This window comes from Spea bombifrons, chromosome 2 (genome assembly GCF_027358695.1).
Source record: "Spea bombifrons isolate aSpeBom1 chromosome 2, aSpeBom1.2.pri, whole genome shotgun sequence".
In the NCBI taxonomy this organism is placed as follows: Eukaryota; Metazoa; Chordata; class Amphibia; order Anura; family Pelobatidae; genus Spea; species Spea bombifrons.
In genome coordinates this window covers 119,532,812-119,594,805 of record NC_071088.1, presented here as the reverse complement: position 1 = coordinate 119,594,805, position 61,994 = coordinate 119,532,812, and the positions used below count along the sequence as shown (strand labels likewise).

Genomic DNA, 61,994 nt, shown 5'->3' with positions numbered 1-61,994 from the left:
GGGCTAGCTGGGGCAATACGCAAGGGTGTGGGGGCATTAGGGTGACCACATGGGCCATGTTTTCCAGGACACATATAATTTTGACATATTGCTGACCAGCCCAGATAAAATGCTACCCTGCATTATGGGGGATGTATATACTAATGGAAGGGAACCAATTAGTCTGAAATACACCCTTCATACTGCAAGACAGTATTTCATCTGGGCTAGTAGCATCAATACACAAGGGGGGGGGCACCTGGGGCCATTACATAAATCAATACTAAAGGCTGGCAGGCTGGGGGCATAAATACATGTAGTGCTGGCTGGGGGCAACACTCAAGGGACAAAAAAAAACAAAAGGGTCTGTCAATGACAAAGCAGTGTGGAAAATACTTTTTTTTATTGTTGTCATCCCGGATGTGGGTCTCAGTGCGGCAGAGCCTGTCCTGGTGTGTGTTTGGGTGTTGGTGTGGCAGGGCCTGTCCTGGTGTGTGTGTGTTTGGGTGTCGGTGTGGCAGAGCCTGTCCTGGTTTGTGTGTCTGGGTTTTGGTGTGGCAGAGCCTGTCCTGGTGTGTGTGTGTTTGGGTGTCAGTATGGCAGAACCCATCCTGTATTTGGTCATCTGTTTCTTGGCACTTTACTTACTGTAGGAATAAATCTAACTAGTTATTTTTTACTTATCCTGGGATAAAACTCCCTCCTGAATTTGTAGCCATTTCAGAGGACAAAACTTTTTATGCTGAGAAATCAGTGTGTTACTTAGTCTATTTCAATCCGCATATTTTAATACAAAGGATAAGTCGCACTAAAATGTGACTTCAGACGTCCCGTGTGTGTACTGATTTACTCCCAATCCCATCGCAGAAGATTCTATCCTATGTCATCTTTATCTACTATACACGGAGACTGAGGAGTTAAGTTTCTGTCTATTTTATTTATTGCCATAAAAAGGCCCAAAATCTTTAGCACCAGGCCCATAATGCTCTTAATGCCCTGTCGATGGTAACAAGTTATCAGTTATCAGTTATTTAGTTTGTAGTCCCAACTAAATCAATGATACAAGATTTTACTAGATTAATAGTGTACATTGTTCTTTTGGACATGTACAGTGGGGCAAAAAAGTATTTAGTCAGCCACCAATTGTTCAAGTTCTCCCACTTACAAAGATGAGAGAGACCTGTAATTTTCACCATAGGTACACTTCAACTATGAGAGACAGAATGAGACAACAAAGTCCATAAATCACATTGTCCGGTTTTTAACAAATTTATTTGCAAATTATGGTGGAAAATAAGTATTTGGTCAATAACAAAAGTTCATATCAATACTTTGTTATATACCCTTTGTTGGCAATGACAGAGGTCAAACGTTTTCTGTAAGTCTACACAAGGTTTTCACACACTGTTGCTGGTATTTTGGACCATTCCTCCATGCAGATCTCCTCTAGAGCAGTGATGTTTTGGGGCTGTCGCTGGGCAACACGGACATTCAACTCCCTCCAAAGGTTTTCAATGGGGTTGAGATCTGGAGACTGGCTAGGCCACTCCAGGACCTTGAAATGCTTCTTACGAAGCCACTCCTTCGTTGCCCGGGCGGTGTGTTTGGGATCATTGTCATGCTGAAAGACCCAGCCACGTTTGATCTTCAATGCCCTTGCTGATGGAAGGAGGTTTTCACTCAAAATCTCACGATACATGGCCCCATTCATTCTTTCCTTTACACGGATCAGTCGTCCTGGTCCCTTTGCAGAAGAACAGTCCCAAACATGATGTTCACACCTCCATGCTTCACCATAGGTATGGTGATCTTTGGATGCAACTCAGCATTCTTTCTCCTCGAAACACGACGAGTTGAGTTTCTACCAAAAAGTTCTTCCTTGGTTTCATCTGACCATATGACATTCGCCCAATCCTCTTCTGGATCATCCAAACGCTCTCTAGCAAACTTCAGACGGGCCCGGACATGTACTGGCTTAAGCAGGGGGACGTCTGGCACTGCATGATTTGAGTCCCTGGCAGCGTAGTGTGTTACTGATGGTAGCCTTTTTTACTTTGGTCCCAGCTCTCTGCAGGTCATTCACTAGGTCCCACCGTGTGGTTCTGGGATTTTTGCTCACCGTTCTTGTGATCATTTTGACACCACGGGGTGAGATCTTGCGTGGAGCCCCAGATCGAGGGAGATTATCAGTGGTCCTGTATGTCTTCCATTTTCGAATAATTGCTCCCACAGTTGATTTCTTCACACCAAGCTGCTTTTTTGTAGGTGACCAAATACTTATTTTACAGAGGAATTTACCAATGAATTCATTAGAAATCCTACAATGTGATTTCCTGTATTCTTTCCCCCCATTCTGTCTCTCATAGTTGAAGTGTACCTATGGTGAAAATTACCTCTTCTCTTTTTAAGTGGGAGAACTTGCACAATTGGTGGCTGACTAAATACTTTTTTTCCCCACTGTAATTGTGGTAGGAATATACTTTTGGTCTAGCATTTAGTTAAGAAAGTGTTACATTTAACAGAATATATTAAACAGCACCTTTAGTGCCAGTATTTTGCTGTTAATGTTAAATTTGTGTCATTTAGGGCAGCATGGAAATTAAATAGGATAGTTACATGGACTGTAACAAATTGTACTATGTGTGTCCATGCTGCATTCATTAATGTTAAGGAACGTCTGTTTCGGTTCTCTTATTAGCACCCAATGGAATCAAGCATCAATACATGGGGTGTATTGATATTCGGTATTAGACGATTGATGTTAAAAGCAAGGTTCTTGTGTATTAATTCTGCAATTTACTGGTTCATCACCTTTTTGATCATAGAAACAAGCTGTGTAGCAATGTTGAGTATTTATATAAATGGACTTTGTTTTCAACAGATTTCAATTTAGTTTGTCTATGGCACCAGTGATTCTGGGTACAATCTTTATTGTATCAGTGATTTGTCATGGAAGAACTCAATGGGACTAAATGTGTTAAACTTGGAAAAGCTTTTGGTATTATCAACCTTCTTTTCCATTAAAAAATTGGAAACATTTTTGCTGAGATGCATTTGCATGAACAGTGATTTATTAAGAAGTTACAATGACATGAATTTTAGAATAGAAGTGATTTTAGATTTTTGGGGGATTTAAGTAATGAAACAAATATGCAGAATTGTAATTAAACTATGGTATGCTAGCAGTGTGTTCTCTGCAGTGTATTTAAGGACTTCAGCAGTGGTGTCCATGGCCAGAGCTGTGCTTGCTTTTGGAAACGTGGCTGAAATTTGAGCTGAATCCCCCCTTATGATGGTGGCCAGCACTTGATCCATGAGACATTCCTCCTGAGTGGTGTTTTCCTCCAGTGCTAGAATGCACCACAGCTAGAAAATAAAAAGATCAGTTAATTTTATTAATACAAATGACTGAAAATGGGCAAAGTAGATTGAGGAAATGTACCCCCTCATTTCCAACACAATTTATGACTTAGGAATAGTAACAGTTGACGTTTTCAGTCCCATAGTTTAAAATGAAATGTTTTCCCGAGAACTTTAATCTCATTTACAAAGTGGTTTATATGTAAAATAAAAATATTATGCAAAATGTCACTTACAGATATTAACAGATCCATCTGAAGCCAATCTGAAAGAAAACACAAAATAATTACAACATTAAACTGTACATTCTATTTTTGGTAGGTGGGAGTAAGTAAGGAATGTATAGTAAGTCATTGTATGTGTAAGTATATAAATTTTTACTGTCAGTAGAATGTTTACACTCACCTGCACTCTTCTCCTTCCAGCATCTTTCTGTAGGTGGCGATCTCAATATCCAGAGCCAGTTTCACGTTCATCAGCTCCTGGTATTCTCTCAGTTGGCGAGCCATGTCTTGCTTGGCCTTCTGCAGAGCAGCTTCCAGCTCAGACAGTTTGTTCTTGGCATCTCTGACAGCAGCTTCTCCGCGTTCTTCAGCCTCGTTTATAGCAGATTCCAGGGCAGAGCGCTGAGGAAATATTGTAGAAGACACACTTCTGTTTCAGCTTTTGAAAGGGTTGTCAAGAGAACATATTGCTTGTGTACAAAAAAGGCATTTCAGACATATAGATTTATATAACTTCATCTATTTTTTTTACCTGAGCTTTTACGTTATCAATCTCTGCTTTTAGTCTTTGAATTGTTCGGTTTAATTCACAGATCTCATCTCTGCTGCTCTGCAGATCATTCCCATTTCTTCCTGCAGCCATGCGGAGCTCCTCAAACTGTAAATGGACACATAGAAATATGTAATTCCACCCAACAAACTAATGTAAAGGCTTATTTACCTGATAATTGCTATGATACCATTAAAATAGCCTCACCCTTGATTGGTACATGGCTTCTGCTTCAGCTCTACTCCTGTTAGCGATCTCCTCGTATTGAGCTCTGACTTCAGAAATGATTCCATCCAGGTCCAGATCACGGCTGTTATCCATGGAGACAACCACTGAGGTGTCTGAGATCTGAGCCTGAAGCTGGGCAATTTCCTATACAAATATGAAAAAAAAAAGGGAGGGTTAGAAATGCTTAGCTACATAAAACGTTGACATTTTTTGCAAAGAGATTAACAACGAATCGTATTGCAGAATTGCCATAAATTGCTTATTGAATGTATAAATTCTGCTTTCAGTAATGATGGTAGAAAAAGCTTATGAGCATTAAAAAATTTTTTTTATGAATTCTTAATGAAAATTACAAGAGATTAAAATCTATTTACTGCATCAAAGAGAGTTCTTAGGAAGTTGATTTCATCAGTCAGGGAATCAGCCTTTGCTTGGAGCTCAGCTTTGTTCATAAAAGCAGCATCTACGTCCTTAAATAGATCGAGAACATAAAATAAGAAAACATGCCATACATGTCACTTTTAGGGGTCCTAAGCACAGGGTCCCTCTAGGGCAATCAGAGTCGGGAACACCGGCTTTGAACAAAACAGCACTTTATTTTAACCGCTTAAACCCCAAAAACCAAATCATAAAAAGAAAACCTAGCTCCCAATTGGAGCCTCTCTAACTGAACTATGCTGGTCCAAACTGACCAGCCTAAACACCCACTAACTCAACCTCCCAGCCAAACCCAGCTACGCCAGGCTCCGGAAAACCTCCTCCAGACAGCACACAAAATGTCCAGGCAGGTATTGCCTCACTTGGCTCAGGGATGGTCTTCTTGTTCAGGGCCTCTCCTTGCCCTGGGAGCGCTGGGGACTTCTTCTTCCCCCAACAGTCTTCCTGAATATCAGGTTCCAGGGGTTTTTAATGTCCAGCACCTGTGCCTAATGCCGGCTCCATAGGAATCCCGGACCGGATCCTGCAGACTTCTAACATCCTGGAAAAGCCGGCATGGATTTTCCACAGAATGGGGGAATGGAGCATTGGCCCACCCTGCTCTCCAATTGCTCCACCCCAGGGACCCATATTTATGATCTGGATAGCACCTGTACCGAAATGCCACACTGAGCATCACCCTGGGGTGTACACTGTCACAATATATATATATATATATATATATATATATATATATATATATATATTTCAGTCATTATTTTCCTCTTACCCTCTTAAGTCCAACAAACTCATTCTCAGCAGCTGTGCGTCTGTTGACCTCTTCTTCATATCTGTGACATTAAAAATAAAAAAGGAGTAAGAAGCATTTAATTGGTTTATTAATTGAATTTCTTATGAAGATATGTATATTAAAATATTTAATATATCTTAATATCTTCAATTTCTATACTGTGTTGTGCACAACAACCCAATTCTGAATTCAAGTTTTTATCATAATACTACATCAGAGAATTGATTAATGTAGGAAGTCCTACCTTCTCCTTGTTTCCTCTACATTTTGTTCCATACTGTTCCTCTCTGCTTCCAGACGAGCTTTCTCACATTGGAGACCCTCCAGCTGCCTCCTGAGGTTACTGATAAAAGCCTCAAACAGAGGCTCAATCTGACACCTGGCAGTTTTCTGGTCTTGGAGAAGAGCCCATTTAGTCTCCAGCATCTTGTTCTGCTGCTCCAAAAATCTTACCTAAGTTAAAACAGAATATATATTGATGGGACCACATTTTAATATCAAACAGTTAAAGATGCTATTCCATTTAAACAAAATATTAAACTGTTACACAACAAAATTACTTCAGGGGAGCAAAATAGGTAGAACAATACTAGAACAGTGTATATACTTCATGCCATGGAATTCACTTTTGTTTTCAGTGATATAAATAGTGATTTAGATTAAGCATTTTCTAGAAAAAGTAGTAATATCAAAAGTTGTATCTTTCTGGTTAGAAAAAGACATCAATGCCACTTGTAATGCACAGTGCAGCATTATGAAATGTTTTGTTTTAAGGTAGTGCAGGAAATTACCATTGATCTACTTAAGATGTATCAGTAAAGAAATATGGTAAGAACAAGCAAACAAAACAGTAGCTTTGATATCTCTCCTTTTTTTGTATTTGTTTAATGTGATCATTGCCATTATTTTCTACAGACTTAGCTATAAAGCATAGTGCAATCTTTGAAATGTTTCATCTTATGGCAATGTACCACACAGAAAAAACATTTAGTCAGGCAATAGTAAAAGTAATTCAATGAACAAGCTTACCTTGTCAATAAAAGAAGCAAATTTGTCATTAAGTCCTCTAATTTGGTTCCTTTCTTCAGTTCTCACTCTTTGGATGCTTGGATCAATCTCCAGGTTGAGAGGTGCTAGGAGACCTTGGTTCACAGTTACTGATGTGATACCTCCAGAGCATCCCCCAAATCCAGAGCCAATACCACCAACACCATGTCCAGATCCATGTCCATTTTTCCCTGAATGGAAACTTCCCAATGAGATCTTATGCCCCTTGGATCCGATACTGTGGGCGCTTCTGCTGCTGAAGCAGTGCTGTGTCTTGTGTCCATGAGCTGCAGGTTTGGAGTGGTGGGAGAAGGTGCTGTGTGCACTGACATGTTTAGGTAAAGCTACTGAACAGGAGCTGAAGTGCTTGTGTCCAGAGGTGCTGAAGCTGGAGTGGTGAGACATGATGCTTCTTCTTCTTAGAGAAAGCTAATGAGATCAGTAACAGTCTGCTCAAGAGATTCACATCTTCTAGACACAAACCTGCTACTTTTATACTTCATGGGAACATTAACTCCCCCAACAGTAATGTCGCTGGTTCTTATGATCATTCTTTGGTCAGATTATGACTTTCTAAAATAAAACATTTACATACATATATCATCAAAGTCAAAGCATTTACTGTTGGCTTCCTTGGGTATAAAATATTTTAATATGCTTTCTTTGCCATTTATCTTGAGTTATCACAGCTTCAGTATTGGTTTAATGATGCTTTTTTGTCATCTTTAGTAATTTTATTACTAATATGTCACATTAGTAAATTGTAGGAAAGATTTCTAGTTGTAGGAAAAGATTTTGACAGTAGTAAAAGTAAGACTCAAAAAGCCTAGATATTTACTTACTACAAATTAAAGCTAAAAAATAAAGTGAAATCAATAGTTTTGTGTTTTTTTTTCATTGGACCATCTAACATTTTTTTTGTGTAATGTTACTTTACTTGGTGAATTAATAAATGTTGTCTTAAACTGTTAAGCTCCACTTTTAATTAAAAATAAGGTTTTTTTTATCTTTTTTATATGATATGAGAGCACACACCACTATTTACTTCATGATGTTCTATGTCATCAATATAGGTTTTTGGTCATATTTTGTTTTAAGACGGCATAGAACTTCATAAAGATTTTAACTAGTTTGTGGGGAATATCAGATTATGTTTTCTTTACATTATATAACATTTTTTTAGCTCCAGCATGGTTTCAACAGAAAATTGATATGCTGCTCCTCAGCCCTCCTAGTAAATATTAGGTCCAGAGGATCCTGTTTTTTTAAATTTTATTATTTATTTGATGTTTTTAATATTTGTGCAGGGATAAGGGTGCACGCAAGTCACCTTATAACCCCCTGGAGCACAAAGCAAGGTTTATAAATCTGTCAGTTGTTTGCTTCTTTCACCTCACATTAATGTGACCCTACTGTAGTCAAGTATATATGCGCATTTTTCTACTCAAATGCTCTTACCCTTACGAAAAAGTACTGCAGTTTTTTCTGAAGTAATACTGCAGTTTTTTGGACATGACAAAAACTGCAATACTGCACTTTTACTGCACTATTACTACACATTTACTGAACTTTTACTGCAGTATTACTGCACATTTACTGCACTTTTTTTTTATATTGCAAACCTACAGTTGTACTTCAATGTACTGCAGCTTTATTGCATTTGTACTTCCGTACAAAAATAACTGCAGTACAGTGAAGTACAAATGCAGTAAAACTGCAGTAAATGTGCAGTAATACTGCACATTCATGTCCAAAAAACTGCAGTATTACTTCAGAAAAACTGCAGTATTTTTTTGTAAGGGTACAGTTTATTAAATCAGGTCTGCATTGGCCCCCTGACACAGCAGGCAAATGCATACCAATACTGCCACACCATTGGCTGACTAGATTGTGCAGTGTACGGCCACTGGATGGATAAGCACAAACATAATGTTGAGCCTCATTTTTGCCACTGGTTTAGTCAACCTCAGTCTAGCCCTGAATAGATCTGCAATTGTATTCTTTTTTTAAAAGGTTTAATTACGTACGAACAACACACAAACTTTTCAGTAGCTTTTGTTCTGTTTCTGTGGTAAGGGCCAGATTGATGTAGGGGCTAATGGAGCTGCAGCTCCATGTCCCTAGCTAAAAATAGGTGCAGTCAGGGACGGGCTGGCCCAACGGGAAATTTCCCCGTGGGCCGGCTACGCACTGAAGTGGGCTATGCAGCCGCACGACCACCAAGGCCATCTTTAGTGCGGGGCAAGGAGTGCTTGCTTGGGGCATCATGTAAATCAGTACTAAAGAGGTGGCTGGGTGGTGAGATAAATATACAATGTGGGGCTAACTGGGGCAATACACAAGGGTGTGGAGGCATTAGGGTGACCACATCGGTCATGTTTCCCAGGACACATATCATTTTTACATATTGCTGACCAGCCCAGATTAAATGCTACCCTACAGTGTGGGGGATGTATAAACTAATGGAAGGGAACCAATTAGTCAGATATATATCCCCCATACTGCAAGACAGCATTTAATCTGGGCTGGCAGCATCAATACAGAAGGGGGGCAGCTGGGGCCGTTACATACATCAATACTAAAGGCTGGCAGGTTGGGGACATACATACACATAGTGCTGGCTGGGGGCAATACCCAAGGGGCAAAAAAACAAAAGGGTCTGTCAATGACAAAGCAGTGTGGAAAATACTTTGTTTTATTGTTGACACCCCGGATGTGGGTGTCAGTGTGGCAGAGCCTGTCATGGTGTGTGTTTTGGTGTGGCAGAGCCTGTCCTGGTGTGTGTGTTTGGGTATCGGTGTGGCAGAGTCTGTCCTGGTTTATGTGTCTGGGTGTTGGTATGGCAGAGCCTGTCCTGGTGTGTGTTAGGGTGTTGGTGTGGCAGAGCCTTTCCTGGTGTGTGTGTGTTTGGGTGTCAGTATGGCAGAACCCATCCTGGTGTGTGTGTTTGGTAATCTCTTTCCTGGCACTTAACTTATTGTAGGAATAAATCTAACTATGTAATGTTTACTTATCCAGAGATAAAACTCCCTCCTGAATTTGTAGACACTTCAGAGGACAAAACTTTTTAGGCCGATAAATTAGAGTATTACTTAGTCTATTTCAATCTGCATATTTTATTAAAAAGGATTAGTCGCACTAAATTGTGACTTCAGGTGTCCCGTGTGTGTATTGATTTACTCCCAATCGCATCACAGAAGATTTTACCCTATATTATCTGCCTAGCACTGATGTCATCTTTTTCTAGTACACACGTATGCCGAGGAGTTAAGATTCTGTCTATTTTATTTATTTCCATAAAGAGGCCCAAAATCCTCAGCATCAGGCCCATAATGCTCTTAATGCCCTGTCGATGGTAACAAGTTATCAGTGTCTGCATTTGTATTCCCAACTAAATAAATGAAACTAGATTTTACTAGATTATTGTGTACATTATTCTTGGGACGTGTTTGGACATTTAATTGTGTTAGGAATACACTTCTGGCCTAGCATTTAATTAAGAAAGTGTTACATTTAACAGAATATATTGAACAGCACCTTTAGTGCCAGTATTTTTCGCTGTTAATGTTAAATTTGTGTAATTTAGGGCAGCATGGAAATTAAATAGGATACTTACATAGACTGTAACAAATTGTACTAATAGATACATTTTGCAATACATATGGCACATATATACCCTATGTTTTGGCTTCAATTTGGTTAATATAAAATTTTGTTTTTTGTATTCATTAGGTAACTCTTAGCTTTTGTTTTTGAAACTAACAATATTTTCATTTTGTCTGTCACTAATATAATAAAGACTTCCCTACTGTCACACATTCTTTTGTCTTTTGTCGCTCAAACAGGTCTTTATGTGTAAATGATAGACCACCATAAAGCTAGACATATCTAGCCGAGTTGTGGTACTTACTATGAGCCATCATATCTGTCTTAAGTTTTATTTTGTAAGGAATTTACCAGTATGAGGAATATAATTATAAACTTACATACAATAAATATACATACAATAAATATTTATCAGCTGGAATAACCACTAGGCACCTAAGGACACTGCCTAGGTCCCTTGTAATGTTGGGGTGCTGCAATGTTCCCGTGCAGAAAAAAAAGAGCAATTCTCACAAGTGTCCATGCTGCATTCATTCATTTAAGGAGCGTCTGTTTCAGATCTCTTATTAGCACCCAATGAAATCAAGATATGGAGTGTATTGATATTCGGTATTAGATGATTAATGTTCTTGTGTATTAATTGGGCAAATTACTGGTCCATCACCTTCTTGAGCATAGAAACATCTTGGGTATTTATATTAAATGGACTCTGTTTTCAGCAGGTTTAAATATATTTTAAATAGAAAAGGGTCCAACAGAATAAACCTTTGTCTACTATGACACCAGTGATTCTGGGTAAAATCTATATTGGACCAGTGATTTGTCATGGAAGAATTCAATGGGACTAGCAGTTTTAAACATGGATAAGCTTTAGGTATTATCAACCTGTTTTCCATAAAAACAAATAGAAACCATATTTTGCTGAGATACATTTGCATAAACAGTGATTTATTGAGAAGTTACAGAAAATTATGTATATATTTGTGAGCAACAAGCATTTTTACAATACTTGCAAGAGAATGATATAGGTGAGTTTCAGTACAGAAGTGATTTAAGATTTTTTTTCAGGATTTAAGTAGTGAAACAAATCTGCAGAATTGTAATGTAACTATCGTATGCTAGAAGTGTGTTCTCTGCAGTGTATTTAAGGACTTCAGCAGTGGTGTCCATGGCCAGAGCTGTGCTTGCTTTTGGAAACGTGGCTGAAATTTGAGCTGAATCCCCCCTTATGATGGTGGCCAGCACTTGATCCATGGGACGCGCCTCCTGAGTGGTGTTTTCCTCCAGTGCTAGAATGCACCACAGCTAGAAAATGAAAAGATCAATTTATTTTATTAATACAAATGAAAATAGGCATAGTAAATTGTGGAAATGCACCCCCTCTAATATAAACTATGATTTAGGAAAAGGAACAGTAGGCATTTTCAGTCCCAAAGCATTTAATTTCTTTTACAAAGTGGCTTATATTTAAAATAAAAATATTGTGCAAACTGTCACTTACAGATATTTACAGATCCATCTGAAGCCAATCTGAAAGAAAACACAAAATAATTACAGTATTGAACTTTACATGCTATTTTTGGTAGGTGGGAGTAAGTATAATGTATAGTAAGTAATAGTATTTGTAAGTATATAAAGCTTTTTTTTACTGTCAGTAGAATGTTACACTTACCTGCACTCTTCTCCTTCCAGCATCTTCCTGTAGGTCGCAATCTCAATATCCAGAGCCAGTTTCACATTCATCAGCTCCTGGTATTCTCTCAGTTGGCGAGCCATGTCCTGCTTGGCCTTCTGCAGAGCAGCCTCCAGCTCAGACAGTTTGTTCTTGGCATCTCTGACAGCGGCTTCTCCACGTTCTTCAGCCTCGTTTATAGCAGATTCCAGGGCAGAGCGCTGAGGAAATATTGTAGAAGACACACTTCTGTTTCAGCTTTTGAAATGTTTGCATGTCAAGAGAAAATATTGCTTGTGTACAAAAAAGGCATTTCAGACATATAGATTTATATAAATTCATCTGTTTTTTTACCTGAGCTTTTACGTTATCAATCTCTGCTTTTAGTCTTTGAATTCTTCGATTTAATTCACAGATCTCATCTCTGCTGCTCTGCAGATCATTGCCATTTCTTCCTGCAGCCATGCGAAGCTCCTCAAACTGTAAATGTACACATAGAAATATGTAATTTCACCTCACAAGGTAAAGGCTTATTGTTTACCTTCTCATTGCTACGATATCATTAAAACAGACTCACCCTTGATTGGTACATGGCTTCTGCCTCAGCTCTGCTCCTGTTAGCGATCTCTTCGTATTGAGCTCTGACTTCAGAAATGATTCCATCCAGATCCAGATCACGGCTGTTGTCCATGGAGACAACCACTGAGGTGTCTGAGATCTGAGCCTGGAGTTGGGCAATTTCCTGTAGAAATACGAAAAAAAACACAAAAAGAGAGGATTAGGGAATGCTTAGCTACATAAAACGTTGACTTTTTTTGCTATATAATGATAAATGAATCGTATTGTAGAGTTGTCATAAATTAGTTATTGAATGTATAAATTCTGTTTTCAGTAATGACTGTAGAAAAATCTTATGAGCATTTAAAATATCTTCTTACTGCATCAAAGAGAGTTCTTAGGAAGTTGATTTCATCAGTCAGGGAATCAGCCTTTGCTTGGAGCTCAGCTTTGTTCATAAAAGCAGCATCTACGTCCTGAATGAGATTAAGAACACAAGTAAGATAACATTTATATATATATATATATATATATATATATTTATATATCTATGTGATTATTTTCCTCACCCTCTTAAGTCCAACAAACTCATTCTCGGCAGCTGTGCGTCTGTTGACCTCTTCTTCATATCTGTGACATTAAAAAATAAAGTAGGAGGAAGATGCATTTAATTGGTTTATGGATTTTAATTTCTTATGAAGATGTGTATATTAAAATCTTTAATATAAGGTACATTTCTATACTGTGCGTTGCACAGCAACAAAATTCTGAATTCAGGTTTTTATCATAATACTACATCAGAGAATTGATTAATGAAGGAACTCCTACCTTCTCCTCATTTCCTCTACATTTTGTTCCATACTGTTCCTTTCTGCTTCCAGACGAGTTTTCTCACATTGGAGACCCTCCAGCTGCCTTCTGAGGTTACTGATAAAAGCCTCAAACAGAGGCTCAATCTGACACCTGGCAGTTTTCTGGTCTTGCAGAAGAGCCCACTTAGTCTCCAACATCTTGTTCTGCTGCTCCAAAAATCTTACCTAAGTAAAAAAAAAAACAGTGCTACCTTGTATATACTTTATGCAATGGAATTCACTTTTGGTTCTAGTGATATAGATAGTGATTTAGATTAAGTATATTCTAGAGATAGCTTGCTTTAATATCAAAAGTTGTATCTTTTTGTTTATAAAAAATACATCAATGACACTAAAATCAACCAATAGCTTTACATTAGATTATGTTTGGTCATTTGTAATGCACAGTGCAGTGTTATGAAATGTTTCATTTTAAGGTAGTGCAGGGCTATTGATCTACTTAAGATGTATCAGTAAACAAATAGAGTAAGAGCATGCAAATAAAACAGTATCTTTGATATATCTCCTTTATATTTCATGTGTATCTGTTTAATGTGTTCATTGCTATTATTTTCTACAAATTTAGCTATAAAGCATAGTGCAATCTTTGAAATGTTTCATCTTATGGCAATGTACCATACAGTGAAAAAAATCATTTAGTCAAGCTATTTCTGTTAATCTATTTAAACTGGATCTGTAAACAAATATAGTAAAAGTAATTCAATGAATATGTTTTAAATTATGGAATACGATAAATGTACCTTGTCAATAAAAGAAGCAAATTTGTCATTAAGTCCTCTAATTTGGTTCCTTTCTTCAGTTCTCACTCTTTGGATGCTTGGATCAATCTCCAGGTTGAGAGGTGCTAGGAGACCTTGGTTCACAGTTACTGATGTGATACCTCCAGAGCATCCCCCAAATCCAGAGCCTATACCACCAACACCATGTCCAGATCCATGTCCATTTTTCCCTGAGTGGAAGCTTCCCAATGAGATCTTATGCCCCTTGGATCCGATACTGTGAGCACTTCTGCTGCTGAAACAATGCAGTGTCTTGTGTCCATGAGCTTCAGGTTTGGAGTGGTGGGAGAAGGTGCTGTGTGCACTGACATGTTTAGGTAAAGCTACTGAACAGGAGCTGAAGTGCTTGTGTCCAGAGGTACTGAAGCTGGAGTGGTGAGACATGATGCTTCTTCTTCTTAGGGAAAGCTAATGAGATCAGTCTGCTCAAGAGATTCACATCTTCTAGACACAAGCCTGCCACTTTTATACTTCATAGGGGCGTTAACTCACCCAAAAGTAATGTCGCTGGTTCTTATGATCATTCTTTGGTCAGATTATGACTCTCTAAAATAAAACATTTACATACATATATCATCTAAGTCAAAGCATTTACTGTTGGCTTCCTTGGTTATAAAGCCTTTTAATAGGCTTTCTTTGTCATTTATCATGAATTATCTCAGCTTCTGTATTGGTTTAATGATGCTTTTTTAAATTGTCATCTTTAATAATTTTATTATTTGCCCACATTAGTAAATTGTAGGAAAGATTTTTTAGTGACAGTAGTGCAAGTAGGACTCAAAAACCCTAGATATTTAATTACTACGTATTAAAGTTTTGAAATCAATAGTTTTATTTTTTTCCATTGGACCATCGAACATTATTTTGTTTTGGTGTAATGTTAGTTTACTTGGTGAATTTATCAATGTTGTCTTAAACTGTTAAGCTCCACTGTTCTTTTAATTAAAAAACCAAAACATTATTTTTACTGCAATGCATACAGGTTTTTTTTAACCTTTTTATATGATATACTATTTACTTCATGATGTTCTATGCCTTCAATATAGGTTTTTGGTCATATATTTTTTTTTGGACGTCATAAATTTTAACGGGTTTGTCAGCAATGTTGCATTCTGTTTTCTTTACATTACATTTATTTAGCTCCAGCATGGTTTCAATAGAAAATTGATATGCTGCTCCTCAGCCCTCTTAGTAAATAGTAGGTCCAGGGGAACCTGTTTTATTTTAATTTTATTATTTATTTTTTTTTTTTTTATATTTGTGCAGTGAAAGGGGTGGACGCAAATCACCGTATAACCCCCTGGAGAACAAAGCAAGGTTTATAAATCTGTCAGTTGTTTGCTTCTTTCACATCACATTAACATTGTGTTTAGGCGTTGGTGTGGCAGAGCCTGTCATGGTGTGTGTTTGGGTGTCGGTGTGGCAGAGCCTGTTCTAGCGTGTGTGTTTAGGTGTCGGTGTGGCAGAGCCTGTCCTGATATGTGTGCGTTTTGCTGTCTAGGTATGTGTATGTTTGGGCATCAGTGTGGCAGAGCCTGTGTTGGTGTGTCTGTGGGTGTAGGTGTGGCAGAGCCTATCCTGGTTTGTGTGTCTGGGTGTTGGTGTGGCAGAGCCTATCCTGGTTTGTGTGTCTGGGTGTTGGTGTGGCAGAGCCTGTCCTGGTGTGTGTGTTTGGATATCGGTGTGGCAGAGCCTGTCCCGTTGTGTGTTAGGGTGTCGGTGTGGCAAAACCTGTCCTGTTTTGTCTGTTTCGGTGTCAGTGTGGCAGAGCCTGTCCTGTTGTGTCTTAGGGTGTGGGTGTGGCAGAACCCATCCTGGTGTGTGTTTGGGTGTCGGTGTGGCAGAGCCTGTTCTAGTGTGTGTGTTTAGGAGTCGTGTGGCAGAGCCTGTCCTGGTATGTGTGCGTTTTGCTGTCTAGGTGTGTGTATGTTTGGGCATCAGTGTGGCAGAGCATGTGTGTGGGTGTAGGTTTGGCAGAGCCTATCCTAGTTTGTATGTCTGGGTGTTGGTGTGGCAGAGCCTGTCCTGGTGTGTGTGTTTGGGTGTCAGTGTGGCAGAGCCTGTCCTGTTGTGTGTTAGGGTGTCGGCGTGGCAGAACCCATCCTGGTGTGTGTTTGGGTGTCGGTGTGGCAGAGCCTGTCCTGGTGTGTGTGTGTGTCTGGTGATCTGTTTCCTGACACTTAACTTACTGTAGGAAAAAAATGAACTATTTAATTTTTATTTAACCAGAAATAAAACGCCCTGCTGAATTTGTAGTCACTTCAGAGGACAAAACTTTCTAGGCCCATAGATCAGTGAGAGGAAAAATAAAGGTTTTCTGTTACTTAGTCTATTTCAATCTGCATATTTTATTAAAAAGGATTAGTCACACTAAACTGTAATTTGAGGTGTCTTGTGTGTATACTGATTTACTCCCAATCCCATCACAGAAGACTCTATCCTATATTATCTGCCCAGCACTGGTGTCCAGAGCCACAACTCCACTACTGCACTGTGACTCCTGCACACAATCTTTGGACGTGCTGGGTCCTCTCAGTCATCCGTATGGACCCAGTCCGTGGCATATGGCCGCAGGCAAACGGTCAGGAGTTCGCGGAGTGGAGTCTGCAGCATTGCACCCCACCAAAGGGGTTTCCTGTCGTGTGCACCCCACCAAAGGGGTTTCCTGTCATGTGTGCCCCACCAAAGGGGTTTCCTGTCGTGTGCGTCCCACCAAAGGGGTTTCCTGTCGTGTGCGCCCCACCAAAGGGGTTTCCTGTCGTGTGCGCCCCACCAAAGAGGTTTCCTGTCGTGTGCGTCCCACCAAAGGGGTTTCCTGTCATGTGCACCCCACCAAATGGGTTTCCTGTCATGTGCACCCCGCCAAAGGGGTTTCCTGTTGTGTGTACCCCACCAAAGGGGTTTCCTGTCGTGTGCACCCCACCAAAGGGGTTTCCTGTCGTCTGCCCAGCAAGCGGGTTTCCTGTCGTGTGCACCCCACCAAAGGGGTTTCCTGTCATGTGCACCCCACCAAAGGGGTTTCCTGTCATGTGCACCCCACCAAAGGGGTTTCCTGTCGTGTGCACCCCACCAAAGGTATTCTGAAACCCCAGGGTCAGATGCTTGGATATGAATAAGGTCAGATAGCTTAATTCGTCCCCTATAAAAGCACACAAAGTCTTCTGTATTTTCTTAGCTTTATTGGGAAAGTCACAGAAATAAAGGCACTTGTTGGTTGTATAGTGTTGGAAAAGTGCTTCTCTAGAAGAAGGTGCTTTGTTATGAGTGGAAGTGCTTCTGCAAGGGGAAGGTAAAAACGGATTGCCTTGCAAGGGAGAAGATAATCAGAACCTGTACTCACAGAGGCTGCTGAGATAGAATGTCCAGGGGAGAGATACAGGGGAACAGGAAAAACACCTAGAACAAACCAACTACAGAAAAGTTGCAGGGGAGGAGGAATAGCCCAATCTCAGCTATGAGAATTGGAAAGTTGCCAGGGCAACCAGCCACTTAAAGGGAAAAAGGGAAATAACAAAATAAACAAACTTGTTCCATGACACTCCCCGTCTGGTATCTGGAGATACCACTATATATAAACTTATGTGGAACATATGTAAATACACAACAACAATACACAAGTCCACATTCTCACTGTGATGTAATGCCACTGGCTCCAGGGTTCCTTCGGCAAGGGATATCCGGTGGGTGCACAGTTCAGACTACCTGTGCGCTTCGCAATCCGTCGGACAGGTGGTCAGTTTATCATCAGGCATATGGTGGAAAGAGATGGCTATGTGTCTAAGGTGTGCCATTGCTCGGAGAAGGGCTGTCCAGCTTAAAAGCGATGGAATCGTTGTGATCCGAACATGTTTCTGGGCAGTATGCTCGTCAGTAGAACAGATGCTTGGGGTTTTATTTCTAGGTCCCTTTCAGGATCCACAAGTTTGAAGTGATCAGCTACGGTTGACAGTGTTTTATCGGGTTGTGTCAGAAACGTTGGTCCGGTAAACCATGACGTATTCTGTAGATATGCTGCAGGCACTGATCTAGTGGCGATATCAGCAGGATTCTGATCTGTGGGCACGTAGTGCCATTGGCTTGGTTGGGTGGATTTCCTGATACTTTCTACTCGGTTAGCCACGTATACATAGAACCTTCTTTTCTTATTGCATATATAACCTAACACCACCTTACTGTCCGTATAGAACCTGATAGCATCTGGTTTACAGTCTATTTCATTTTCAATGAGTTCTGCCAGCTCTACTGGTAATACTGCGCCACATAGTTCTAATCTAGGTATAGTATGGTCTGGTTGGGGTGCCAGCTTAGCCTTGCCAAGGATGAACCTGGTGTGATGTCTAACATCTGCGTCTGCGGTTCTTAAGTAAGCCACCGCTGCTATTGCCTTTGTTGAGGCATCTGAGAATACACAAAGCTCTTTGCTGAATGCAGTGGTGAGGGATGTCGGCGAGTAAGGGCGTGGGATCTGAAGTTGCTCGAGGGTCTTCAAGGAATCTTTCCATGTCTCCCACTCTTTACGCCTTTCTGGAGGTAGTGGGGTGTCCCAGTCCTGTTTTTCAAAGGATAATTCTCTGAGGAGAGACTTTCCCTGTATTGTGACTGGGGCAACGAATTCCAGCGGGTCATAGAGACTGTTTACAGTAGACAGGACTCCACGTCGGGTGTAGGGTTTTTCCTCGATGGACACCTGGAATGTAAATGTGTCTGCCTTGAGGTTCCAGCTTAACCCCAGACTTCGCTGTATGGGAGGTGTGTCGGTCCCCAGATCCAAATTCTTCAGGGCACTTGCGTGATCATCTATATGGAATGCCTTCATTACCGTGGCACTGTTGGAAGCTATTTTATGCAGTCTTAGATTGGCAGTTGCTAGCATCCTTTGAGTCCGTTTGAGCAGTTCTATGGCTTCTTCTTCTGTGGGAACCGATTTCAACCCATCATCCACATAAAAGTCTCTCTCAACAAAATCTCTAGCGTCTTTCCCATACTCTTCCTCTCCTTCTTGGGCTGTCCTTCTGAGACCGTAGGCAGCCACTGGCGGCGATGGGCTGTTGCCAAAGACATGCACTTTCATTCTACACTCTATGACTTTGTCATCTATGTCGTCGTTCTGGTACCACAGGAACCTTAGGTAATTTCTGGAGTCTTCTCTTACAACAAAGCAGTGGAACATCTGTTGGATGTCTGCTGTAATGGCAATTGGCTCCTTGCGGAAGCGGATCAGCACTCCTAGAAGACTGTTTGGCCCAGTGAGGAGGACATCGTTTAGAGAGACTCCCTGGTACTGAGCACTGGAATCAAACACTACTCGGATTTGACCAGGTTTCTGGGAATGGTAGACGCCGAATGAGGGAAGGTACCAGCCTTCCTCGCCTTCATTCAGAGGAGGTGCTGGTTCTGCGTGACCACTAAGGAATATCTTCTGCATGAAGGCCACAAAATGATCCCTGGTCTCCAATTTCCTTTGTAGATTATGGCGGAGCGAATTAAGTCTAGAGATGGCATGCTCTCTGTTGTTTGGGAGGCGTCTTCTGGGCGAACGGAACGATAACGGCGCCACCCAACTGTTTGATTCGTCTTTGAAGAACTCCTTATCCATTATCTTCAGGAATTCTCTGTCTTCTATTGATAGTGCTTGCTTGTCATCATTCCCTGTCGTCTGGAACACTGTACATCCTAGGTCATCAGTGTATTTTTCTGACTGAAGAATGTCTCCTTGTGTTTTGATCGTATACCCTTGTTTATCTTTGTTTCCAAGCTTCTCTTTGACATGGAAGTGATATGGAAAAGGTTTAAAGAGAGAGATATACGACCGTTCTCCAGTAGGTTTGTTCGTAGAGCTTTTACATTATCTGGTTTGCGTATCTTGTCAATACACACTTCGCCCACTATCACCCATCCTAGATCGAGCCTTTGTGCGCACGGAGCATTATGCTCCCCATTTCGTTGTTCACGGATTTTATGTGCTCTCATGATGTCTCTGCCAAGTAACAGCAAGATCTGGGCACTTCCATCTAGTGGTGGAAGGCGATCAGCTATCGCCTGCAGATGGGGATGGTGGCGTGCCACATCTGGTGTAGGGATTTCGCTTCTATCCTCCGCCATATGATTGCACTCGATGAGTGTGGGGAGAGGCATCGTTACTTTGCCGTCCACTGAACATATGGTGTAGCCATTTACTCTCCTCCCTGTTGTTTCTATCTGCCCTGCGCACGTCCGGAGCGTATAAGGGGAGGTGTTATCTTGTGTGTTGAAAAGGTCAAAGAATTCTGACCTGACCAACGATCGATTGCTTTGATCATCGATGATGGCATACATCTTTATGGCTCTTTCAGGTTGTCTGTCTGGGTGCACGGCTACAAGACATATCTTAGAACAAGATCTGCCATCACTGGCTTCCCCACAGACCTCGGTGCATTTAGATGCTACAGATAGGGGGGTGTGCTTGGATCTTCTTCCTCCCCGCCCTGCTTTGTAACAAGGTTAGGGGCCTTGATTGTTTTAGTCTTAAATGTCTCTGGATGTAAAGCTGCTACGTGTCTGTCACTGCCACACTCTGTGCACTTTATAGCTTCTTTACACTCTTTGAATAGGTGACTTGTAAATGCACAGCATTTAAAACAAATCCCCAATTCTCGGAGTAGGGCCTTACGCTCCTCTATGGGCTTCATTCTGAACCCAATACACTTGCTAAGCGGATGTGGCTTTCTATGTATGGGGCATTCTTTGTTAGGGTTTTTTTGTTTCTTGTTTCCATCGACCGACTGGTCTAAACTCATTTGAGTCATAGAGGACACGTCCGTTCTGTGGACGGAGATGGGTGTTCTAGTGTTATTGTACCTGGCTGCTGGCCTTTCGTTCTTCGTGTTCCTTGCACTGGGTGCAGTATGTGTATCTAACATGAAGCTGGGGTCATTTTTTGACCGGGCTGCTTCGCGAATGAAACTCAAGAAGAATGAGAAAGGGGGGTAGGCAACTTGCTTCTCACGCTTATATTTTGAGCCTTGTAAAGTCCATCTCTCTTGGAGGCTGTAGGGTAGCTTTTCCAAGATGGGTTTCACTCCACGAGCAGAATCAAGGACATTGAGCCCTTTTAGGGATTGGTCTGTCCTTGAAGATTCCAGCTCCTGCAGCAAGTCCACAAGTTCTCGCAACTTTGAGTAGTCTTTGGTTGTAATTCTGGGAAAATTGTCTACTCTCTTGAAGAGTGCGTCTTCGATCGCTTCAGGACTACCATAGCATTCTTCTAGTCTTTCCCATACTGAATCAAGACCCACTTCGGGGTGGTTAACATTTGCTGATCTAAGCCTCTTTGCATGTTCTGCAGATTCTTTCCCCAGCCATTTGGTTAGTAGACTGAGTTCTTCTCTTGCCGAGAAGCCCAGACTCTTGATAGCGTCTTTGAATGTGGATTTCCATATCCTGTAATTCTCCGGACGGTTGTCGAAGTTGGTAAGACCTGTCTGCACCATGTCACGCCGGATCATGTACTTGCCCATGTCTGTTAGGCCTGATACATCGATATGTCGGTCTTGTTCTGGTGTGGTTTCACGGAAGGGCCTTGTGTTCTCCCTTTCCTTGGCCTGGATGTTTGATGATCGCTGATCAGTGTGAGGAGCTGTTTCTCTATGCGTGGGCCTACCTGAGCTGTGAAACTGTTGCAGTATATCCATATGCCTACTGACGTGTGGATCACCGCTGAGAACCTGGCTATCCCGGGTTGTGCGCACCCTTGAAAGAACAGCGTCTATTCTTTGTGGACCTAGAGAGTCTTCAGCGTCTGAGATGTCACTCAGGCAATTCCGAGATGGTGTACTGGTATTGATGCTGAGGAGGCTCCTTACATAGTTTGCGGTGCGTTGATTTATATCTTCTGGAGCTGTCTGATCATAGGTCTGCTCCCCGCCGTCCTGTAGTGCGGCTGCTTCAAAGACTTCGGCTTGCGCTATGGCGGTGGCCGCATCCTCTTCCTTGCTTAGGGCTTCCAAGTTTGCATCTAACTCTGCCTTCCTACATGCTATGGCAGCGTTGGTGGCTGCTGCGGCGGCCACTGCTGCCTGCTCCTCCTCTTCTATGCGGGCTCTCTCTGCCCTTATGGCCGCCTCTTTCCGACCATATTCGGCCCTAGCACGCGCGGCCTCTGCGGCGGCTCATGCCTTGGTGGCATTCGCGCTTCCACTAGACACATTAGATTTCACTGATTTGCTTGACCTGGAAGAATGCCTGGATGTGCTGGAGCGCTGCGATGCAGTTTCCAGGAGGAGCTCCTTTCTTTCACTTTGCGCCTCCATAATGGCGGTCTGCACAATGCCGTCGCGTTCCATTTCGATTGTTTTTTGCAGATCGCGTTCCCTCAGGCTATTTATTGTGTTGGTTCTTGTCAGATAGGTGAAATATGTTTGTGACAATGCTACATAATGTCTATGACATGACTTGATTTGAGGTATGGCTTGCTTAATGTCCTTTTCTTGTTCGCCAAGATTTGTGGCATTACTCATTTCAATTTCGATTTCTTCCCATGCCTTTTCCAATTTAGCACGGTGCATCTCAATGTCAGCTTCATATTTTTCACAGGCTTTTTGTGTCAGTGTAACTGTTCGCTTAGGCCTTGCGCCTTCCTGCATCTGTTGCAGTTGTGTCACTGTTTCAGTGTCTGACCTGTCTGACTCCTGCATGGAGTTCTTCCATGCTGCAGGTGTGTGTAGGCCTTTAGCCAGTTCGTGTGGCGTGCGGTCTGTAACCTGTGTCAGCGGTTGGAGCCGTTTGGTGTCCTGCAGCAGTCGGCGTAGAGGTAGCTCTACTCACAGGTATCCGTAGCTCTGATCCCTATCTTGGCTGATGTCCAGTGGCGTGGCCCTTGGTAGCCTTAACTGTGTGGACATGCACAGGGGTAAGTATAACTGTTGTTCCTAACTTAGTAGCTGGGCAGAAGGTTAACCCAGGCAAGACACAAGAGTGATAATTCCGTGAGTAATACACTGAGCTGGGTTGCAGCGCTGGTGCCTTTATATTGAAGCTGTGGAAAGCTGGAGCTTTCTGTGCTGCTCCCAAAGCACATGGTATCCGTTTTTACTATTCTGAAACCCCAGGGTCAGATGCCTGGATATGAATAGGACCCCAGGGTCAGATAGCTTAACTCGTCCCCTATAAAAGCACACAAAGTCTTCTGTATTTTCTTAGCTTTATTGGGAAAGTCACAGAAATAAAGGCACTTGTTGGTTGTATAGTGTTGGAAAAGTGCTTCTCTAGAAGAAGGTGCTTTGTTATGAGTGGAAGTGCTTCTGGTGTTTGGCTGCACAACCCTAGATACTCAACACCCAGGTGAGTGCGGTCACCCTGCAACCAGGCCCTGTCCAACTCCACTACTGCACTGTGACTCCTGCACACAATCTTTGGACGTGCTGGGTCCTCTCAGTCATCTGTATGGACCCAGTCCGTGACACTAACAATATTTCCTCTTTGTCTGTCACTAATATAATACAGACATCCCTACTGTCACACATTCTTTTGTCTTGTGTCGCTGAAACAGGTCTTTATGTGTGAATGATAGCCCACCGTAAAGCGAGACATCTAGCTGAGTTGTGGTACTTACAATGGGCCATCATATCTGTCTTAAGTTTTATTTTGTAAGGAATTTACCAGCATGAAGAATATAATTATAAACTTACATACAATAAATATACATACAATAAATATTTATCAGCTGGAACAACCACTAGGCACCTAAGGACACTGCCTAGGTGTTGCGATGTTAGGGTGCTGCAATGTTCCAGTGAAGGAAAAAAAGAGCAATTCTCACTGAAGTGTCCATGTTGCATTCAATTAATTGTAAGGAACATCTGTTTTAGTGCACTTATTAGAACCCAATGGAATCAAGTATCTAAACATGGAGTGTATTGATATTTGATATTAGAAGATTGATGTTAAAAGCCTCTTTTAGGTTCTTGTGTATTACCGTAATTGGGCAATTTACTGGTCCATCACCTTCTTAATCATAGAAATATCTTGGGTATTAATATAAATGGACTCTGTTTTCAGCAGATTAAAATATATTTTAAATAGGAAAGGGTCCAACAGAATAAATATTTGTCTATGGCACCAGTAATTCTGGGTAAACTCTATATTGAATCAGTGATTTGTCATAAGCTTTAGGTATTATCAACCTGTTTTCCATAAAAAAATAAAAAAAGAAACCATATTTTGCTGAGATACATTTGCAGAAACAGTGATTTATTGAGAAGTTACAGAAAATTATGTATATATTTATGAGCGACAAGCATTTTTACGATACTTGCAAGAGAATGATATAGGTGAGTTTTAGAACAAGATTTAAGTAATGAAACAAATATGCAGAATTGTAATGTAATTGTAATGTAACTATCATATGCTATCAGTGTGTTCTTTACACACTGACAGACTTCAGCAGTGGTGTCCATGGCCAGAGCTGTGCTTGCTTTTGGAAACGTGGCTGAAATTTGAGCTGAATCCTCCCTTATGATGGTGGCCAGCACTTGATCCATGGGACATTCCTCCTGCGTGGTGTTTTCCTCCAGTGCTAGAATGCACCACAGCTAGAAAATGAAAAGATCAATTTATTTTATTAATACAAATGACTGAAAATAGGCATAGTAAATTGAGGCAATGCACCCCCTCATTTTCACTCTAACTAACATAAAATATGATTTAGGAATAAGAACAGTAGACATTTTCAGTCCCATAGCCTTTAATCTCATTTACAAAGTGGCTTATATTTAAAATAAAAATATTGTGCAAAATGTCACTTACATATATTAACAGATCCATCTGAAGCCAATCTGAAAGAAAACACAAAATAATTACAACATTAAACGGTACATTCTATTTTTGGTAGGTGGGAGTAAGTAAAGAATGTATAGTAAGTCATAGTATTTTTAAGTATATAAAGCTTTTTCACTGTCAGTAGAATGTTACACTTACCTGCACTCTTCTCCTTCCAGCATCTTCCTGTAGGTCGCAATCTCAATATCCAGAGCCAGTTTCACATTCATCAGCTCCTGGTATTCTCGCAGTTGGCGAGCCATGTCTTGCTTGGCCTTCTGCAGAGCAGCCTCCAGCTCAGACAGTTTGTTCTTGGCATCTCTGACAGCGGCTTCTCCACGTTCTTCAGCCTCGTTTATAGCAGATTCCAGGGCAGAGCGCTGAGGAAATATTGTAGAAGACACACTTCCGTTTCAACTTTTGAAATGTTTGCATGTCAAGAGAAAATATTCCTTGCATACAAAAAGGGCAGTTCAAAGATATAGATTTATATAAGTTCATCTGTTTTTTTACCTGAGCTTTTACGTTATCAATCTCTGCTTTTAGTCTTTGAATTGTTCGATTTAATTCACAGATCTCATCTCTGCTGCTTTGCAGATCATTCCCATTTCTTCCTGCAGCCATACGGAGCTCCTCAAACTGTAAATGGACACATAGAAATATGTAATTCCACCCAAAAACTAAGGTAAAGGCTTATTTACCTGATCATTGCTATGATTTTATTAAAATAGCCTCACCCGTGACTGGTACATGGCTTCTGCTTCAGCTCTACTCCTGTTAGCAATCTCCTCGTATTGAGCTCTGACTTCAGAAATGATTCCATCCAGGTCCAGATCACGGCTGTTATCCATGGAGACAACCACAGAGGTGTCTGAGATCTGAGCCTGAAGCTGGGCAATTTCCTGTACAAATACGATAAAACAAAAAGGGAGGATTAGAAATGCTTAGCTACATAAATCATTTGTTTGCAAAGTAATTAACAATGAATCGTATTGTAGAATTGTCTTCTGTTTTAAGTAATGATTGTACAAAAATCTTATGAACATTAAATATATTTTTTATGAATTCTTAATGAAAAATGAAAGAGATGAACATCTACTTACTGCATCAAAGAGAGTTCTTAGGAAGTTGATTTCATCAGTCAGGGAATCAGCCTTTGCTTGGAGCTCAGCTTTGTTCATAAAAGCAGCATCTACGTCCTTAAAGAGATCGAGAACATAAAATAAGATAACATTTATATAATATATATATATATATATATATATATATATATAATTATTTTCCTCTTACCCTCTTAAGTCCTACAAACTCATTCTCGGCAGCTGTGCGTCTGTTGACCTCTTCTTCATATCTGTGACATTAAAAAATAAAATAGGAGGAAGAAGCATTTAATTGGTTTATGGATTTTAATTTGTTATGAAGACATGTATATTAAAATCTTTAACATAAGGTACATTTCTAGCAACAGCAACCGAATTCTGAATTCAAATTTTTATCATAATACTATATCAGAGAATTGATTAATGTAGGAACGCCTACCTTCTCCTTGTTTCCTCTACATTTTGTTCCATACTGTTCCTTTCTGCTTCCAGACGAGTTTTCTCACATTGGAGACCCTCCAGCTGCCTTCTGAGGTTACTGATAAAAGCCTCAAACAGAGGCTCAATCTGACACCTGGCAGTTTTCTGGTCTTGGAGAAGAGCCCACTTAGTCTCCAGCATCTTGTTCTGCTGCTCCAAAAATCTTACCTAAATTAGAAAAAAATTTTTATAGGACCACATTTTAATATTGAACAGATGCTATTCCATTTAGACAAAACATTAAAATGTTACATGAAAAGTTATTAGTTCAGGGGAGGGTTTGGTCGTACTAGTACTAGTAGTACTAGTAATATTTTCTAGTGCTACATTTACTTACCAAAGTATTTAATTCAGCAAAATAGTTGGAACAGTACTAATGTGTATATACTTTATGCCATGTGATTCACTTTTGGTTTTAGTGATATATATAGTGATTTAGATTAAGCCTATCCTCGAGAAAGTTTTCTTTAATATCAAAAATTGTATCTTTTTGGTTATAAAAAGACATAAATGCCACTATAATCTACCAATAGCTTTACAAAAGATTATATTTGGCCATTTGTAATGCACAGTTCAGTGTTATGAAATGTTTCATTTTAAGGCAGTGCAGGAAATTACTTTTGATCTACTTAAGATGTATCAGTAAACAAATAGAGTAAGAGCAAGCAAATAAAACAGTATCTTTGATATTTCTCCTTTATATTTTATGAGTATCTGTTTAATGTGTTCATTGCTATTATTATCTACACACTTAGCTATAAAGCATAGTGCTATCTTTGCATTTTATGGCAATGCACCATACAGTGAAAAAAAACCATTTAGTTAGGTGATTTCTGTTAGTCTATTTAAACTGGATCTGTAAACAAATATAGTAAAAGTAATGTAATAAATATGTTGTAAATTATGGAATACGGTAAACTTACCTTGTCAATAAAAGAAGCAAATTTGTCATTAAGTCCTCTAATTTGGTTCCTTTCTTCAGTTCTCACTCTTTGGATGCTTGGATCAATCTCTAGGTTGAGAGGTGCTAGGAGACCTTGGTTCACAGTTACTGATGTGATACCTCCAGAGCATCCTCCAAATCCAGAGCCAATACCACCAACACCATGTCCAGATCCATGTCCATTTTTCCCTGAATGGAAGCTTCCCAATGAGATCTTATGCCCCTTGGATCCGATACTGTGGGCACTTTTGCTGCTGAAGCAATGCTGTGTCTTTTGTCCATGAGCTGCAGGTTTGGAGTGGTGGGAGAAGGTGCTGTGTGTACTGACATGTTTAGGTAAAGCTACTGAACAGGAGCTGAAGTGCTTGTGTCCAGAGGTGCTGAAGCTGGAGTGGTGAGACATGATGCTTCTTCTTCTTAGAGAAAGATGATGAGATCAGTAACAGTGTGCTCAAGAGATTCACATCTTCTAGACACAAACCTGCCACTTTTATACTTCATGGGAACAATAACTCCCCCAAAAGTAATGTCGCTGGTTCTTATGATCAGTCTTTGGTCAGATTATGACTTTCTAAAATAAAACATTTACATACATATATCATCAAAGTCAAAGCATTTACTGTTGGCTTCTTTGGGTATAAAACATTTTAATAGGCTTTCTTTGCTATTTATCATGAGTTTTCTCAGCTTCTGTATTGGTTTAATGATGCTTTTTTATTTGTCATCTTTAGTAATTTTTTTCCTAATATGTCACATTAGTAAATTATAGGAAAGATTTCTAGTGACAGTAGTACAAGTAAGACTCAAAAAGCCTAGATATTTACTTACTACATATTAAAGCTCTAAAAACAGAGTGAAATCAATATTTTCATTTTTTCCATTGGACCACCGAACATTAATTTTTTTGGTGTAATATAACTTTACTTGGTGAATTAATAAATGTTGTCTTAAACTGTTAAGCTCCACTTATAATCCATAATAACATTATTGTTACTGCAATGCATACAGGTTTTTTTAACCTTGTTATATGATATGTTAGAACAAGAAGTGATAATATGAAACTGAAGGGTCAGAGATTTTAGATGTACACCTATTTTTTTTATTAACAACCTGAACTGTGTCACTGATGAGGTATCTAAAATGTGGGTAACTATAAAATAACTCACTGAAAACACAATGGTAGTAAGACCACTGGTAATTCATATTAAAACTGTATTAAAAAAAAAAAAGATAAATTTGCATTCAAAAAAACAAAATTATATTTTGGAAAAGTGTAGTCATAGGCATGTAGGTGACCTGGTAATCGATACCTTATGGAATATATATTTTAAATTAAATGGAGATACAGTGCACCTGACATATTCTGCATTATATCAAACTGTAGCTAATGGTCACATAACTCATAAGGTGTGTAAGAGATGAAAGCTATTTGCCATCCCTGCTCAAGCTTGATCTGTGAATTATGTGTTTGGTTGAACATTGACTTTTTCTCATTTTATTTTTCTCATAAGTCCTATGCACTATAATAAAAACATAATAACATATATTAGACCTGTGCAAATGTGCCAAAAACAACTCGGATACACTTCGGTGGGAAGTAATTTTAAATTCACAAGTGAAACTCGTTGTCCAGTGCTCACATTTACTCCCACTCTCTCAGAGCGCACTCATTCTCTCACACTCTCATTTTCGTTCACTCTCTCATGCTCTCTGAATGTCTCCCTATCTTCTCTGACGACCACTTCTGCTTCCGTGTCTCGCAGCTCCACTTCATCCCCTTGTTCTTCTCCTTTCTCCTGTTTCTACCGTATCTCTTTTTTCTTCTCTCTTTCTCTGCATCACTGCGAACTTAACCTTATGGTGGAGTTTGCGGTGACGTTCTCTCTGCCATTTGTCGGAAGTTCACATTGGTTTATCGTAGTGCAAATCTACAATTGGGAGAGGATGTCACCAGAAGCTCTGCCATTTTGGCAGAAGTTTACACAACGTTATTTTAGGGTAAAATGAGGGAACTTCCAGTGATCTCATCTACCCAATCCTCCAATCAGGGGAAGAGGACGTCCTTGTTGGAAGTTTACCCAGGGGGTTATGTTTGCAGAGATGTGGACATAGAAAGAAGAGAGAACAACAAAAAGATGAAGAACAAGAAGCATCTACTGGTTTGGATGTTGACCTGGAAGTGACCAGGCGTCTGGTGATTTGGCATTGTGGTAACAGGTCTGGTTATCCAGGTATCCCTGGAGAGGACGGAGAAGCAGCATCTTCTTCATATAGTCAAATTATCTACACTGTTCCTCTTATAATAAGAAGTAAGCTTGTTCCATTCCAGCTGTGTACATTGTTTTTGGGTATGCATACATGTTTTAGCAAACCCATTGAATCTGTCTTTCACATTGTTCCATATATAAATATCGTAGTACACACCTAACTTTAAAGTCCCCTGAGAGTTCCAAAACAGCCAGAGAGCCAGGAATGTATTGATCAGTTATGAGTGGGGTTAACTGACCATTATTTTCTTTATTTCAAGGATGTTGATGCGTGTAATGCTATGTTGGAATGATTTCATGTTATGTGGTATTATGTTATGTATGTGCTTTTAGGTGTTGGAACGTTTCTCGCTGTACATAAGATGTGTGAGTACAATCTCCAGTTACAGGTACCTATGTAATCCTTTTTCACATTGATTGTCTTGTTATCATTGTCTTTTATCTTACTGCTTATAGGTGTTTGATTTGTGCACGGCAAGCAAATTTGATTTCAATGACATTTTCTTCTGAGCTACAGCAGCAGAGGCAGGACATTATGGGATTGTATAGGACTAAATTCACTCTAATATAAAAAAGAAGCAGATTAACCCGCAGAGACATGGCACAGGGTGGGCACTGACAGACGCATCCAGCTGCATGACTGAACCTCCCTCCCATTTAAGAAAAAAAAAATGTTAATCCTCTAGATTAAGGAAGGAGACTCGGCAGCAGAGGCAGGACAGGGCATGACACTGGCAGGCAGAATGAACCCTCCCTCATATTAGAAAAAATAACAAGAATTAATCCCTCAGGTCAAGGAAGGAGATTAGGTGTAGGAGCAGGGCAGGCATTGGCAGACAGACTGAATGTGCCATATTAGAAAAAAGAACAAAAGAAGCACGGCAGGGTATAGGGCAGGCACCAACAGACAGACACATGCAGCTACGTGACCTCAGACTGGATTTTCAAAATATTTCAAAATATTTAAAAAAAAATTCAACAATTGACCACCCAGAGTAAGGAAGGATGAAAAAAATGAAATAATTGAACACCTCAGAGTAACTCCTGCCAGTTTGCCCCAGAATTGGTGAAATGTTCTAACATATTACCCAGGTTCAGTTTTTATGACACGATTTACATTTTAGTGATGGTGATGGTAGTGGTGGTACAGCCCTTACGAAAAAATTATTGCAGTTTTTCTGAAGTAATACTGCAGTTTTTTGGACATGAAAAAACTGCAATACTGCACTTTTACTGCAGTTTTACTGCATTTGTACTTCACTGTACTGCAGTTTTACTGCACATTTGCTGCACTTTTTTTATATTGCAAACCTACAGTTGTACTTCAATGTACTGCAGCTTTATTGCATTTGTACTTTTGTACAAAAATAACTGCAGTAAAACTGCAGTACAGTGAAGTACAAATGCAGTAAGACTGCAGTAATTTTTTCGTAAGGGAGGTACCAGTAGAGGAACCAGTGGTATAGTTATCATTTAACTGTTGTTTTGGTAGAGTGGAATGAGCAACACATTCAAAAGAAATTACCCCTCATCATCTGGCTCATAATCTGGCTCTAAATCCAGGTCACTGACCGCTGACAGGTGAAGTAAATACCACTGATTCTTCAACATGTAATATCCACTTACATTATGGTCAGTAATTACATAACTCCATATTTTCTGGCTCTAGCTTTCACCGAGGACACATTTTCCAAGGTCCAGACAGAATTTGCAGACTTTCAGTGTGATTAAAAAATAATTGAAGGATGTTTATAAAAGAATATAATACACCCCAAAAAAGTTTTCCCATGCTAATTGACTACCTGTGTTGTTAAAATATCTATCATCAAGTTTAGTACTATGTTTATGCTAGATCCCTTTGAATTATAAAAAACAAGTACTTTTTTAAAACTTTAGTAACTTTTAAAAAGCATTTTTTCTTGGCGTCAGGCAAGATGTACTTGTAGCTGTAGCTGTTATTACTTTGTAAATTATAGATATTGTGAGTGACTTCCACGCTTTAGCTTGCATTACTGTGAATTATTATTGTCAATATTCCTATGGCGCTCTTTAGTAATAATAATAATAATAATAGTCATCATTTTTCTAATGCAAATATCAGTTTATTGAATAATAAGCAATGGGCAAGAGTTGCATTTACAAAGCATGCAAAGAAAGGATGTTTCAGGTTAAATATAGGTATTGCAATTTTAGATTTGCATAATACATACGCTGTGAATGTAGCAATATGTATATGCTGACAGTGCTCTCACTGAACACTGAACCTCCACATTAACAGTGGTGTCCGTGGCCAGAGCTGTGCTTGCTTTTGGAGACATGGCTGTAGCTTGAGCTGAATCCTCCTTTATGGTGATGGCCACTTGATCCGTGGGACATTCCTCCTGAGCAGTGCTTTCCTCCAGTGCTGGAGTGCACCACAGCTACCGAACATAGAAAGAACAAGTACATTTTAAGTCCAGCAAAGTAGTTGGAGAACTGCAACTAGTAATGTCACTGTTTTGTTAGCACACACAACAGGGAAATGTCATTCCTAAACTACTTGCTCCTAACATTGCTGATATAAGGATGTTCTTGGTGCCTACTAACGTCATCAGTAAACTACCACTTGTGCCTGTGTCTTGTGCCATTTAATCTATTTAATCTATATGTTCTAATTATCATTTACTGATTTATATAGCGCCATCACATTCGACAGAACTGTAGAATCAGTATACAGGACATAACAAGTAGTGCATTACAACTTTTTCATAAACGGGTAAGGAGGGCTAAAACAAATATTTATTTTTAAATTATTTCGTTAAAATATTAACTGGGCTTAATTAATATCTGTTTTGCTCTGCCTAAATGATTTGATATTTTTGAATGCACATGATCCCTTTTATGATGATTTCACTTACAGATATTTACTGAGCCATCTGAAGCCAACCTAGAATAGAAAAATAAAATATTTTTAAACATTGCATCTTAAGCATTTTCGATGTAGATGAGAAAACATTGTCCATTTCAGGTCATATTTCCTTCATGTAGAATACTCACCTGCACTCTTCTCCTTCCAGCATCTTCCTGTAGGTCGCAATCTCAATATCCAGAGCCAGTTTCACGTTCATCAGCTCCTGGTATTCTCTCAGTTGGTGAGCCATGTCCTGCTTGGCCTTCTGCAGAGCAGCTTCCAGCTCAGAGAGTTTGTTTTTGGCATCTCTGACAGCCGCTTCTCCGCGTTCCTCAGCCTCGGTTATTGCTGCTTCCAGTGCAGAGCGCTAAGAAAATATTGGGCAAAATCTCATTGCAAATAATTTTTCATTTATACCACAAACTATAAGTCTTTTTCATGTTTAGATACAAAATCATATTATCCGCCTTAATTGTATTTCTGTTTAACCTGGCAAAAATTGGAGTATTTACAAAAATCTATACAAAGGGCAAGATATAGGTTATATCAGTCTTTTTTACCTGAGCTTTCACACTGTCAATCTCTGTCTTCAGTCTTTGAATTGTTCGGTTTAATTCACAGATCTCATCTCTGCTGCTCTGCAGATCATTCCCATTTCTTCCAACAGCCATGCGGAGCTCCTCAAACTGTACATAAAATATGTTGATACCAGAAAAAAAGTTTCTTTTACTTATACTGATGTGATTTTTATTACATACGCACCCGTGACTGGTACATGGCTTCTGCTTCAGCTCTGCTCCTGTTAGCGATCTCCTCATATTGAGCTCTGACTTCAGCAATGATTCCATCCAGGTCCAGATCACGGCTGTTATCCATGGACACAACCACAGAGGTGTCTGAGATCTGAGCCTGAAGCTGGGCAATCTCCTGCGAATTACAAGAAATAATGGTTAGCAGAGTACTTTATAACCTTTGCTAACCTGTAAGCAATTATTAATTTTGAAACAACAATGATATAAGGGAAACTGTTTATTTAAGTTAGTTCCCCTTCCAACGATTCAAAGCCATCATACTAAGAAGTTGATTGGAGCACAGAGGTCACATAGTCTGAGCAAAACGTTAATATTGTCTTATTCTGTCAATGCGTAGTTCTTGTCCACAGTATATTTTACACAATTTAAGAAACAATATTGCTTGGACTTTTGTCATCACGGACAAATACATGCAATGTAATCACTATTGGCCAAAGAAAAAATGAGACCGCCATTTCCACTAAGTAATACAGTATTAAGGACACCAGAATGTAACAGAATAAAGAATCTGCATATTTACTGCGTCAAACAGAGTTCTCAGGAAATTGATCTCATTGGTCAGAGAATCCGCCTTTGCTTGTAATTCAGCTTTGTTCATGAAAGCAGCATCTACGTCCTGCAGAAGAAAAGGATCACACAATACGAGAATGTTAATAGTTCTACATTAATATTTGTTATCAAGTTAGTTATCACAGTAGAGAAGACCACATTTATTCTGGACTATCACTTACTCTCTTTAGAATATAGAACTCATTCTCCGCAGCTGTGCGTCTGTTGAATTCTTCTTCATACCTGCAGCATAAAATTGGAAAGTAAGACCAGTGTGCATTCTATTTTTTAAAGCATTTATAACTGGATATATAGTAGGTTTGAGACATGAGCTTAGCATCAGAATTGTTATCCCTGTGTCCTGCAACTATGTTTTACATATTGTATACAATAATAAAAATGGAGTGCACTAATGGGTCTTAACATGTTAATAATGCATATTATACAGGATATTTAAATGATATAGGATCTCTTTTTCTTAAAACAAAATCTCTGTTTTACTTCCTCTTTATTTTTTAATTTATCACATTTCTAAAATACAATAATAATATTAATATTAAAGAATATTGTACCTTTGCCTTAAGGCCTCTACATTTTGCTCCATACTGTTGCTTTCTGCTTCCAAACGAGATTTTTCACATGTCAAATTTTCCAGTTGTCTCCTGAGGTTACTGATAAAAGCCTCAAACAGAGGTTCAATCTGACACCTGGCAGTGTTTTGCTCCTGAAGAAGAGCCCACTTAGTCTCCAGCATCTTGTTTTGCTGCTCCAAAAATCTTACCTAAAATAAGAATTGGTAAAACCAATAGTAATAATAACTGTCTTACAATTTTAAAATGAGTTAAAATGGTTTGTTATAATTACATTTTGTTATTTTCCACTTTTTACCGATTTGACTGCCCCAAGAAATTTACAGGAACTTTTACAGCACAAAGTAAGTGTGTTTTAAGGTCTTTTGTGCAAAGTTCTGAGCTATCCACCGTTATTCACAATTAATATCATGTTTATCATAACAGCTTAATTTGTGGTTGAAGCAACCATGAAATTATTATTATTATAATACAACGTAATACAATATTGATATACTAATCAGAATTTGGTTTTACATCAGTAGTGCAAACTGTATCACATTGGGCAGTATAGGCCCTGCACACAAGCTTTTGATGGCCATATTTCTTCTGCAGTTATTCACTAATACTACTGTGTGTGTGGTAAAATAACCTCACCTTATCAATAAATGAAGCAAATTTGTCATTGAGTCCCCTAATTTGGTTCTTCTCTTCAGTTCTCACTCTCTGGATACTTGGATCAATTTCCAAGTTGAGGGGTGCCAAGAGACCTTCATTTATAGAAACTGATGTGATACCTCCAGAGCATCCCCCAAATCCAGTGCCGATTCCACCCATACCATGTCCAGATCCATGTCCATTTTTCCCTGAGTGGAAGCTTCCCAATGAGATCTTATGCCCCTTGGATCCGATACTGTGAGCACTTCTGCTGCTGAAACAACGCAGTGTCTTGTGTCCATGAGCTGCAGGTTTGGAGTGGTGGGAGAAGGTGCTGTGTGCACCAACATGTTTAGGTAAAGCTACTGAACAGGAGCTGAAGTGCTTGTGTCCAGAGGTACTGAAGCTGGAGTGATGAGACATGATGCTTCTTTTCAGAAAGTGCTGATGAGATAAGTTATATCTTGGTCAGTAAGTTCATGTTGTAGATAGGAGCTCCTTGCTTTTATACTTCCCATGGTTGTCAACAAAAAAAAAACATGTTAACTGGCTATTATGTGCATTGTTTGGAAATGTTATTATGCTATTATATCGCTTAAATAAAACATTAGCACACCTGAATCATCAAAGATTAATCCATTTACTGTTTGGCTTCCTTTATAATAAAGCAATTTAATGATTATTTTCTGCATGCCAGAAATGTGTGTAGTGCATAGTTTAGCCATGGTTATAGCCCCTTTTTTTGCTACCTAGTTAAACTAAGATTTATACAAATGTTTTATACAAGGTAATGTCATGCATGCAAGTTTGACAAAGCTAAATACCGTATTTGCTCGATTATAAGACAAGGTTTTTTCCAGAACAAATGCTCTGAAAAATACCCCTCGTCTTATAATCGGGGTCGTCGTATAATCAGACCTCAACTAGGTCTGACTATGAGACTAAGATCCAGATCCCCCGCAGCGAAGGGGTATAAGGCAATTCTGGAGGCAGAGTGGCACATGTGGGGTAAAAAGGCATATCATGGGGCACAGTGGCATATAGAGGGTTAAAAGGCATATCAAGGGGCACAGTGGCATTTAGAGGGTTAAAAGGCATATCATGGGGCACAGTGGCATATAAGGCATTTCTGGGGCAGAGTGGCAAGCCAGGGGGCAGATGTGCATAACTGGGGGGGGGCAGGTTGAAAAAAAGGAAATAAAAACAAAATATTTTTCTCAGTCATAGCTTTTATTAAAAAAAAATGTTCACATAGTTTACATGAATTAACATTTAGTGGTAAAACTTTTTTCCTATAGGGTAGTCTTATATTCAGGCTTTTTCTTTTTTTCATAAATTAATATTCAGATTTTGGGGGGTCGTCTTATAATCGAGCACATACGGTAATAGTGGTGATGGTTGAACTGTGTTCTATAGAAAATGGGTTACTACAAAGTGTAACATGGAGTGTTAAGTCGGCTTTGGCTGTCTAGAAAATATACCATTGCGAGTCAGTGGACAGGTTTAAAAAAATTATATGATTAATGTTAACTTCCGCAGGGGTTTTGCAGCTTACCTCAGGGGAAGCCGGAACCCAGCGGAGTCACATGATTTTACATCACGTCACATGACTTAGCTCCGTTCCTGCTTCCCCTGGGCAGGCGGGAGAAGTTGTTCGCACGGAGTGCGAGCAACGCAGAGGGAAGCAGCAGCCCCTGCGGAAATCTGCAGTTCAGGCAAGGGGATGGGGGAGGGTGTATGAACGAGTTTGCATGATTGAGGGAATAAAGAGTATCTGTGAATGAATGAGTGTGTGTGTAATTGCATGGATGTGGGGGGCATGGCACAGGGAGACTGTAAGTGATGTGCATGTATTGGCTGCTTGTGCATGATAGGAGTGTGATTGCTGTATATATATATTTATTTATATATATATATATATATATATATATATATATATATATATATATATATATATATATATTAATATATATATATATATATATATTAATATATATATATATATATATATTAATATTGAATTCTTCGATTCTATTGTGGTGTGTTACTTACCTTTAATAAAAGTGTGGTTATTTTTTTTAAGGTGGGTTGGTCATTTTTGGTTTCAGCCAAGTGAATCCTGAATATTCGCCTATCCTGGTGTGTGCTTGGGTGTCTGTGTGGCAGAGCCTGTTCTGTTGTCTGTGTGTTTGTGTGTCGGTGTGGAAGAGCCTGTCCTGGTGTGTGTGTGTGTCAATGTGGCAGAGCCTGTCCTGGTGTGTGTGTTTGGGTGTCGGTGTGGCAGAGCCTGTCCTGGTGTGTGTGTTTGTGTGTAGGGGGAATGGAGGCTGTCGTGGTGTATGTGTGTTTGGGTGTCGATGTGGCAGAGCCTGTCCTGGTGTGTTTGTTTGGGTGTCGGTGTGGCAGAGTCTGTCCTGGTGTGTGTTTGGGTGTCGATGTGGCGGAGCCTGTCCTGGTGTGTGTGTTTGGGTGTCGTTGTGGCAGAGCCTGTCCTGGTGTGTGTGTCTGGATGTCGGTGTGGCAGAGCCTGTCCTGGCGTGTGTGTTTGGGTGTCGGTGTGGCAGAGCCTGTCCTGGTGTGTGTGTGTTTGGGTGTTGGTGTGGCAGAGCCCTGTCCTGGTGTGTGTGTGTGTGTGTGTGTTTGGGTGTCGGTGTGGCAGAGCCCATCCTGGTGTGTATTTGGATGTCCAAATACTAGCCCATCCTAGTGTTTTTGGTCTTCTGTTTCCTGGCACTTTACTTGCTGTAGGAATAAACTGAACTATTTAATTTTTACTTATCCGCAGATAAAACGCCCTCCTGAATTTGTAGTCACTTCAGAGGACAAAACTTGCTAGGACCAGAAATCAGTAAGTGGAAAAGTGAAGGTTTTGTGTTATTTACTCAATTTCAATCTGCATATTTTATTAAAAAAGGATTAGAGGCACTAAATTGTGGCTTCAGGCGTCCCGTGTATCATGCCTTTTATTGGTTAACTGATGTACTCCCAATCTCATCACATAAGATTCTATCCTATATTATCCGGTGACCCCTGATGTTCTCTTTATCCAGTACACATGGATGCCGAGGAGTTTAGATTCTGTCTATTTTATTTATTTCCATAAAAGGCCCCAAATCCTCAGCACCATGCCCATGATGCTCTTAATCGGGCCCTGCTGAAAAGATTCTAAGAAGTATTTTTTTATCTCATGGACAAAATGTGAGAAATAAGGGATATGCCATACAATCACTTCATAAACACATACCAAATACACTGCATACAGTCTCGGACTGGCCATCGGGCACACCGGGCATTTGTCCGGTGGGCCGGGTGGGCCTGGGCCGGATTGACGTCGGGGGTTAATGGAGCTGCAGCTCCAGGCCCCTACCTTAAAATAGGCCGCATTAACCCTTAATTCACCTGCCCCTTAAGCCCGCAGCAACTGCGACCGGGTCCGCCACTCTAGGGCCGGCCTTAGGGGTGTGCGGACGCACAGGGCTTAAATTAAAACATCGGGGGGGGGGTTGTTTACTTTATTTAACATCCTCCATGTTAAATAAAGTTTGTTTAACTTAAATAAAGTAAAAAAAAACAACAACAAAAAAAATGATGTTTTAATTTAAGCCCTGTGCGGCCGCACACCCTTAAAGCCGGCCCTGGTGGGGGCTGCCCGGCCCCCTAGAGTGGCGGGCCCGGTCGCAGTTGCTGCTTCCTCCGGCAACAAGGTAAGTAGGGTGAGGGAGGGGGGGCAGTGAGAGGGGGAGAGGGGTTAGATAGAAAGGGGGAGAGGGGATAGATAGTGAGAGGGGGTATTGTCATGATTTGTCCGTTCGTCACCACATGTAGCCACCAGTATTACAAGCTGTTTTGGTGCTCATTGATGAGGTAAAATTTGAGGGACTGTGTGTAGGAGGGTACAAATCAATGACTGATAGGGCCCAACAACCTGTTGGAGTGTTTCCTTATGTTTTTTCACTCCCCTTTACAATATAAAAATATATCACAAAGGTTTGTCTACATTAAAAGGTATTTATTATAAGGTAACAACACAGAAAAACACATTTATCCTTGAATGAAGTAGCGTCCAGTTTCGCCCCCCCCTTCTAAATAAAACAAGAGACAATTCTTTATTTCAACACTTTATTAATTGTCAACTATGGATTTTAATTTGTCCGCGGTGCGGACCGCATATAACACAGCACCGCGACACTCAGCCTTTATTAAATGTTTACATCATTGATAATTTTATAACCATTTATTAGCCAAACATATTTTGGCCCAGTATATAAACATTTTACCGTCAAAATAACAACAACAATGATAACCAATCATAACCATGAAGTAACCTGCTGGTATGGGCGTATCCACCTGTATCCCTGCTGGAACTGCCGGCGTCCCCCAGCGCGGCAGTCACACGACCATACGATTCACAGGGGCAGATGCCCCTGGAGTGTCCTGCACTTACACCTCTGTGCACCACAAGTAACCACACCTAGATGGTTAACTCCTGCACCGTACCAGCTTAAAAGCCTGAGCCCCCGGCTAATGCAAAAATTTAGGGAGGGATGGGCGGGAATTTTTTTTTTTAAAATGATGACCCTATAGAATAAACCCCCCCTTTATATATCCCCTCAGGGAGGGCAATTACCCCCTCCCTTCTGGTCTTGCACGTGCCTCAAAGGCTTAACACCTTAGGTGCTAAAATTTTGCCAAGTCATGCCTTAACCCTTAACACTAGGCATTCAACGGGGTACCTCGTCCGGCACTTCATTCATGGGGCCCCTTCGTCCTATTATTTCCCTACGGGGCTGTTCTAAATAAACACACAGCCAAACCCCACTGAACAACAATCTCTCTCTCTCCTCTCTCTCAGCTTGATAAATTGCAGTTCTGCTTAATCTTCTGAATTTAACACCGTTATAACTAATCGCAGTCTGTGTTACCTCTTTCCTAGTCCTGTTGAACGTCCATGCCCATTTAGTCAAGTACATGTTTGCCTCATTCTTAAATTTGATGACACTTAAAACTGACACTCATAGGTTGTTGCCATAGACCCTGACAATAATAATAATAATAATATTTTACTTTCATGTGTTCACCCATTATCAATCTCACTCTTCCGTAATGCTGCCAATTTCTAATGCCTCCCTTTACCAGCCTTTATCCAGAGCAAAACTGCCATGTGCTACTAAATAGGACACACATATTACATATTAGGCAATTTTCTCAATTATTTTTATACACCGTAAAATATTATTGGAAAGGATGGAAGACGCCTCTGGCCCAAAAGGCACTTAATTAATAAAATGTAAATTTCTACCAATTTGGCCACACACTTTACACAAAGTAGTACTTGCCAAGCTGCAGTATGCTACAGTCATTCCACCCATTGAATTTTGCTGGAAATCTTCACATTACTTATCACGACTTCTAAGTTGGCAGTCAACCCTGCACATTGCCTCCTGCTTCAGAACATAGAGCAGACCATAAATTGCCCCTTGCCTCCAAGGTTCCATGAGAAAAATAAACGCAAATGGTGCAAATGAAAGTTTATTAAAGATTTATGCCTTGATTATATGTACAAATTGTACTACATAATAATGTTTCAGCTCAAGGAATTTTTTTTTAATTTTTAGATAATATGCTTGTAGTTCTTTAGTTAAAATGTATACAGTACATCCACTTTAGCAGTAATGCCCATGGCCAGAGGTGTGCTGCTTGCTTTTGGACACATGGCTGTAGCCCCTCATATGATGATGGCCACTTCCATGAGTCATTCCTCCTGTGCTGTGTTTTCCTCCAGTGCTGGAATGCACCACAGCTATAGAACAAGAAAGAAACAGGTTAATTTATTAACAGGAATGGCTGTAATAAGCAAGTAATGTGGCACCATTCTTTAGTCATTTTTACCATGATTCCCATGTTCCATATTTGATGAACCCACACAAGTTAAACATTGTTTTGTTCATGAGAAGCAGGGCCTCCTTTTAAAATCATAGCAATACGCAAAACATAATAATTATTAGTGATAATAGATTTTTTTTTTAAATGAAATAGCAAAAATATGTTTTTTGCAATGTTGTTTAAAATTACTGTGGGTGCCACAGCTGAGAAATGACCCAATTTATGTTCATCTCACATACTCGAGATATGTTTTTTATATGTTCAAGAGTGCCAGATACATCCTTTCCATATTACCCTTTTTATTTTTAATACTAATACATATTATTTAATACTATTTAAAATATTTATTTAATTTATATTTAATTTTTTCCCCTGATCTGTCTGTGCTGTGCAGATATCCGTACAGGGTCTATAAGGACCCTGTTGAGTCTATCCTGTCCTCCAGTGAACTTCCTGTGGGAAGGGAATGCCGGATTGTGTGTACCCGGGACTTGTGCTGAGTGCCGTTACACATGGTCAGTAGAAAGCCAGAAACAAAATGTTTTATAGAATATCTAGGGAACTGGAGGGATTCCTTTCTCATGCTTAATAAATGTATTATAGATAAAATCAAGAATGAAACTTATCACTTACAGATATTAATAGAGTCACCAGAAGACAACCTGAAATAAAATAAAAAATAATCACACATTCAGAAAGTTATAAGTAGGATTTTTTTAAATGAGACAAAAACATTGTGTGCATTCTCTATCAACAGAACATCTAATATAAGTGCAAGTTACTCTAACCTGTGCTCCTCGCCTTCCAGCATCTTCTTGTAGGTGGCAATTTCAATATCCAGAGCAAGTTTCACATTCATCAGCTCCTGGTATTCTCGCAGTTGGCGGGCCATGTCCTGCTTGGCCTTCTGCAGAGCAGCTTCCAGCTCAGAAAGTTTGCTCTTGGCATCCCTGATAGCAGCCTCTCCGCGTTCCTCTGCCTCGTTAATAGCAGATTCCAGAGCAGAACGCTGAGAAAATATTAGAGAATGCACATTTGTGTAAAAAAATATTTCCGAAGATCCTTAAATTTTTCTTTTTTAGCTTGTAAAAAAGGTTTTCAGGTGAATTGATCCTACCACATGTTCATCTCGAGTGATTTCAAGTATTTGTATTCATGTATTTTTACCTGAGCTTTTACATTATCAATCTCTGCCTTCAGCCTTTGAATTGTTTGGTTTAATTCACAGATTTCCTCTCTGCTGCTCTGCAGATCATTCCCATTTCTTCCCACCGCCATGCGGAGCTCTTCAAACTGCGCACAAATCAATATTTTTTTTTTGTTTTAATCACATACTTACATAAAAATATTTGCTGTATTTGGTAGGATTTTATTATGGAAGCCTCACCCGTGACTGGTACATGGCCTCTGCTTCAGCTCTGCTTCTGTTAGCTATATCCTCATATTGAGCTCTGACCTCGGAAATTATTCCATCCAAGTCCAGATCTCGGCTGTTATCCATGGACACAACCACAGAGGTATCTGAGATCTGAGCCTGAAGCTGAGCAATTTCCTGCAAATTATGGACTTTTTAAAAAAAATATTACCCCAAGGAAGATATACATATAACTGAATGATAATGATTTATCTTGAAACAACATATAATATCCAAAGATAAACAGCAAAATTGCAAAGAAAAAGTATTTAGAAAAAGTATTTAAATAGTAGCCATATTTTTAGCCTGACATTAGAAAAGCCTTATTAACATTACTGATGATTCATAATTTAAAAAAATAAGAAAAAACAATCTATTTACTGCATCAAAGAGAGTTCTCATGAAGTTAATCTCATCATTCAGGGAATCGGCCTTTGCTTGTAACTCAGCTTTGTTCATGAAGGCAACATCTACATCCTATAGGAGACAAAAAACACAGTGATCAATGATGGCTTTATATAAAGCATACAACATAAGTTATGGTGTGGGTAAGGGTGATGTACAACCCCTCCGCTTAAAATGAAAAAGTAGAAGAGGCATAAGAAAACACTAATCTACATACACCAGCCAGAAATCCTAAACTTATAGTGCTACCACCACTGTTTGGGTTATGCAAATATGGTTAACATTGATCATGTTCATGATCATGAGGCTAGGGCTGAGGAGCAGAAGCCAGATAACCACTCATGGGCAGCTGTTTCATCCTTAATGGGAACTCATCAGAATGATGTTGGTTACTGGCTTACTGATTGAGGATTGGAGCAGTAAGAGAAACACACACACCATACATACTATTTTTAGAACTAGCCTACTTCCTATAAAATAAATATATCTATGAACCTTCTTACCCTCTTTAGTCCAACAAACTCATTTTCAGCAGCTGTCCGTCGGTTGACTTCTTCTTCATACCTGTTACATTAATACATTGGACTTAGCATGTCTGAAACAAAGAATTTCTTGATAGATAAGAACTATTCTAGTCTGTGCATTTCTTGCTATATATAAACCGAATGTACCGATAGCCCTATGGATAAAAAAGAAATTAAAAGTCATTCCTCCATAAAAGCATACAGTGCCCACTGTAGGGGAGACTACAAACCACAGCAGAACATGTAGAGAATGAAACCACGGCAGCACAGTCTCAGAAGTAAGTGTAGCTTTATTAAGGTAACGTATTTTCACAAACTGCGAAGGTTTCACACTTTAGCGCAGGTTCAGGTCGGACAGGACCTTTGTAAGAGGTAAGCAGGGGCTAGAGTGAGGTGGGGTGTATGTATATGTATATGTGTTTGTATGTATGTGAGCATGAATGTGTAATTGTGTGTGTGAGTATGTGAGAGCATGGATGTGTGTGTGTGAGCTGTTGAAGTTAGAGGGCCTCAGGGCAATTTTGGCACCAGGGCCCTTTGGGTTCTAGGTACCCCCCTTGACACTGCTGTTGTGATTTCATTCTTTAGATGTTCTGCTTTGTATAAACCTCAAACCATATCTGGTCCTTGGTCTTATGTTATATTCAGGATAGATGTATGCCTTTCCCATCACATTTTTACCTGTCCTGTTTGAGGTCAATGATTCTATATGTGCCTTGCGAACTGTAATGACAAACTATTTGACTTTTTTGGGCACATGAAAGGTAAGTTATTTTGTATGACAATTACGAACATAATTACCTCCATAGTTACATGAGTTAAAAAACGACTTATGGTCAACCTTTGTAAGTACTCAAATCTATTGATCCAGAGGAAGGAAAAAAAAACTAAATGAGAGTTGTACTCAATAGTGTTCAAATTTTTTTTTTTTTTAAAGAAAAGCGGCAAAGACATCTTGGCTGCAAAGACAATTGATCCAGGCCCTGTGATGACCATACATTTAGAAGCAATTCTAAAGATACATTAATACTAACAATAGAATTACTTGTGAAACACTATACCTTCTCCTGATTTCCTCCACATTTTGTTCCATGCTGTTCCTTTCTGCTTCCAGACGTGCTCTCTCACATTGGAGATTCTCCAGCTGTCTCTGGAGGTTACTTATGAAAGCCTCAAACAGAGGTTCTATCTGACTCCTGGCAGTTTTCTGGTCTTGGAGAAGAGCCCACTTAGTCTCCAGCATCTTGTTCTGCTGCTCCAAAAATCTTACCTAATTTATAGAAGAGACAGAAATGTGAATCAATATTGTTGAGTTAAAATACGTATTGTATACTTGCTGCTAAGATACTTAAAGGTTTTCAAGGTTTCCAGAGATTATGTTCTATAAATGTAAACAAAGATATGATGGCTTCCTATAGGAGTATAGGAGGGTCAATACTTGCTTCATATATGGCTGAAATTATACACATTGTAATATATATAAAATTAATATAAAATGGTTGAAAGAAAACATGATCAGAAGCTTGAAATATAATGGTTTTATAGGAAAGCCTTCTTGATATCTGTACAATGCTGTTCTTCACAAATTCAAAATTATATACAATAAATCTCACCTTGTCAATAAAGGAAGCAAACTTGTCATTAAGTCCCCGAATTTGGTTCTTTTCTTCTGTTCTGACTCTCTGGATGCTTGGATCAATCTCCAAGTTAAGAGGTGCCAGAAGACCTTGGTTCACAGTTACAGGTGTGATACCTGCAGAGCATCCCCCAAATCCAGAATCTATTCCACCAGCACCATGTCCAGATCCATGTCCACTTTTCCCTGAGTGGAAGCTTCCCAATGACATCTTATGTGCCTTGGATCTAATAGTGTGGGCACTTTTACTGCTAAAGGTTGTTTTGTGTCCATGAGCTGCAGGTTTGGAGTGGTGGGAGAAGGTGCTGTGTGCACTCACATGTTTAGGTAAAGCTACTGAACAGGAGCTGAAGTGCTTGTGCCCAGAGCTGCTGAGGATGGAGTGATGAGACATGATGCTTCTTCTCAGAGACAGCTGATGAGGTCAATTATAGCCTGCTCAGGAGATTCACGTCTTCTAGACACAAGCCAGCTGCTTTTATACTTCACATGGGTTTGAACAGTTACCCCAAATTATGTTCATAACTCTTATGGACATTGTTTGGTATCATTATTACTCTCTGATTTATCCAAATAAAACATCAGCACACCTACAACATCAAAGCTTACTGCATTTACCAATGGCTTCCTTGCCTATAAAGTAGGCGAATTGCTTAAGTGCAAGCAAATTCTTTTCTATGCACATAAGTATCATGGTAAAAGTTCTAGCCTGCTTTCATACAAATCAAATAGTTAATTGAAGCTTGGGGAATTATTCACTGACCTTTTGCCTTGTGTGCATATTTTTTTTTATAGATTACTTGTTACTGTCATACACTAGCAATACATAAAAGCATGTACCCCCCCCTCCACCATTTTATTCTGTAATCACTGTATATATTGCACATGAATTCTGTTTATTTGCTTTGCCTCAGCATTTAATAGCTACATTACGTAAGTCAAATTGTAATTCATACCCCATGAGAACCGCACGATATATAAAATTAAAATAAGGGCCACACAGTATATAATTTTTAAAAAGTGTACTTAGCTACAGTTCAAGGTGGACAGACAATTTTCATCTCAGAGCACCAAAAGCAGACCACATTCCACTAATCTATAACGATGGTCTTTGACTTGGCTAAGTTTAGGTTTCTCTAGACTTTAAGCTACAGAACAGGACACTACTAAAACTGTAACTGTGACTCCTGGGAAGCTCCACAACTGGGGTATACATTACTGTATACTGTTGTATGAGTTAATGTATTATAGGATATAGTTAAGTTTCATCAAACATCTTGTATCCCCTAGATATATGAAACATGCCACCAAGGACAGATCGTACCATAAAGTTCTTTTTGAAACCCAACTACTTGCCTCAAACTATACAAGCAGAATAGCTTCAAAGGGTACCACACAAGAAACAAGTAAAGCTCCAAGTACAAAGTTTAGAAGATAATTTTCACTGGCAGGCCAGATGATTAACTTATCATCTATGTAGTGAAGACAGGGGCTTTGTTTCACATGTGGATATGTAATCATTCTGTAGTGCTATTGGTGTTCCCATTGCAGGTTCCATCTTCTGTAGGTAGATGTTCTGTATAAATGTGAAACATGTGCAATAATTCCTATAATAATAGTAATTCCTGAAACAACAGCTCACTCTTGGCTGCCGTCTTTGAAGTTTATTCACTAAAGTTGGTGGTTTCACATCACTATTAATTAAGAAGGTCTAACACCTTCTGCAAGTTTCTCCAGTAAGAATATATATAGAAGTGTGATATAGAAGGCCAGCCAAGCTCTCTAACTTTTTGTGTATTTTGGGGAGCACATGGTAAAAGCCCACTTTTGGATTCCAAGATATTAATTTACCCATTATTTAGTGTTGTAGGGGAATGCTTGTGTGATATTTTTGGTTGTTTTGTGTAAGTGCCAGTTAAAAGGGAGATCTCTGATCTTCCCAAATGTCACATTTACACCATGAAGGCTATTAATCATTCTAAAATGAACATATGGGGGGCATGGCTGAAATGACATCATGGCAGGGCACATAGATAGTAAGCTCCGAGCAGCACCAGCCCTTTCTACTTTTAAATTGAGCAACACCTGGATATTTTTTGTAACTAATCGACAGGAGGACTTAAACAACGACGAAAGGCCTTACTTCATGGCTGTATGGCGGCTAGAGACTGGGAGGAGGATTCAGAAGCCTCAGTGAACCAAGAGTCTACATCATAATCACCTTTACCTTCACAAGAGCACTACGTAGACACACCACTAACCATACAAGAAATGAGGTCCCTGCTACAGGAAATGAGGGAAGACTTAAAATGCGATATTCATACTATTGTGACAGAACTAAGTCAAACAAATGTTCAATTGAAATTGGAGCATCTTCAAAATAAAATCATGGACCTAGAAGACCATTCAAGGCGGAACAATGTACACATTCAGGTAGTGCCAGAGGAGGTTTCCCAAGAAGAGTTACCAGGCTTTGTACAGTGCTTATTTGCTGCAATTTTAGGGGACAACGATCAACTGCATGCTCCCCAACTTCTTTTCAGGGGCAGAAGAAGGGGGAGGCCAGGACCGGACTGGCCTACCAGGATACCCGGAAATTTCCCGGTGGGCTGGCAGACCTGCATTGAAAACAGCCGCTGTGCGGCTGCGAGCGGGATTGAAAGCCTCTTCCAGCGTTCATGAAATTAAAGGGGCTGGCGTGCACCCACTGCGCCGCCCAACGGCCGTGCCTCAGCTCTTCGTCCCACCCCTTTTAAGACGTGAAACGAAGTGCTGAGGCACGGACATTGGGCAGGGCGGTGCGTGCATGCCGGCCCCTTTAATTTCATGAACGCCGTCCTCAACCCCACCCGCTGTCCCCACCAGACCCAGGGAGTCAGAAGCAGTGGTAATTCGGGGGGGGGGGTGTTATATGGGCAACATAAAGCTTTTCTGGAGGCAGAGAGGCATATAGGGGCTATAAGGCATTTTTGGAGGCAGAATGGCATATAGGGGGTATAAGGCATTTCTGGAGGCAGAGTGGTATATAGGGGTATAAGGTATTTCTGGAGGCAGAGTGGCATATATGGGGTTAAAAGGCATATCATGGGGCAGAGTGGCATAAAGGAGGGTATAAGGCATATCAGGGAGGCAGAGTGGCATATAGGGGTAAAAGACATTTCTGGGGGCAGAGTGGCAAGCCTGGGGGAAGATTGGCAATGCATAACTGGTTGGGCAGGTTGGCAAATAAAAGGAAATAAAAGACAAAAATTTCTCAATCATAGCTTTTATTAAATATGAAAAAATAGTTTACATGAATTAAGAAAGAAATAAAAGTTTCTTACAAGTTTTGTTCCACTGAATAAAATGGAACTTTTGTATCTCAAAATGTTTGCAGTTGCAAATGTTTTGATTCCAAAATCAAAGGGTAGTGTACATGTATATGTGTGTGTGTAAGGGCAGTGTATATGTGTGTGTAAGGGCAGTGTACATGTATATGTGTGTGTATAAGGGCAGTGTACATGTATATGTGTGTATAAGGGCAGTGTACATGTATGTGTGTGTGTAAGGGCAGTGTCTGTGCATATGTGTATGTAAGGGCAGTGTACGTGTCTATATTTTTCTTTAAAGGGCAGTGTATGTGTATATGTGTGTGTAAGCGCAGTATACGTGTATATGTGTGTGTAAGGGCAGTGTATGTGTATATGTCTATGTAAAGGCAGTGTATGTGTATATGTGTGTTTATAGGCAGGTGTGTGTAAAAGGCAGTGTTTAAGGGTCCTGGGACGGAGGCTAACATTAGCCTTTTTTAATAAAAAAAAATATATGCTGCTGTGGACTACTCTTCCAATGATGCTCAGCTAGCATTAAGGTGGACACCTGGCTGGCTGAGAATCATAGGAATTTTAGTTCACAGCTAGCATCTGCAGCTTTACTGTTGCTGCACTTCCCATGACGCTCAACCAGCATCATGGAAGTAGTATGTCTGGCTGAGCCTCATGGGGATTCAATTGAATGTGTTGGTTATTTTTAATATGCATGACTGTGCTGACAAAAATGAAGCATGTTTTAAGTAGTGATGCAAGCGGGACATTGTAAAGGGCAATTGCATAATAACATAACATAATACTGCTGGCAGATCTATCCCAAGGCACTCTACAAAAACTAGGAAGTTTTTGCAGTGATCATAGCGATTTTGCGCTCACATCACATCCCTTACAGATGGGGTTTTCTGACAAAATTGTTGATCCATTGAGAGGGCTCAACGGTTTCCTTCACCATGCCAGAAGAGGCAAGAATTGCTCTTTCATCCTGGGGCATCACGTCTCCCGCGCCCACCTCCAAGACCCATAGGCCAGATCTTCCCAGACTCTCCAAGAGATCACTTGAAGGAGAAAAAACTTTCCCACAGTGATGAAGAGTATGAGGACTGATGAGTATAACGTTTGAAATGGAAGTATTTCTCTGTATAATTTAGTTATTAACATTTTAGTCTCATTTCTAACCAGACTCTTAGACACCTTTTCACCTTAAAGGTTATTTTATGCATAATTCCAGATTACAAAGAACACTGGACAATATTTGTAATGACTGGGCCGGTTGAATTTGTGCATGCTGAAAGAAGATATGTAGGTGCAGGCATTGTGTGATTGACATGGTTTATCCCATGCCTAAGATAGGAAAGCTTGTCCACAAGGCGGGGGAATTTGGTCTCCCACTCCAGAAACGCTGCAAAGTCTGTGGATGTCCTCTTGCAATAGAGGCCCGGATCTATTGGCTGCAAAATCTTCACATTTAGACTGTGAGAGGTTTGTGGTGGCATGCTAGAAAGATGGATTGCAGGGCCTTTCTACTGTGCAAAATAGCCAGGGCTGTCTCATAGTTCAGAGGAGTCACACCGTTGAATGAGCAATGTTTGGTCTGTTTTGAAGGGGAAGTTTAGTTGATTCTGAGGAGATTGTCTGACCATACAACTGTGCCAACCAATGAAAGTTGTTTCTTTCGCTGCCCTTGTTCTCAGCTCTCACATGCAGTGTGTTCTCTGTACTGTAGTTTATATTCTGTCCTCTGTATTTCATAGCTTTCTGATACTTACGGCAAAGCCTGCGGCCCTTCGTTGTACCTCAGATGTTCAGACTCATTTTGAATATAATCAGGAGATGATTCTTGCCAAGTTTTATTTTCACATATTTGTGGGCCCATAGATTCACCTTGTATTATGGGCTCTTATTAATTATGTAATTGCTATCATTGTAAACAGTAACTAACAGTAACAGTGTTAATTTTCTATTGAAGCTAATCAAAAAATACATACTTTCCCTTATGGGAATTTATTACTGATGCACACTGCATACCAGCTACACGCAGAAGATTTTTACTACTTTTCACTAATCTAGTAGGATTACTGTTTTATAATTGTTGCTGATGTCCATGGTGAGGGCCGAGGGATTACATGTTTTAAAAAATGATCAATTTTCAAATAAATAAATAATTGGAATTGGAAATAATAAGGAAATCTAGTTGGGAATATGGACAAGCAAACCCTGGATCATAAGAAATACTCAGAACAGAAGATTACCAAAATCAGAGGTAGAAACTGATTTTTTTGACTTTGGCCTCACAAGAAACATATTCTGCAGTTTCAAATTGTTTGAATCAAATGGTAGGAATTGCAATAAAACTGTTGTTAAAACTGTTGTTATAAAACAAAATGTCAAAGGGGATGCATTTTAGGCATCGTGGTACAAACGTGCATTATATGTTTGAAAATGATTCAATTATATAAATTGCAAAAATTGATGTATTTCTGCAATTCCAGTTACTGCCGAAAAAAATCAAACATTTCCCTGGTGTTGTCATTGTATGTGCTACGGACTCAGTATGTTGAGTCAAGAAAAACGGACTCATTTTTATAAAGTCACATGGATAACACCTAAACATATCCTACAATTCGGTTCAGTCTTTATGTTTAATAGGTATGCTTTTTTTATTTTAACATATATGTTAATTACACATTTTATGCCTGAAATAAAATTGGCACACAAATGCAGTTTAATAAACTCTTTATTAAGGGATCAAATACAATGCATGCAAGGAAACAAGTTGACTATAGCTTAAAGAAAGGCTTTGTCTAATTTTGGGTCTACTTAATATATGGATTAATTTTATATTTGCTAACTGTAGGCCTTGGAACAATTCACCACTCAGACATTTGGCTGTACATCCACGTTAGCAGTGGTGTCCATACCCAGAGCTATGATTGCTTTTGGAGACGCGGCTGTAGTTTGAGCTATATCCTCCCTTATGATGGTGGCCAGCACTTGGTCCATGAGACATTCCTCCTGAGGAGTGCTTTCCTCCAGTACTTGAGTGAACTACAGCTATAAAACATAGAAGGATTTAGAATTACTAGGCATATATTTTACATAGGTTAAGACTACAAAATTGATATTGATTTATGATGTATTATGGGTCATTCCAATTTCATTTGCATACATTTAATGCTATTACTGTGTTTTGTTATGATTACCTTTTTCTAAAAAAAATCTATTTATTAAAAAATGTAATTTTAACATTTTACTTGCGCAATTATAAATTATTAAGGCATATCACTTACAGATATTTACAGAGTCACTGGAAGCCATCCTGAAACGAAAAAAATCAAAAGAATAATTATAATGTTTTACTGAATTGCATTTGCTACTGCACTGCTCCAAGGTCTATCTAAAGAATGTTTCTGTAATCTCCATTCTGTTTAAAAGAACTCACAGGTACTGTTGTACTGCACCCACATAACAGTGTTGAACACAGAATATTACTCTCACCTGCCCTCTTCTCCTTCCAGCATCTTTCTGTAGGTGGCGATCTCAATATCCAGAGCCAGTTTCACGTTCATCAGCTCCTGGTATTCTCTCAGTTGGCGAGCCATGTCCTGCTTGGCCTTCTGCAGAGCAGCTTCCAGCTCAGACAGTTTGTTCTTGGCATCTCTGACAGCGGCTTCTCCACGTTCCTCAGCCTCATTAATAGCAGCTTCAAGTGCAGAGCGCTTAGAAATGAGAAGAGATTCCAGTTATATGCAGAACAGTTTATGTACATAAGTGTGTTTCTTCTTTCGTGTTAATACATAGCTAAGGGAGAACCGATGAGTATCACAACTTAAGTGTTTCCTTAACAAAGAAATACCATCAGTAATTTATATTCTGCTCACATCCTTACAAACAATAAAAAAAGTATATTACATATTTTGTTTATCCATTTGTATAAGTTTATGTATTTTTTACCTGAGCTTTCACGCTGTCAATCTCTGCCTTCAGTCTCTGAATTGTTCGGTTTAGTTCACAGATCTCATCTCTGCTGCTTTGCAGATCATTTCCATTTCTTCCTACAGCCATTCTAAGCTCCTCAAACTGCACATTAAATTTAGAAGTATAAGACAATGTATAAATTAACATGAATGTATGGTTGTCCAATAACAAAGAAGATCTGATATGTTCTAAATATGAAAAACTCACCCGTGACTGGTACATGGCCTCTGCTTCCGCTCTGCTCCTGTTAGCAATCTCTTCGTATTGAGCTCTGACTTCAGCGATTATTCCTTCCAGGTCCAGATTGCGGCTGTTATCCATGGAGACAACCACTGAGGTGTCTGAGATCTGAGCCTGAAGTTGACCAATTTCCTATTTCAAAGAAAATACATTTTTTGATTGAACGTGGAGACAAATGTTTATGACTTCTTAAAGTAGATGGCCATAATATTAAGACCTATTCTCAACTATGAAATATATATATTTTAGAAATGCATAAACTATCACTCTATGCTCTCTGTTACAAGGAAAACTATAAGAAATAATAATTTATCATCACAAAAATATACATTGATTATGGGTTGTGACCCCTCAATGTACTCGTTAACATTCTATCCTGACATCCCTTTTAATCTTCCTTTCTAGAGTAGATCTCATTTTTTATGATGTTGCAAACCTTCAAATTTATTTCCATTATGATATAAATTAAGAATACTTTTTAGCTATGAGTATTAGTATGTGTATTCTTTTTCCACTGTCAAAAAGATGAAGGGAAAGCTGAACACAAAAATCTAAGTTTGTATCATTTCATTGTTAAACAGTGCTACAGAATCTGCTCAGGCTATAAAGATAAAATGTAATATAGCCATAGTTACTGCATCAAAGAGAGTTCTCAGGAAGTTGATTTCATCAGTCAGGGAATCTGCCTTTGCTTGTAATTCAGCTTTGTTCATAAAAGCAGCATCTACGTCCTGAAGAAGAGAAAAATACATGAGAAAACAATAATAGCCTTAGCTTAATACATGTTTAGAATGAGATATATTTAATAATTCATATGTATTTTCTTCTGCAATTTTAATTGCTATACAATTAATATTATTACATTTATTGTTTTTATATTTAAAAGCATCTAAGTGATTATGTTTGTATTTATAATATTTACATATTTCAATTTTCCTCTTACCCTCTTTAGCCCAACAAACTCATTTTCAGCAGCAGTGCGTCGGTTAACTTCTTCTTCATATCTGTTATATTAAGTAACATATATTAACATTATTTTAAAACCACAACACAGATTATGTATCATTAATAAAAAAAAGAATTAACTGTTTCATGTTAAAAAGGGGAGAAAACAGCAATAATACATTTTTGTTACAAATCCTGTAGACCAAAATCTCCCAAGCTGTAATAAATTATAATAAAATATTTTTCATATTGTCTTTATATTACATTTGAATATGTTTAGAAACATATGTCTTTGAAGAATAGAATACTGTAGAAAATAAAATCATAAAAATAAAAACAGAATATATACCTTTTCCTTAATTCTTCTACATTTTGTTCCATACTGTTCCTCTCTGCTTCCAGACGAGCTTTCTCACATTGGAGACCCTCCAGTTGTCTCCGGAGGTTACTGATAAAAGCCTCAAACAGAGGTTCAATCTGACACCTGGCAGTTTTTTGATCTTGGAGAAGAGACCATTTAGTCTCCAACATCTTGTTCTGCTGCTCCAAAAATCTTACCTAATATCCAAAACATAAGGAAAGCAAGTAGTATATTGTGGGTCATGGTTCACTGGGCTATTAAGCACCAATGCTTTTGTCTCCTTTGCGGCATTAAGTTTTTTTAAATAAGAGATTGTTTTACTGAGCAGCATCGGATGCTTTTGTACATGTGCACATTTTTTTTTTTTTTTTTAAACTTCTTTATTCCACGGAGAAGACAAAGCATAAAACATGAGAATAAGTTTACATCCAGACATTATGACATGTTGACAAAACTTGACATTTACAGAGACAAGCGATGTACAGTTTCAGGATAACATACAGTACAAACAATGATCTGAGAGACCAAAAGTAAGGTTAAGTAGAGGACAACCATGAAGGCAAACGTAAGGTACAAAATTTTCCCCTTCACAAAGATGTCATTACCCCCACCGACGCAAAACCTCGGGTCACAAAATGCATGAAAAACAAACACTGTTATAGTTAGTAATTTAAAATCTCTAGAAATAATAATAGAAAATAAATGAATAAAAAATTACTCCACCATCCCTGTGGAGTTATTCATTATGATACTAAAATGTAATTTTACTTTTAAACCCAGATAAGCTATAAACACAACCCGTATGTACCTTGTCAATGAAGGAGGCAAATTTGTCATTGAGTCCCCTAATTTGGTTCTTCTCTTCAGTTCTCACTCGCTGGATGCTTGGGTCAATCTCCAAGTTTAGAGGTGCCAGAAGACCTTGGTTCACAGTTACTGAGGTGATACCTCCTGAGCATCCTCCAAATCCAGAGCCCATTCCACCAACACCATGTCCAGATCCATGTCCACTTTTTCCTGAATGGAAGCTTCCAAATGAAATCTTATGTCCTTGTGAACCAATACTGTGGGCGCTTCTGCTGCTGAAGCAATGCTGTGTCTTGTGTCCATGAGCTGCAGGTTTGGAGTGGTGGAAGAAGGTGCTGTGTGCACTGACATGTTTAGGTAAAGCTACTGAACAGGCACTGAAGTGCTTGTGTCCAGAGGTGCTGAAGCTGGAGTGATGAGACATGATGCTTCTTCTCAAAGAGAGCTGATGAGATTGTAGCGTGCTTTCTGGAGTTGTGTCTGCTAAATACAAACGTCCTGCTTTTATACTTCACGACTGTTAACACTCACCCAAAAACTGCATGGGAAGATTATTACATGGTGATTTCATTGATATAAAACATCAAAAACAAACTTATACCATCAAAGCACAATGCCTTTATTGATGGCTTCCTTTACTATAAAGCCATCATCATAAATGACCTTATTTATTAATAAATGTCAAAACTCTTTCTGTCAAATGTTTGAAATCAGACTTATTGTATGACCAGTGGCTGCCCATTTCTATCTGCATTGATACTAAAAAAATTAACCTCTTGTAAAACATTTTTGCATTCCTCTCTATATTTTATGGTAACTAAAATGTAGTTTGCATTTTGCAAATTAAGAACCTATTTTCAGGTGTTTTTAGTAGCTCTTCAGTCAAAGCTTAACAATATGCCCAAAAAATGATTTATGTGGGAATAGTACTAACTGGTGAACCTATGTGAATTTTTGAAGACCAAATAACATAAGTTTATAAATTAACTGAAACATTGCTGAAACAAATTCAATTCGATTGTCGTTAGGATGGGATAGGGGTAATGTTATTGGATATGCTTGTTATCTTATCCCAAACATAAAAATAAAGTGAGAATGTGGGGGTCCAGTGCCACACTCTAAAATTCTAAACTCTACCCAGTACTATGAAGGTCAGACAATATTAACTTTGGCCCTTTATGTTTATTAAGGATTTAGGAGGCCCATGCTCCTGGTCCCCTAAAACTGATTAAGTATATTTACAATTTTAATTTATTGTTAATTACCCTGCATCACAAATGTGAAGAGCCACTGATGTTCATCTATAATTGTACTCAAGCAATCTTGACCAAGCACGCATTTAATTAAATTAAATTATAAATGATTTCCACTTCTTGTTTGATGTTGGCTGAAAACCATTTACACCAGACTGGAGAAATCATAGAAACCAAGAATGCAACGTTCTCACAATGTTACCACTCAGTAGCGTACCTAGCGGGGGGCGGTCCGCACCGGGTGCCGCTCATCAGGGGGGTGCCAACTTGCCGGCACCCGGCACCCCTCCAGAGACGGACAGTAATGTCCGCCGCTGGAGGAGCAGGCTCGCAAGAGAGCGGTATCGGAGGTCTTTAACAGACCTCCGGCTCCCTTGAGTGATTTTAAGCCGGTTCCCTTGAACCGGCTTAAAATCACTCAAGGGAGCCGGAGGTCTGTTAAAGACCTCCGATTCTGCTCCCTTGCGATCCGCGCGGCAACTGCTGCTGTGCAGAGGGCACTGTGGGCGCGGCTTCAGTGCCGCCGGGATCTGACAACAAACCCCGGCGGCACTGAAGCCGCGCCCACAGTGCCCTCTGACCCGGAAGAAGACAGAAGAAGAGGAGCGAAGAGGAAGACTGCTGTAAAAAGAAAAGACTGCTGTAAGAAGAAAAGAAGTAGAAAAGAAGGTAGGAAATCATTCATTAAGACTGAGTGACAGTGAGAGTGGATTGGTATGTGTGGAATCTGTGGATTGGTATGTGTGGAATCTGTGGATTGGTATGTGTGGAATCTGTGGATTGGTATATGTGTGGATTGGTATATGTGTGGATTAGTATGTGTGGAATCTGTGGATTGGTGTATGTGTGGATTGGTATATGTGTGGATTGGTATGTGTGGAATCTGTGGATTGGTATGTGTGGAATCTGTGGATTGGTATGTGTGGATTGGTATGTGTGGAATCTGTGGATTGGTATGTGTGGTATGTGTGGAATCTGTGGATTGGTATGTGTGGAATCTGTGGATTGGTATGTGTGGAATCTGTGGATTGGTAAGTGTTGATTGGTAAATGTGTGAGAGTGATGGGTGTTATGCTGTACCATTTCCAATGTCTTTTTCATTATAATTATGCTCTAAAGTACATCATAACTCCCATCACTCTATACTGTTCTGTACAGTGGCAGAGCTGGGAGACAGAGGCCTTGCACCCCCACCGCAGGGTGCTGGTCAGGTTCTATGTGGGCAATGTGGACGCTGGCTTTGGGGTGTGCAATCTGTGATCTATGCCTGTAATTTAGGGTGTTTTATCTATAACTTTAATGTTTTTATGTGAATTCCAATTGATCAATACCTGAAAAGCTGGGTTTGTGTGTTAATGTGTTGGTCTATATCTGCTATGCTATGTTTCTATACATTATTTATGTTTACCAGCAAATACAGGATTTGTATGTCTTATTCAGTTGATCAATACCTGTGGTGCTGTTTCCATGTGTTGTTTATTTGATCTATACCTTCAGTGCTGAGTGATTTCCAGTTGATCTATACCTGCAATGCTGGGTTTGTGTGTTCTGTTGATTTATACCTGCAATGCTATGTTTCCATACATTATTTATGTATACCTGTAAATACAGGATATTTATGTCTTATTCAGTTGCACGTGCTGTTTCCATGTGTTGTTTATTTGATCTATACCTGAACTACAGGGAGTAATTAAAAGAGAGTTGTGGTTTAGTGACGTAGGGGACAAATGGACTTTGGGGATGATTACGGGGAGAGGACCTCCCAATGTCACGGTGCAGTCAGAAAAAGGGAAGCCTGTACTGACTCTCACAGTCTTCCCCTGATCTGCAGTTGAGGGCAGTACAACATAATCCCTATCACTATACATCGATCTAGACATTTACAATAATGCAGCATAACCCCTAGCACTATATACTAAGCCAGACACTGAAGTGGTAGGCCTACACCACATCAATGGCTTTGTATATAGTGATATGGGTTATGCTGCATTATTGTAAATGTCAGGCTCAATGTATAGTGATATGGATTACGCTGCCCCACCGTCAATGTGTGCTCAGTATAAAGTGATAGGTGTTATCCTGTATCACCGGCAATGTGGGCCTCAGTATATATTAACAGTTATGTTGTACCACCGTCAGCGCATGCCTCAGTATATAATGGAAACAGTTATGTTGTACTACTGTCAGCGCGTGTCTCAGTATATAATGATAGCAGTTGTGCTGCACAACTGTCAATGTCTGCCTCAGTGTATTATGATAGTTATGTTGTACTACTATAAGTGTCTAGCTCAGTATATAAAGATAGCGGTTATGCTGTACCACCATCAATATCTGGCTCAGTTATAGCGATAGGTGTTATGCTGTTCCACTGTAGTATCTGGCTCAGTGTATAGTGATAGGAGTTATGCTGTTTCACTGTAATGTTTGCCTCAATATATAATGAAATTACTTAAGCTGCACCACCGTCAATGTCTGTCTCAGTATAGAGTGATAGGCATTATGCTGTACCACCGTCACTGCCTGGCTCAGTATATAGTGATAGGTGTCATGCTATACCACTATAACAATGTTATGGTGACTCCTGATTATAATATCAGAATTTTTTTTAGTTTATAGTGTCTTTAGCTGCTTAGCCAGTACTTAATTTGTAATGTTTGTCACTCATTTGTTAGGGCTTCTTAGAAACGTGTTGTGTTTGTTGTTTTTTTGGGGGGGGTTATTAAAGAAAGCACTATTATATGTTATTTAAATATATTTATTTTACTTATAAGTTATTAATTTATTTTTTCAGATTTCTTGTTGTTTACGGTTGACATACAGTTTACAAATTGGTGCAATAAATATTCTTGCCAACATAATTTTGTAGATGTCTTTACATTTGGGGAGGGGTGCCACATACAGGATCCGCCCCGGGTGCCAAATACTCTAGGTACGCCCCTGTTACCACTTGTTATGTATGGATTTTTCTCTTATTGTCTAAAAGAAAATCAAATCGGCTCCTACATTAATTTGTCCAGCTATATCCACTGAGTGAACATTCATTCATCTTGATGTCAGCTACCATGCCTGTCACATATGCCTATGCATATAACCATATGTATGAGTGTATGAGTCAATATTTCATACACTTTGTTGTCTACCAATGTTTGTTTCATCTTATTGACTCACTAAACAGTGACGTGTTAAATGCTGGTATTTAAAGCTGACTTCATTTTATGAACACAGTAAACACGGGAGGATCTTCTTGTGTTATATTGCACTATATAACAAATGCCTTAGTGCATGGGATAAAGCGGTAAAGCGCCATAAAAACACCCTTGGTAGCATAGAAGTTTCTATGCCCCCCCTTTCCCCAGCACCTGCTCATTGAGAGTAGTTAAATGAGCATTAACCCCATCTTGTGCCTCTCCCTCTTCATCCATCCCTGTCCGACTCACTAAAATTCACTTAAATAATCCTGCTTATGTACCGGCAAAAAACATGCATACATTCAACTGCACAAGAGACAAGTTGATGAGTTAAAAAAACCAAGCAGTAAATTGGTGGCTCGCATGCCCTCTGGGTAAGTTAGTTGTTTAAATTAACGCGCATGAACTTGACTTTATTCCAGTCAAGTGTTGAGTGTTGTTTTTTTTTTACATGTGGAAAGGTTCTTTATGCCATAACCCAGTGGACATGAGTGTATTGATGCATGATAGGGCAGTGATGGGGAAGAATAAAATTGTCTCTGATCAGGTATTTTTATAAATTGTAACTACCAAATCCATGAGCAGGAGATGAAGGATATACTTGGGGAATATACTCTCCAGCATGAATTAGTTACCCCCACTCCAACACATACAAGGTATGGAGGAGGGAATTATCACCATTACATCCAGTTTCTTTTTTTGTTTGCTTTATTTTCAACCTCCATAAATGTAACTCTCCTGTTGTGTGTGTTCTTTTGAGAGAGCAAATGTTAGTTGGCTTTTGGAAACAGGTGAACATTGTCCCAACTCATGCTGGAGCAAACTCACATTTTTAGCACCTACAGCTTAGCGAATAGACCCTGTTGAGATCTCCATCTTTATTCCAGGGTTGAGGAATGTGGTAGAAATGTTGAGAAATCTAATATTTCATTTCTGTGCTACATACATTTGCATTGGGCTAGCCGCTATTAGAACGTTGCAGGGGGTTACAGATGGACATCTTCCCAAGATTTTAAAACAAATTAGCCAAGTAACGTCATCACGTTTTCATGTTATGTTACATTACGGAGGAGTTAGCAAGCCACTTGTTACACTACATCGCGGTGAAGACTTCACTCCCAGGTCGCCGATTGCGGATACTGGACTCTGTTTCTTTTAATGTAAGAGTGGAGGTTATTTATTTTTTTATATATTAAAGCGCTGCTACGCTCAATATATCACTGTCTGTTTTCCTACATATTTGAGTATCCTCTTCTATCAAGAAGTTTATTCCTACCAAGGAAGGATCTCCTGAGCAATTGTCTTTGGGGCTAAGAATTGCTCAAAAAAACTTCCAAGAATCCCGTTTTATTGTTGGGAAGTATATCTTATATTTTCCACATAGATGTGCGCCACTGTGATTCTTAATTTTACTATGTTTGTTTGAGTAGTTGTAAAGACTGCCTCATAAGTGTGCTGCACTCACTAAATATCTATTGTGTGGTTATATTTAGAAACCACTTACAATACCGCGCTTATCAGCACCCACTGTAATTTGTTTAGTTAGTTATGTTTGTCTAGAAAGTGTGCTCTGGAGGGATTAAGATATTTTCCTGAGGCCTGGATACTCCTTGAATCATCCTTACTGATTGTAAAAACATAGTTCATAAATTGGGCCACAAGTGCCCCAACCACAATGGAATGCGAGGTGTCAGTCCCCTTCACCAGCAGCAGCCACAGATTCCAGGATGCAAGGCGTCAGTGCCCCATCCCCAGTGGCAGACAGAGATTCAGGGATACGTGGTGGTATTGTTTGTTTTCCAGTGGCAGCCATAGGTTTAGGGATGTGGGGCACAGGAGCTTGAATTGCCTCATCCCAAGCCACAGACAGAGACAGAGAAGTCTGAGGCACTTGAGCCTCATCTTCAGCATCAGGAAGATCCTGACAACTGGAGCTGTGACTCAACCTGTGGTCGACTTTTGATATGAGGAAGGCAACAGCGACTGACAGGCGCATCCTGGTTCCAGTTACACATACCCTGCTTCCTTTGAACTCCTCTTTCTAAAGCTCCATTTGATGCAACCCTTTATGTCACTCTATGTTACCAGCTCTGTTCAATTACAATTTCTATTCTTCCCTCTGCAGTAGCCAAAACAGATACATATACAGGATCGTCATCTTCAGTGTTGTATATTCCTAACTCTGCTGGCCAATGACATTCCCCCACTGCTATTTCCCACCTATGAGATACAGTAATCCACTAGTAATCTACATGTATGTTTCCCATACAGCAATTTGCAGTCCCAAGTTATTGGTCATTTCACAATTTCCAAACAAATCCACTCCAAGAGTTATTTCCTAGATCTTCCCAGAAATGTGAGAAGCCATGTGCTTTTATCATGTTTCTTGTCTGAAACCCTTTAACTAACTGCACTTTCACTGAGTGAGGTTTGTCTCTTAGTGCTGTGAAGTAGCAGATATCCTGGTAGTTGTAGTACCTCAACCAAAAAGGAATGTGTCTTTAATGGGTAGAAGACATTCTTTTGTAGGACTATAGAGACAGTGAACTTTACATCTATCATTTAAATAAGAAACAGCAAGCACTGTTGGGCTTTGGAAGAGCACTACTAGAGATGGCTGATGGTTCTTGTCTTAGTCGAGTGGTGCATAAATGTGCCTCTATAGTTATGTAAATGCACAAAATTAAAATTTCTTTAAAATATGCCCACATTTTAATATTTTATTTATTAAATGTTTTCAACCTTCTTACATTTGCCTTAAACAACATAATAGGGAAAATGTAGCAAAGAGAATGCAAGGATTAATTAACCTTAAACCCAAGTAGACTTCCCTCCATTTTTTTTGATTGTCCATAATGTGCATTATTATTATTATTATTATTATTATCTGC

The 61,994-nt window shown here is 39.5% G+C and overlaps 6 protein-coding genes across 6 annotated transcripts; all 6 read right to left on the bottom strand.

Annotated features, from left to right (window-relative positions):
- Window positions 1–3,016: 3,016 nt before the first annotated feature.
- Window positions 3,017–7,054, bottom strand: LOC128474014 (keratin, type II cytoskeletal cochleal-like). The gene is made up of 9 exons (XM_053456253.1): window positions 6,599–7,054; window positions 5,814–6,022; window positions 5,549–5,609; window positions 4,716–4,811; window positions 4,321–4,485; window positions 4,096–4,221; window positions 3,745–3,965; window positions 3,576–3,604; window positions 3,017–3,345 (listed from the first exon to the last, which is right to left on the bottom strand). The coding sequence occupies exons 1-9, from the start codon at window positions 7,019–7,021 to the stop codon at window positions 3,194–3,196; spliced, it is 1,482 nt and encodes a 493-aa protein (XP_053312228.1). The 5' UTR covers window positions 7,022–7,054; the 3' UTR covers window positions 3,017–3,193.
- Window positions 7,055–11,149: 4,095 nt separating this feature from the next.
- Window positions 11,150–14,487, bottom strand: LOC128474022 (keratin, type II cytoskeletal cochleal-like). Its single transcript, XM_053456263.1, has 9 exons — window positions 14,065–14,487; window positions 13,281–13,489; window positions 13,022–13,082; window positions 12,833–12,928; window positions 12,472–12,636; window positions 12,249–12,374; window positions 11,895–12,115; window positions 11,724–11,752; window positions 11,150–11,527 (listed from the first exon to the last, which is right to left on the bottom strand). The coding sequence occupies exons 1-9, from the start codon at window positions 14,485–14,487 to the stop codon at window positions 11,376–11,378; spliced, it is 1,482 nt and encodes a 493-aa protein (XP_053312238.1). The 3' UTR covers window positions 11,150–11,375.
- Window positions 14,488–25,052: 10,565 nt separating this feature from the next.
- Window positions 25,053–27,854, bottom strand: LOC128474024 (keratin, type II cytoskeletal cochleal-like). Its single transcript, XM_053456265.1, has 7 exons — window positions 27,401–27,854; window positions 26,437–26,645; window positions 26,188–26,248; window positions 26,001–26,096; window positions 25,635–25,799; window positions 25,411–25,536; window positions 25,053–25,277 (listed from the first exon to the last, which is right to left on the bottom strand). The coding sequence occupies exons 1-7, from the start codon at window positions 27,821–27,823 to the stop codon at window positions 25,053–25,055; spliced, it is 1,305 nt and encodes a 434-aa protein (XP_053312240.1). The 5' UTR covers window positions 27,824–27,854.
- A 3,913-nt stretch (window positions 27,855–31,767) lies between these two features.
- LOC128474019 (keratin, type II cytoskeletal cochleal-like) lies at window positions 31,768–35,625 on the bottom strand. The gene is made up of 9 exons (XM_053456259.1): window positions 35,165–35,625; window positions 34,511–34,719; window positions 34,121–34,181; window positions 33,910–34,005; window positions 33,340–33,504; window positions 33,138–33,263; window positions 32,724–32,944; window positions 32,585–32,613; window positions 31,768–32,107 (listed from the first exon to the last, which is right to left on the bottom strand). The coding sequence occupies exons 1-9, from the start codon at window positions 35,585–35,587 to the stop codon at window positions 31,959–31,961; spliced, it is 1,479 nt and encodes a 492-aa protein (XP_053312234.1). The 5' UTR covers window positions 35,588–35,625; the 3' UTR covers window positions 31,768–31,958.
- A 5,052-nt stretch (window positions 35,626–40,677) lies between these two features.
- Window positions 40,678–45,454, bottom strand: LOC128474020 (keratin, type II cytoskeletal cochleal-like). Its single transcript, XM_053456260.1, has 9 exons — window positions 45,004–45,454; window positions 44,452–44,660; window positions 43,370–43,430; window positions 42,843–42,938; window positions 42,435–42,599; window positions 42,215–42,340; window positions 41,836–42,056; window positions 41,681–41,709; window positions 40,678–40,964 (listed from the first exon to the last, which is right to left on the bottom strand). Exons 1-9 carry the CDS (start codon window positions 45,418–45,420, stop codon window positions 40,828–40,830), a joined length of 1,461 nt encoding a protein of 486 aa, XP_053312235.1. The 5' UTR covers window positions 45,421–45,454; the 3' UTR covers window positions 40,678–40,827.
- Window positions 45,455–51,050: 5,596 nt separating this feature from the next.
- LOC128474015 (keratin, type II cytoskeletal cochleal-like) lies at window positions 51,051–55,124 on the bottom strand. Its single transcript, XM_053456254.1, has 9 exons — window positions 54,664–55,124; window positions 53,844–54,052; window positions 53,493–53,553; window positions 53,185–53,280; window positions 52,517–52,681; window positions 52,286–52,411; window positions 51,830–52,050; window positions 51,622–51,650; window positions 51,051–51,385 (listed from the first exon to the last, which is right to left on the bottom strand). Exons 1-9 carry the CDS (start codon window positions 55,084–55,086, stop codon window positions 51,234–51,236), a joined length of 1,482 nt encoding a protein of 493 aa, XP_053312229.1. The 5' UTR covers window positions 55,087–55,124; the 3' UTR covers window positions 51,051–51,233.
- Between the last annotated feature and the right edge of the window lie 6,870 nt (window positions 55,125–61,994).

Bases quoted from the DNA above. Each gene is read 5' to 3' on its own strand.
- LOC128474024 (XM_053456265.1), bottom strand. From the start codon at position 27,823: ATGTCTCACCACTCCAGCTTCAGCACCTCTGGACACAAGCACTTCAGC. The intron at 26,646-27,400 runs GTAAGTTTACCG...TTTCTAATTTAG, and splicing joins TTGCTTCTTTTATTGACAAG to GTAAGATTTTTGGAGCAGCA. The intron at 25,278-25,410 runs GTAAAAAAACAG...ATATTTCCTCAG, and splicing joins TTGATAACGTAAAAGCTCAG to CGCTCTGCCCTGGAATCTGC.
- LOC128474022 (XM_053456263.1), bottom strand. From the start codon at position 14,487: ATGTCTCACCACTCCAGCTTCAGTACCTCTGGACACAAGCACTTCAGC. The intron at 13,083-13,280 runs GTAGGAGTTCCT...TTAATGTCACAG, and splicing joins GTAGAGGAAATGAGGAGAAG to ATATGAAGAAGAGGTCAACA. The intron at 12,375-12,471 runs GTGAGTCTGTTT...GTACATTTACAG, and splicing joins AAGCCATGTACCAATCAAGG to TTTGAGGAGCTTCGCATGGC.
- LOC128474014 (XM_053456253.1), bottom strand. From the start codon at position 7,021: ATGTCTCACCACTCCAGCTTCAGCACCTCTGGACACAAGCACTTCAGC. The intron at 4,812-5,548 runs GTAAGAGGAAAA...GATCTATTTAAG, and splicing joins AGTTTGTTGGACTTAAGAGG to GACGTAGATGCTGCTTTTAT. The intron at 3,605-3,744 runs GTGAGTGTAAAC...GTTTTCTTTCAG, and splicing joins CTGGAAGGAGAAGAGTGCAG to ATTGGCTTCAGATGGATCTG.
- LOC128474020 (XM_053456260.1), bottom strand. From the start codon at position 45,420: ATGTCTCATCACTCCATCCTCAGCAGCTCTGGGCACAAGCACTTCAGC. The intron at 43,431-44,451 runs GTATAGTGTTTC...TTAATGTAACAG, and splicing joins GTGGAGGAAATCAGGAGAAG to GTATGAAGAAGAAGTCAACC. The intron at 42,341-42,434 runs GTGAGGCTTCCA...ATTTGTGCGCAG, and splicing joins AGGCCATGTACCAGTCACGG to TTTGAAGAGCTCCGCATGGC.
- LOC128474015 (XM_053456254.1), bottom strand. From the start codon at position 55,086: ATGTCTCATCACTCCAGCTTCAGCACCTCTGGACACAAGCACTTCAGT. The intron at 54,053-54,663 runs GTACATACGGGT...TTTGGATATTAG, and splicing joins TTGCCTCCTTCATTGACAAG to GTAAGATTTTTGGAGCAGCA. The intron at 51,651-51,829 runs GTGAGAGTAATA...TTTTCGTTTCAG, and splicing joins CTGGAAGGAGAAGAGGGCAG to GATGGCTTCCAGTGACTCTG.
- LOC128474019 (XM_053456259.1), bottom strand. From the start codon at position 35,587: ATGTCTCATCACTCCAGCTTCAGTACCTCTGGACACAAGCACTTCAGC. The intron at 34,006-34,120 runs GTAAGTGATAGT...TTTCTTCTGCAG, and splicing joins AGTTCTATATTCTAAAGAGA to GACGTAGATGCTGCTTTCAT. The intron at 32,108-32,584 runs GTAAGTGAAATC...TATGTTCGGTAG, and splicing joins AGATGGCTCAGTAAATATCT to CTGTGGTGCACTCCAGCACT.